The 71,110-nt window shown below is 40.5% G+C and overlaps 5 protein-coding genes across 8 annotated transcripts; 3 read left to right on the top strand and 2 right to left on the bottom strand.

Moving 5' to 3' along the window:
* Positions 1-3,406: 3,406 nt before the first annotated feature.
* LOC121978660 (peroxidase 60-like) lies at positions 3,407-4,623 on the top strand. Its single transcript, XM_042530973.1, has 4 exons — positions 3,407-3,625; positions 3,699-3,878; positions 3,963-4,134; positions 4,217-4,623. The coding sequence occupies exons 1-4, from the start codon at positions 3,407-3,409 to the stop codon at positions 4,621-4,623; spliced, it is 978 nt and encodes a 325-aa protein (XP_042386907.1).
* Positions 4,624-24,987: 20,364 nt separating this feature from the next.
* Positions 24,988-32,359, top strand: LOC121976565 (extra-large guanine nucleotide-binding protein 3-like). Of its 2 annotated transcripts, none has more exons than XM_042528767.1 (9): positions 24,988-26,439; positions 26,528-26,665; positions 27,678-27,782; positions 27,871-28,050; positions 28,793-28,970; positions 29,339-29,598; positions 30,549-30,721; positions 31,409-31,606; positions 31,750-32,359. In XM_042528767.1, exons 1-9 carry the CDS (start codon positions 25,492-25,494, stop codon positions 32,132-32,134), a joined length of 2,565 nt encoding a protein of 854 aa, XP_042384701.1. In that variant the 5' UTR covers positions 24,988-25,491; the 3' UTR covers positions 32,135-32,359. The 2 variants fall into 2 exon arrangements, with proteins under 2 accessions (XP_042384701.1, XP_042384702.1); XM_042528768.1 differs by having other exon boundaries at positions 24,991-26,439; positions 29,348-29,598.
* A 300-nt stretch (positions 32,360-32,659) lies between these two features.
* LOC121976561 (pentatricopeptide repeat-containing protein At5g27270-like) lies at positions 32,660-38,720 on the top strand. Of its 2 annotated transcripts, XR_006110653.1 has the most exons (9): positions 32,660-33,266; positions 33,831-35,235; positions 35,392-35,703; positions 35,951-36,055; positions 36,134-36,221; positions 36,317-36,438; positions 36,567-36,631; positions 37,384-38,323; positions 38,407-38,720. XR_006110653.1 is itself a non-coding variant. In XM_042528761.1 (8 exons), the coding sequence occupies exons 1-8, from the start codon at positions 32,706-32,708 to the stop codon at positions 37,936-37,938; spliced, it is 3,213 nt and encodes a 1,070-aa protein (XP_042384695.1). In that variant the 5' UTR covers positions 32,660-32,705; the 3' UTR covers positions 37,939-38,720. The 2 variants fall into 2 exon arrangements, 1 of the variants encoding a protein (XP_042384695.1); XM_042528761.1 differs by having other exon boundaries at positions 37,384-38,720.
* A 515-nt stretch (positions 38,721-39,235) lies between these two features.
* Positions 39,236-53,091, bottom strand: LOC121976566 (protein SENSITIVE TO UV 2-like). 2 transcript variants are annotated; one of them, XM_042528769.1, is made up of 13 exons: positions 52,569-53,091; positions 52,030-52,068; positions 51,223-51,332; positions 49,376-49,578; positions 49,246-49,277; positions 48,739-49,107; positions 47,327-47,395; positions 44,770-44,849; positions 43,420-43,761; positions 43,221-43,327; positions 42,390-42,541; positions 40,440-40,636; positions 39,236-39,857 (listed from the first exon to the last, which is right to left on the bottom strand). In XM_042528769.1, the coding sequence occupies exons 1-13, from the start codon at positions 53,016-53,018 to the stop codon at positions 39,593-39,595; spliced, it is 2,415 nt and encodes an 804-aa protein (XP_042384703.1). In that variant the 5' UTR covers positions 53,019-53,091; the 3' UTR covers positions 39,236-39,592. The 2 variants fall into 2 exon arrangements, with proteins under 2 accessions (XP_042384703.1, XP_042384704.1); XM_042528770.1 differs by having other exon boundaries at positions 42,390-42,538; positions 52,569-53,090.
* Positions 53,092-55,875: 2,784 nt separating this feature from the next.
* On the bottom strand, positions 55,876-58,097 carry LOC121976567 (uncharacterized membrane protein At1g75140-like). Its single transcript, XM_042528772.1, has one exon. The coding sequence runs from the start codon at positions 57,891-57,893 to the stop codon at positions 56,067-56,069; it is 1,827 nt and encodes a 608-aa protein (XP_042384706.1). The 5' UTR covers positions 57,894-58,097; the 3' UTR covers positions 55,876-56,066.
* Between the last annotated feature and the right edge of the window lie 13,013 nt (positions 58,098-71,110).

Raw genomic sequence — 71,110 nt, 5'->3', positions numbered from 1 at the left:
CTCAAATTTTTTCCACAGAACAGGCTCATTTAAACATTTTATCATGCTTACAAATATCTTCATATTAAACATGTTTATACACAACAATTAAACATCAACACATCCTATATACAAATCCACAAATCCAACACGTCATATACACAACAATTAAACATTTCAATACAACTTATATACAAAATTTAATATCACATATTCAACATTTCAAATAAATCCAAATAAAATATCCCAAATGACCATGACATAAACAAATCAAACAGACATATTCATACAAGTCAATCCATCATATCCATAAATATATAAAATTCATAGTTCAACAAGTCTCATCATACCAAATGATATCAAAGGATGGAAAGATACAAATAGAAATCATTATTGTTAGGAGCGAAATATGCTAGAGGGAAGACAGCAGGGATCTCTTGGTCCGCAAATTGCGGACCAGGGGATGGTCCACTGATCTGGACCTTTAATTTGAATGGACCCCACTTTTAAATAAGTGGGGTTCATTCAAATCAAAGGTCCACATGTAGTGGATCATTCCCTGGTCCACAATTTGCGGACCAGGAGATCTGCTCTCGAGGGAAGAAGGGGTGAATAGTTCGTCGCGCTCGTCGTAGCTTGCTTCTTGATGATGATATGCAGCGAAATGTATAAGAAACAAAAATATAACGCTAACACAATGATTTACTTGGTATTCACCTTAAGAAGAGGTGACTAATCCAAGGATCTACACACACGAGCACTCTCCACTATGAAAACACTCATTTACGGTAACTACTGAAGGCGGAGAAGCCCTACCACACTCTCAATACAAGAAAAAAGAAAGGGAAGCAAATACAATTGAAATCTTACAAGATTTACACTGGAAACCCTAACCCTAACTTCTTCTTGTTGTTGTAGATTCCCTCTTGACTTGAACGTGCACCAGCACTTGCCTCCAAGAACCTTCAAGAACTGGCGGTGAGAGCTCAGAGAAGTCGCTGTGTAGAATTGAGAAGAATCGGGCGAAGAAGTGCTGAAGAAGACGCTCGCAAAAGTCGACGCCAACGGTCGGATCCCAATCGATTGGAGAGGCTTTGGATCGATCGGTTGATCGATCCAGAGCACCTCTGTGCTCTCTGGAAATCATCTGAATCGATTGCCCGATTGATTCAAAGCTTCTCACGATTTTCCAGGATCCCAATAGATCGGGCGATCGATTGGGAGGGCTTCTGTGCAACGGCGTCACTCCCCCAATCGATCCACTGATCGATTGGGAGGAGTTTTTTGTCGCAAACACAGTCCAATCGATTAATAGATCGATTGGGCATGATTCAATCGATTGGTTGATCGATTGATCAAACTTGATTTGCCCTAATCAAGTCCCAAGCCCCTAAAACCCAACATCTGGTCAACCATGACCTGTTGGGGCATTATGCCTAGCATCCGGTCACCCTCGACCTACTAGGACTTTCTCACCAAATGTCCGGTCAATCCCTTTGACCCACTTGAACTTTTCTCCTCGTGTCAAGTATCCGGTTAACCGTTTGACCTACTTGGACTTCTCAATACCAGGTGTCCGGTCAACCTTGACCCACCTGGATTTCCACGTGTTTGACTTCACTCACCAGGACCTTCATCTAGCTTCACTCACTAGGATTTTCATATTGCCTAGCTTCACTCACTAGGTCTTGCACCTGGCTTCACTCGCTAGGATTTTCCTTCTGCCTAGCTTCACTCACTAGGTCTTTCACCTGGCTTCACTCACCAGGATTTCCCAACTGCCTGATTTCACTCACCAGGACTTCCCAACTGTCTGGCTTTACTCACTAGGACTTTCACAACTGCCTGACTTCACTCATCAAGACTTTCACCTAATACACTCACTAGGATTTTCATACTGTCTGGTTTCACTCACCAGGACTTCCCAGTCAAGTATTCGGTCAATTTTGACCTACCCGACTCCTCTTCACATCTAACTGGTCAAACTTGACCAGAGAAGAATTGTACCAACAATCTTCCCAAATGAACGATTGCACCTGTAATCTCCATGTATTGTCAAACATCAAAACCTAAACAACAAGACTCAAGCTTGAGCCAATTCAAGCTTAATCATCCTGGTTAACTTTGACCCAAGGGATATTGCATCAACAATTATCCTCTTCTACCTCGACAGATACTTTTTGTTCTTCCAATCGTCTTCTTATGCTACGTCAGAAAACAAACAAACTAAAAGTTACATTTATAATAAGAAAATGTGTCTAACATATCAATTGAATTTATACATTAATTTAGCATTTATAATAGACAAAATTTATCATCATAATATATCAGTTGTATCTATATGTCTAACATTTATAATAAACAAAACTTAATTTATCATCATACCATATCACTTATATATCTATATGTCTTGATACATAAACAAGTTAATCTTATGACTGTTGTGAGATGTAATTTGATCTTGGACCTCTTAATTGCATGAAACATATACAAATATAAAACTTATAACTAAGCATAAAAAAAAATTTGTACAAGTCGTGTAATAATAATACATGTATCAAATGCTCCATCACAAATAATAAAAGCACCAATCCCTATAGATGTTGCATGGATTAGTAGTAGGCATAACATAACATGACATGCAAAGTATCAAAATATATAGATCAAAATATAGAAGTAATTGTATCATGTCATGTAAAAAATCTTAATACAATTTCATGAACATTAATTATGAGACAAATAATATTCATACCAAATAAGTTCATAAAATATCATTATTGTGGGTGTATTTCTTTCATCTCTTGATCCCTTTCTAATATTATGTCGTTCAAACAGCTATTTATTTGTGCCGTTACTGTTGATGGGTGAAAGAAAATGTACGAGCAACTCTTTGGGGTTTACTTAAATAACTCATTTTCAATATCCTTTTCCCTTTAGCCATAAATTCATATTATTAAAAAAGGATGCGACCCTTTCATATTTATATAATTACAGGGTGCCCATTTTTTTTTCTTCTTGACCAAGCTTACATTAGTCTAAATTTATGATCGGTGTCGATGTGTCTGATGCAGGATCCATGTGTCTATCGGGTTGTTTACAGGTTAACCGAAGACAGAAGTTGGTCGGGGAAGGCAGAGACATTAAAAGGTTGGCAATTGTTAATTAGATTTGAAGTTTTGTTAAGTATCTCAGAGTTGCCTGACAGATGTTTAAAGAAACCTGTTTAATTACCATCCTAATTATGATTTAACTCCTAACTAGTTATCAATTGTTTGAATATAATACTAATCCCGATTGTTGGAAGGCACGTCCTGGCAACACGCACAGCACGTCTCTCATAATCCGATCAGATTGCCTGAACATGTTACTGCTATATAAAGTCCGGCGATCTGCCTCCACCCTTCACCAGCCTCCTCCTCGATCGACGATGGCCCTAGTAGCTGCAGCTTCCCTTGCTCTTCTCTTCCTCCTCGCCGTCGCCCCGAGCAGCAGCCGCGGCGCTCTCCAGGTGGGCTTCTACAATGGAAAATGCAATGGCACCGACGTCGAGAGCGCGGTCAAGAGCATCGTCGCCTCCCGCTTCTCCAGCGACAGAACCATCGTCCCCGTCCTCCTCCGCCTCCACTTCCACGACTGCTTCGTCAAGGTATAATTAATCGCGCTTTGCGTGTTTTCAAGAATTGCGTGCGATCGATTCAAAATTTCGTTGCGAAATGAAGGGATGCGACGCTTCGATCCTTCTGGACGGGACGGGAACCGAGAAGACTGCAGCCCCAAACCTGAGCGTCCGAGGATACGACATAATCGACCAAGCGAAGTCTGCGCTGGAGAGCAAGTGCCCCGGCGTCGTCTCCTGCGCCGACATCATCGCCATCGCCACCAGAGATGCCGTCGTCCTGGTATATAGCTTATCATCAGAAACAGAGTTCCTTTTGATATTGTTTTTCTTAGTTTCGGTTAATTTGTATGTCGACGACTGGCAGGGCGGCGGGAGCCAATATAGTTATTCAGTTCAAACGGGGAGGAGGGACGGCAACGTCTCGCTCGCATCTGAAGCTCTCAAAAACCTCCCCGGAGATTCCTTCTCTGCTTCCCAAGCTATCGCAGCGTTCAAGGCGAAGGGCCTCAGTGCTTCGGACACAGTCCTGCTGCTCGGTATGTACGCACGGTGTCGATCGATCGATCGATCGACGGGTTCATAGTTGCATGAGCTAAACTATGTCGATAATCTTTGTAGGGGCTCACACCGTCGGCGTCACTCACTGCTCCTTCGTCCGGAGCCGCCTCTACAACTACAATGGCTCCGGAAAAGCCGACCCCGCCATGGACCCCGCCCTCGTCTCCAAGCTGAAGTCGACGTGCCCGCAGAACTCGACCGCGAACAACTTCATCCTCCTCGATCAGGGGACGGCGTTGACGGTGGACAACAGCTACTACAAGCAGATCCTGGCGAACAAAGGCATCCTGAAGGTGGACCAGAACATTGCGGTGGATGGGCTGACCAACTCCACCGTCAAGTCGCTGGCCAGCGGCTCGAGCTTCCCGACTCTGTTCGCCGGCGCCATGGTGAGGATGGGCGCCGTCCAGGTGCTCACCGGGAACCAGGGCCAGATTCGCAAGTCCTGCAGAGTCGTCAATAAATAATATCGAAGCAAATTAATTAATTAATTAATTAATTTTCATATTTAATTTTGGAGTGGAGTTGGGAATTTGAAAATAATGAGATGATACTGTGTTTGCAATGCTATTAAATTTTTTTTTTTTTTGTAATATCGAAAAAGAGAGAAAGCAATCGTGAACACATTTGGAGCACATTTATAATATCAGAAATTGCTACATATTGTTGGTCTGAAATCATTTATTTTATTTTTTTAAAAACTATCAATAGAAAAGATTATGATTTTACCATCAATCATTAGTATTTGATTCGTAGTTAGTTAAGAATGTGAGGGAAGAAAACGGAGCAATAGTGAGCACATATGTGAATAGTAAATAATACATATCTCCATCAGTGCATGAATCCTCTTTTATATAGCGCCCTAGTGGGCGATGTGCACGCTCCTTGAGACGTGGACATATTTTCTAATTTGTCCTATAAAAGGACCTATCAGGAGAGTGTCTCTGACACCATACTTTAACAGGACATGCATATCCCTAACAAGATAGTAGAAACTTCCGTTGTACGATCCGACGGTTAACCATACCTTACGTCAGCGACACTATCTCCCAGAAGGATATTAAGAGATATATCAATGATCCTTCTGCCCGGCTGAGCGGGATAGTCGCTCGACTAGGAACTCCTCCGCTCGGTCGGACTCAGCTGCTCGTCGCTGCGGTGATTGAATCAAGACTTTATTTTTCTTTATTCTATCTCTAAGAACTCTTATTCTTATCAAGATTGTTACCTCATCAAATTCTATCTCCACAAACTCTTATTCTTATCAAGATTGTCACCTCATCAAATTCTATTTATGTAACGACCCGCCTTCTACTGACTAGGCTGTGAGGCCGATCGCTACATTATGCTGTGCTAAATTACTATTACGGAAATCTGGATTGATTAAAATTTTACTAAACTGATTACTGTAAAATCTGAACTTAATATTCTAGGTGTACCTAGGAGTTGTACACATGCTAGGGAAGATAATCTATGCCTCTCGGATATCCTGCTAGCTGTAATCAGACATTTCAATCGATCCATGAATCGATTGGGCTGTCGGATCGATCCAGTGATCGATCCAGCTTGATACCGACACGGAGAAAACTCTGGATCGGTCGGCTGACCGATCCACAAGCTATCTTGCTTTTGTATGTGGCTAGATGGGTCTACCGACCGATCCAGGAGTACACTGATCGTGGCTCACTGATCGGTCGGCTGACCGATCAGTGAGCTTCTGTACTCTACGCTAACTCTCTGTTCGCGACTGGATCGGTCAGCTGACCGATCCAGTGGTACAACCCAATTCTGATCGATCAGTAGATCGATCTGGGTTTCTGATTTCAAATCAGAACCCCTGATTTCAGCACTATTTCGTGCCCAACTCATACACATCAAGTCTATAACAATTAGAAACATTTTTAACATGTATTAGCTAACATTTTAAACATGATATCACGCATGATTCACTAATTCATGGCATGCAAATGTACTATGTGTAGAATAATAAGGTTCTAACAGTTAACTAATTTTGTTGAAAGTTCTAATACATAAATAAAGCTTGTTAGATCCCTAAGATCTTTTATTCCAAGTTCCTGCCCACACACATCCTCGTAGCATTGTCCTCCAGCCTCCGCTAGTCCATCTTTCCTTTACCTTTATCTGCAGTATAAGGAAAAGAAAGTATCTATAAGCTTTCACTTAGTAAGAAACCATCTACCTCACTAAAACATGCATTCGATGCAATATGCTTTTAAAACATGCTGTTTGAAAGTGCACTGATTAGACTGAAACATGGCATGTTATCATACATAGAAATCAAAGTTAGTCATGACATACTATCATCTAAACATGTGTAATAAAAGCTGAACATGAACACCAAAGCATGGCATACAAAGCTAGCCATAACTATCATGTGTAACAACAAGGAAAAACTGAGCTGAACATGAATTAAACTAGTCTGGAACTGAATTCAAACTCAACTAACATAACTGATCTTTGTGAGTTTTGAAAAACTATAATATAATAGATTAAAATACATAATCATACTGCTAATGGGCCCGACAACTGTACATGCTATGCGCGCATCCTCAACTAAACCCGGGGTTGCAAATCCCGAATTTAGCAAGGTTTACTAGGTTATCTAAACCTAGGGACCGACTATGGGAGCCCAGCCCAATGGATATTGATCCTGTCCGAACCAGAAGTCAACAGACGCTGGGCATGTGGCGCTCTTCGGCTCGCTAATGTAGACCTCCCACTGGTGGCGCGACGCTCTGGCTAGCCTGCACAGAAGTCGAGCCAGGAAGGGGTTCCCGGCGGCGACCCTCCGACGCTCAAGTCAGGTAAGCTACGATGAAAGAAGTGGCTTCCAAAGTCTCTAAATGCGTACCTCCGGCGAAGTCTGAGGCTCTTTATATAGAGTTGTGAAGGGTTAGGGCACGCATACCGAGGTGCATATGTGTCCTCTGTCCTTTCGTCGGTATGTAGTTGTCAGAAAGCTCACCTGACCCATACCGCTACAGTCAAAGCATGTCCTCGATGGGACAGCAGAATCCCCTGTCACAAGATTTGGAGCATGGCCTACACGTAAAACATACCTGCTGTCAGAAAAAGACCTCCCTTGTCCTTTTCCCCTTTGCTTCAGATCTAGCGTCCGGGCGGACAACTCCCTCAACATCCGGCCGGACATCCGCAGTGGTTTACTTGTGCTTTGTGGAGACTAATAAACAGGGGTGCTTTATGACTGTGGTCGGTCAAAAGGTCAGCTCGGCCCATGACCTTTTTAACTGAGCGTCGGAACCCCGATTTGACAGGGTGCCTTCCAACCATAAGTGCGAGCCGGCCAGACCCGTCCGGGTATTCGATTCCATCGGCCCGGCCGTCTATGGTCGTCCGTCCGGTCGGACCACACTCCTCCCGGATGGGCGGCTACTCCGGTGACTTCCACTCGGCGTTGACATTGCAAGAGAGAGGGGGGCCCGCTCTTACCACCGGATCACTTGCCTCCCTTTCAAGTCTAGTCGAAAGAGGCGAATAGTCCGACTGACTGGACTGTGAGTCTAGCCGAACGGCTCCTCCATGCTAATACTCTCCGCTCGGTCAGCCGAGGAAATATCCTTGAATGAATCAACGATGGCCTTCACCGGATCTCCTCGCGTTCTGCGCCAATCTTCGACATCAAGGTCGATCATACCTTCATTAAATGCTCCGAATGATTGACTGCCACGTGGAGCAATGCCACCAGAGTACGGAGGCGGTTGCATGATATTTTGATGTGATCGAAGCAATTCGAAATAAACGGCTAGATGTATGCTTTGATTCCCGTGACCTGGATCCGACGGTGGAGGCCGCCCGGCCCTCACCCTAAAAACTCTTCGTTTCCTTCTCACCTTCACACGCCCCCATTACCTCTACTGCTGCTCTCTGCGCTTTGGAGCTCCGGCGATCTGGTTGCTGCCCCCTGACGCTCTCCGGCGCCTTTCCCCGATCCATCTCCCCTCAGTAAGGTTTTAGGTCTTTCCTCCTTCCTTTCCGGTATCTAATTCGCCTTTCTTCCCCTAGCTTCAGTCTTTGAAATTCCCTTTCTTCGTCTTTGGAACTTCCTTTTTTGATTTCTCCTATCCGGATCATGGCCAGTTCCTCTCATCCCGAAGAACAATCCTTAGGCCCATGGTATACTACCATGCGATCCCGTTTCGAACAACGGGATTTTGATATTCTGGCTGACAATTTTGAAATCCCCGAGGATATCGAAGTTCGTCTAGCTGGTCCCGCCGCTCGGCCACACAGACCGCCGCGTGGTGGTTTCCGTGTCTTCGCGACCAATTCACCGCCGGTCTGCGGTTCCCCGTGCATCCCTTTATAGCAGACGTCTGTAATTATTTTGGCGTGCCGCTCGGAAGTTTAGTACCAAATACCTTCCGTCTCCTCTGCGGCGTTGTCGTTTTGTTTAAGATTCACAACATTCCCCTCCGACCGGAGGTCTTCTTTTATTTCTATTATCCTAAGCAAGCCGAGCCGGGCACCTTTATGTTCCAAGCTCGGCCCGGTCTAGTCTTCTTCAATAAACTACCCACTTCCAATAAACACTGGAAGGACTATTATTTCTATATTCGCATGCCCGGTCAGCCCAACTTTCCGACCCAGTGGCAGGTCAATCTACCTCCTACTCCCGAGTTGAAGAAATTCAAGACCCGACCGGATTATCTTCACGCCGCAAATGTACTAGCCGGTCTGCGGCTTGACATCAACAAACTTCTTCACGAGGGAGTGATGTACATTTTTGGGCTGAGTCCTAAACGGACCCCACTTCCGACCGGCTTCGGTAAGAATTTTGCTTGGGCGCTTGCTTTAATTGCTAACTGATTTCTCCTCCTTTTCACGCAGCTGACATCGTCATGGACTCGGTGATGGCCGGCGTTCTGAAGAGAAAGGCAGCGGCGCTGGAGGCCGCGGCGGCCAAGGAAATGGAGGCGCTGGGTATTCAGCCGGTCGGTTCTCACGAAGGAGAGAGCGGCACCCAGACTGAATCGGCCGCTCCGGCCTCTCAACAGCAGGTAGCCAGCAGAGCTACCCCCTCCAGGGAACCAACGGCCCCAGAGGAAGGGTCCGTTCGGGAGGAGGAACAGCCACTGCAAAAGAGACGTCGGGTGGAGACTCCGCTGCGCTCGGCTACCTCCGCGGTCCAACCTTCCGACCGGGCCGCCGTGGCTGCTAAAGGCAAGGCGCCTGTACCCGAGACCATCTCGTCCGACCGGACTCCTTCTGACTGGGACGAGCTGCCTACTCCGGTCGAGGCGACTCCGGTCGACACTCTCCCCCCTGCTCGCCGTTCAGTCCAACGCTCAACCATCCATTCGCGAATTTCTGCGCCAGCTTCTGATCCTGGTCACGGCCGCACGGTACGAGTTACTCTTCATCTTCCAATCGAAGAGTTGCTACCAGAAGCCGACCGGCCCACCGCGCCCGAGCACACCATTACTTTGAAAGGGCCCCTCGCCGAGATGTGGGCCGACGCTCGGGCGCGAGTAGCACTGATCCCTCTTCAGAACCTAGCCAACAGCCACATGCAAGCGGCTACGGGGGTAAGTTTGTTGTTTTTTGAAGTTTTGCCCGAATATTTCCGCTCGGCTTTTAACAACTGCGCCTTGTTTCAGAGATGGGTGGAAGAGATAGCAGTTGCCAGCCGCCTGGCTATGGCGGACGAGGAGATAAGGCAACTGCGGGCGGCGGGCGGTCCGAGCGGCTCCCAAGGCCCTTCCTACTCCAAGCTGCAAAAAGAGCTAAAGAAAGCTCAAACTCTGCTGGCTGCTGAGCAGAAGAAAACAGCTGACCAGGCCCACGCCCTAGCCGAGTCCGAGCGACAAGTCAAGTCGCTTGATACAAAGATAACTCTGGCCACCACTCGGAAGAACACAGCCATCTCCGATCTGGAGAAGAAAAATGTGGAGGCCCGGGGCTTGGAGTTGAGGATAAAGGAGCTGACGGAGAAGCTTGACCGGGAGAAGGCAGGCCGCTCGGCCGATGCGGAGAAGATTGAACGTCTGAATGAGGCCCTCACAAGCTCCCAGGCGTCCTTCAAAGAATACCAGGATGCTGAGCCGGGCCGAGTCGCCGCTCTCCGACAAAGCCACATCCGGTCGCCCGAGTTCTCGGAGAAAATTTGCGAGCGGATGTACTCGGCTTTCGACTTGGCCATTAAGGCCACTGTGACCTACCTGAAGTCGAAGGGCCTTCTTCCGGATTCCACCAATATTCCGGCCGGCGATCAGGTGGAGCTCCTCAACAACATTCCGAGGGACCTCTACGACTACATCGAGTAATTCTTGTAATATCGTCGCTCGGACGAACATGAACCTTTTTGTACTTAGGCCACTCGGCCTAAGGTTTTAATTTTAATGAAATGCTTTGTTTTCGTGTGTTCGACCTTTTTGCACTGTCCCCTTGCTAATACTTGTGCTGTCCGCTCGTCTGCTATCACTGTTTTCCCCAGCCCTTCCATTCGGCCGCATATCATTCTGTGTTGCTAGTAAGAATCGCTCGTCATAAGCCGATCAGAACCTATATACCTCGAGCCTGAGCGGAACTTAGCGTCGGTCTCTCGATATTTAACGTCGGAGCTCGACGGCATGGATATTTATAGCCGGACGGCGCGGCTCTCGATCTTTAACGACGGAGCTCGTCGGTTCGTCCGCTCGGATTATTTATAGACGCCGGCTCGTCTTCGTCGGCGCGGATATTTATAGCCGGACGGCGCGGCTCTCGATCTTTAACGACGGAGCTCGTCGGTTCGGATATTTATAGCCGGACGGCGCGGCTCTTGATCTTTAACGACGGAGCTCGTCGGCGCGGATATTTATAGCCGGACGGCGCGGCTCTCGATCTTTAACGACGGAGCTCGTCGGCGCGGATATTTATAGCCGGACGGCGCGGCTCTCGATCTTTAACGACGGAGCTCGTCGGTTCGTCCGCTCGGATTATTTATAGACGCCGGCTCGTCTCTCGATCTTTAACGACTGGGCTCGTCGGCCCGGCTCTCGATCTTAACGACGGAGCTCGTCGGTTCGGATATTTATAGCCGGACGCGACTCGATCTTTAACGACGGAGCTCGTCCGGATATTTATAGCCGGACCGACTCGATCTTTAACGACGGAGCTCGCCGGTTCGTCCGCTCGGATTATTTATAGCCGATCGGCGTAGCTCTCGATCTTTAACGACGGAGCTCGTCGGCGCGGATATTTATAGCCGGACGCGGCTCTCGATCTTTAACGACGGAGCTCGTCGGATATTTATAGCCGGACGGCGCGGCTCTCGATCTTTAACGACGGAGCTCGTCGGTTCGTCCGCCCGGATTATTTATACCGGCTCATCTCTCGATCTTTAACGACGGAGCTCGTCGGCGCGGATATTTATAGCCGGACGGGGCGCTCGATCTTTAACGACGGAGCTCGCGCGGATATTTATAGCCGGATGGCGCGGCTCTCGATCTTTAACGACGGAGCTCGCCGGCGCGGATTATATCGGCGCGGGCCTCGATCTTTAACGACGGAGCTCGTCGGTGCGGATATTTATAGCCGGACGGCCTCTCGATCTTTAACGGAGCTCGCGCGGATATTTATAGCCGGACGGCGCGACTCGATCTTTAACGACGGAGCTCGGCTAGACGCCGACTCGTCTCTCGATTTTTAACGACGGAGCTCGCGCGGATATTTATAGCCGGACGGCTCTCGATCTTAACGACGGAGCTCGCCGGTTCGTCCGCCGGATTATTTATAGACGCTGGCTCGTCTCGATCTTTAACGACGGAGCTCGTCGGCGCGGATATTTATAGCCGGACGGCCCCTCGATCTTTAACGACGGAGCTCGTCGGTTCGGAAATCGCGGGCCTCGCGACTTTAGATCTTTAATCTGCTCGGATTATTTATAGACGCCTGCCTCGATCTTTAACGACGGAGCTCGTCGCGGATATTTATAGCCGGACGCGACTCTCGATCTTTAACGACGGAGCTCGCGCGGATATTTATAGCCGGACCGCGCGCTCTCGATCTTTAACGACGAGCTCGTCGGCGCTGATATATCGGCGCGGGCCTCGATCTTTAACGACGGAGCTCGTCGGTTCGTCCGCTCGGATTATTTATAGACGCGCCTCTCGATCTTTAACGACGGAGCTCGTCGGCGCGGATATTTATAGCCGGACGGCGCGGCTCTCGATCTTTAACGACGGAGCTCGTCGGTTCGGATATTTATAGCCGGACGGCGCGGCTCTCGATCTTTAACGACGGAGCTCGTCGGCGCGGATATTTATAGCCGGACGGCGCGGCTCTCGGTCTTTAACGCCGGAGCTCGTCTCTCGATCTTTAACGACGGAGCTCGTCGGCGCGGATATTTATAGCCGGACGGCGCGGCTCTACGGTTTAACGTCTGGGCTAGACGGGCTTGAAGGCTAACTCCTTACCAGGTCGAGCGACCTTGGCTTTCCTTTCCGCAGAGAATACTCAAAGTGCTTCCATCTTTCTACTTCGCTTAGCCGAACGGCTTAGGATCTGCTTCGTCGAGTACTTTGGCTCGGATAATTTCCCCCGTCCGGACGGTACGGGGCCCTCGATACTTGATGACGATGCCTTATATTTGTTTCTTTGACTTTTCATTTCTGCATTTCAAGTATTCAGTCGAAAAATGTACACAGGATGATTTACATAGGCACACCTTTCACCCTGCCCGGTAAGGCTGGAGGTGGTTCGCGTTCCACGGCCTATCTAGCTGCCGACCGTCCTCATCCTCCAGATAATACGCGCCCGAGCGGAGCTTTTCGATGACTTTGAAGGGACCTGCCCAGGGAGCTTCAAGCTTGCCGACGTCGCCGACCGGCTTGACTTTCTTCCAGACAAGGTCACCGACCTGGAATGATCGGGGAATGATGCGCCGGTTATAGTTTTGCTTCATTCGTTGACGGTACGCCATCAGCCGAATGGATGCTTTGGCACGCTCTTCGTCAACCAAATCCAGCTCCATATTCCTCCGCTCGGCGTTGCCTTCATCATAACATTGGACCCGGACGGACTCGACGCCGACTTCAACCGGAATGACCGCTTCGCCGTCGTACACCAGATGAAAAGGTGTAACGCCCGTTCCTTCCTTAGGAGTCGTCCGGATGGCCCATAAAACGCCCGGCACTTCATCCGGCCAACTTCCTCCCACGTGGTCGAGCCGAGCGCGCAGAATACGGAGAATTTCCCGGTTGGCTACTTCGGCTTGACCATTGCTTTGGGGGTAAGCCACGGACGTGAAGTGTTGCTCGATGCCGTAGCTTTTGAACCAATCTTCCAGCACCTTCCCTGTGAATTGCCGCCCATTGTCGGAAACCAATCGGCGAGGGATACCGAACCTATAGATGATGTGTTGCCAAATGAATTTTTTGACCATCTGTTCGGTGATCCTGGCTAGTGGCTCGGCTTCTACCCATTTGGAGAAATAATCGACCGCCACCAGCAAAAATTTCCTCTGCCCGATCGCCATTGGAAAGGGACCCACAATATCCATTCCCCATTGATCGAACGGACATGAAACGGTTGATGCTTTCATCACCTCTGCCGGTCGGTGAGAGAAGTTGTGATACTTCTGGCATGAAAGGCACGTAGAGACGGTCCGGGCGACGTCCATTTGTAAGGTCGGCCAAAAGTATCCTGCTAGCAGAATCTTCTTGGCTAGTGATCGTCCGCCCGGATGTCCTCCGCATGATCCTTGATGTACCTCCTGGAGGATGTAAGCCGAATCTTCCGAGCTCACACACTTCAACAACGGGCGAGAGAAAGCCTTCTTGTAGAGCTAATCGCCGATAAGTGTGAACCGACCGTCTCTCCTCCTGAGCAGCTGGGCTTCATCCCGATCGGCCGGTGTGGCTTCCGAGCAGAGGAACTCTATAATGGGCGTCCTCCAGTCGCTTGGAAACGTGAGGCTTTCCATCCAGTCGACATGCGACACCAGTAGTACTTTTTCAATAGGTTGCTGAAGGGTGACCGGCACTATAGAACTTGCTAGCTTGGCCAAGTCATCTGCTGCCTGGTTCTCCGTTCGGGGAATTTTTTGAATAAGGACCTCTCGGAAAGTGGCTTTGAGTTTTTCAAAGGCTTCAGCGTAGAGCTTAAGCCGAAAGCTGTTGATTTCAAAGGTACCAGAAAGTTGCTGAGCGGCCAACTGTGAATCCGAATAGAGAGTCACCCGACTGGCACCCACATGCCGGGCTGCCTGCAATCCGGCTATGAGGGCCTCATACTCTGCTTCATTGTTGGTGGCCTTGTAATCTAGTCGGACGGATAGGTGCATCTTTTCTTCTTGAGGTGAGAGTAGCAATATTCCGATCCCACTTCCGAGCCGAGTGGAAGACCCATCCACATATATTCTCCACAGAGCTTCCGGCTCTGGCCTCTGCACTTCGGTCACAAAATCAGCCAAGGATTGCGCTTTGATCGCCGAGCGGGGCTGATATTGGATGTCAAATTCACTTAGTTCTGTCGTCCACTTGATGAGCCGTTCGGCCGCTTCTGGATTCAACAGCACTCTTCCTAGTGGGCTATTCGCCCGGACGATGATGGTGTGAGCCAAGAAATATGGTCGGCGGCGAGAACCAAAGCGAAAGCCAACTTCTCGAGCCCGGTAACGAGATTCAAGATCTTTCAAAATGTGGCTTAGAAAATACACCGGCTGCGCCCGTCCTCACAAGTGCCGAGCCTACAACATGCTCGATGACAGATAAATATAAAGTGACTCACCCCGATCGGCTTAGCACTGGCAGAGAATTAAGATATGTCTTCAATTCTCCGAACGCTCGATCACATTCTTCATCCCACTGGAACTTAGTAGCCTTGCGCAGATCTTGAAGAATGGAAGGCTCCGGCGGTTTTGGAGATGAATCGACAAGCAGTTATCCGACCGGTCAACCGTTGAACTTCCCTTGTATTTCGGAGGCGGCATGTCTTGCAGAGCTTTCACCTTCTTGGGATTGATTCCCGCTCGGTCACTATATATCCCAAGAAACGCCTGCTCTTTGCAAGCATTTCGAGGATTTAGCTTGACTCCATATTTGCGTAGCTCGGAAGGTTTCTTCCATGTCCTCGAAGAGATGGCCGCCCGGACGGATTTGATAAGAATGTCGTCTACATAGACTTCCAGATTACGCCGATCTGCTCCTTGAACACCTTGTTCATCAAGCGTTGATAGGTGGCCCCGACATTCTTCAAGCCGAACGGCATCACATTATAGCAATATGTGTCGTCGGCCGTCACAAAACTAACTTTTTCTTGATCTTCACGGGCGAGCGGCACCTGATGATAGCCTTGGTATGCGTCGAGCATGCAAATCAATTAAGTCCACCACTGATCTATCCGTGGCGAGGATAGAAGTCCTGGGGCATGCTTTGTTTAAGTCCCAAGTCGATGCAGACTCTCCACTTGCCGCCCAGCCAGCTCGGGAACTGCACCTCGCGTATGTGGCCGGCCTCCAGAAGTTTTTCTACTTCCGCCCGGATGATGGCATTCTGCTCGGCACTGAAATCCCTTTTTCTCTGCTTTACTGGCCGAGCGTCCGGTCGGACATGCAACTCATGCTGCGATAGGCTCGGCGAAATTCCGGGTAATTCATGTGTCGACCAGACGAAAACATCATGATTTCGTTGGAGGCATTGGATCAGCTCCTCCTTTTGCCCCTCCTCCAGATCAGAAGCGATAAAAGTCGTGGCCTCCGATCGAGTCGGATGGATCTGAACCTCCTCCTTTTCATCATAAATTAAAGCAGGAGGTTTCTCGGTTATGGCGTGTACGTCGGTTCGGGGCGCCTTCCGAGCGGAACAAGCTTCTGCTCGGACCATCTCTATATAGCACCGCCGAGCTGCTAGCTGATCTCCACGTACTTCTCCTACTTTGTCCTCCACGGGGAACTTTATCTTCTGGTGGAAGGTTGAGACAACCGCTCGGAATTCGCCGAGCGCCGGTCGTCCCAAAATGACGTTGTAGGACGAAGGAGAGTCTACCACCACGAAGTTTATTGCCCTGGTCCTCCTGAGCGGCTCTTCTCCCAATGAGGTAGCCAGCCGAATTTGTCCGACCGGCTGAACTTCGTTGCCCGTAAACCCGTAGAGCGGGGTCGTCATGGGAAGCAGCTCGGCTTGATCAATTTGCAGCTGATCGAACGTCTTCTTAAATATGATGTTGACTGAGCTCCCTGTGTCAACAAATATGCGGTGAATAGTATAATTTGCTATTACCGCTTTAATGAGCAGAGCGTCGTCGTGGGGCACTTCTACTCCTTCTAAATCTCCGGGCCCGAAAGTGATTTCCGGTCCACTTGCCCGCTCTTGGCTACAGCCGACTGCGTGGATCTGCAGCTGTCGGACGCCCGCCTTTCTGGCTCGGTTGGAGTCTCCTCCGGTCGGCCCGCCAGCAATAACGTTGATCTCGCCCCGGGAAGTATTGCTCCTGTTTTCCTCTTCCCGAGTGGACGGTCGTGACCGTTCTCTGGACGCCCGGCGATTCTCCTGTCTCGGAGATCTGTGCCGATCGGGTGTCTGTTGATGTCGCCTTTCGGTGCGGGCCCGGTCGGCTTCATGGGTCCTTTGTCTCCTGTCGATGGGAGGAGACCGTCGTTCGGCTTTCCTGGGAACGGGATTGGCCACGAAGGGAAGACTTCGACAATCCCTCGTGTTGTGCGTATCCGTCTGGTGGAAGGAGCAGAACATAGGGGTCCACCTCTTCTTTGGCTTGGGCCGAGCGGAAGCCACTTCTTGTACGTGCGATCTGGCGTGGGGGGATCGAATTGCTTCGGTCCTCGGTCCTCTGGGTGGCTGCTGAGCGGCGTGCTGTTTTCGCTCGGCATGAACAGGTGCACGCTCGGTTGGAGTTTCCTTTTTCCGAGCGGCTTGCGCTTCTTCCACGTTTATGTATTCGTTGGCCCGATGCAGCATGTGATCATAATCTTGGGGCGACTTCCGGATGAGCGACCGGAAGAAGTCCCCATCCACAAGGCCTTGTGTGAAGGCATTCATCATCGTCTCCGATGTGGCCGTTGGGATATCCATCGCCACCTGGTTGAATCGCTGGATGTAAGCTCGAAGCGATTCTCTCGGCTCTTGCTTGATGGCAAACAAGCTGACACTTGTCTTCTGATAACGTCGACTGCTGGCGAAGTGGTGGAGGAAGGCTGTTCGGAAGTCCTTGAAGCTGGTGATGGATCCGTCCGGCAACCTCCGAAACCACCGTTGAGCCGATCCCGAGAGAGTGGTAAGAAAGACTCGGCACTTTACTCCATCTGTATACTGATGGAGCGTAGCTGTGTTATCGAACTTACCCAGATGATCATCCGGGTCCGTTGTTCCGTTGTACTCGCCGATCGTCGGAGCCACGTAGTGCTTGGGCAGAGGGTCTCGTAGAATAACCTCCGAAAATTGGCGATTGATCCGCTCGGGAGATGAGCCCGCCCGGGGAGCTTTTCCTTTTCTATCATCCCGCCTTGGCATCTCGTCTGAAGAAGATCCCCTATCTCTTCGAGCTGGTACGGCTTCAGGGGTGCGAAACAAGGCTCAGTGGAATGCGACGGTGGCTGGAGGTGCTTCCGCTCGACCACCTGACGCAGATGTTGCTTGTTGCTTAGGCCGCTCGGTTGCTGCTTTCTGTTTTTGTTCCACCAGTTTGGCGGCCCTTATCTCGACCAGAGCTTCGAGTTCTTCCGTCGAAAGCGCCACCGTGTGTTGTCGTCCAGCCTCATCCATTGTTTCCAGTCGGATGCAGGAGCGTTCCCACAGACGGCGCCAATTTGATCCTGTCCGAACCAGAAGTCAACAGACGCTGGGCATGTGGCGCTCTTCGGCTCGCTGATGTAGACCTCCCACTGGTGGCGCGACGCTCCGGCTAGCCTGCACAGAAGTCGAGCCGGGAAGGGGTTCCCGGCGGCGACCCTCCGACGCTCAAGTCAGGTAAGCTACGATGAACGAAGTGGCTTCCAAAGTCTCTGAATGCGTACCTCCGGCGAAGTCTGAGGCTCTTTATATAGAGTTGTGAAGGGTTAGGGCACGCATACCGAGGTGCATATGTGTCCTATGTCATTTCCTCGATATGCAGTTGTCAGAAAGCTCACCTGACCCATACCGCTACAGTCAAAGCATGTCCTCGATGGGACAGCAGAATCTCCTGTCACAAGATTTGGAGCATGGCCTACACGTAAAACATACCTGCTGTCAGAAAAAGACCTCCCTTGTCCTTTTCCCCTTTGCTTCAGATCTAGCGTCCGGGCGGACAACTCCCTCAACATCCGGCCGAAAATCCGCAGTGGTTTACTTGTGCTTTGTGGAGACTAATAAACAGGGGTGCTTTATGACTGTGGTCGGTCAAAAGGTCAGCTCGGTCCATGACCTTTTTAACTGAGCGTCGGAACCCCGATTTGACAGGGTGCCTTCCAACCATAAGTGCGAGCCGGCCAGACCCGTCCGGGTATTCGATTCCATCGGCCCGGCCTTCTATGGTCGTCCGTCCGGTCGGACCACACTCCTCCCGGATGGGCGGCTACTCCGGTGAATTCCACTCGGCGTTGACATTGCAAGAGAGAGGGGGGGGGCCCGCTCTTACCACCGGATCAGATATCTAATCCTGTACAGTGCCACTACTGAAAATAAAATACTGAATCATAGCTAATTAATTTACCTTACTTCTACTAGGTTATCTGAACCTAGAGGCGACTGTGGGTGCCCACCCATTGGACCGTAGTCCCATATATCCTGTGGCAAGGCTAACTAAACTATTTAAATGCTTCTATTACATTTACTGAGCTATTAAAATGCCTAAGTTACATTTTTCTGTGCTAAATAATTTAATTGAACACTTAGTATACACTAATTCGCATCCTTGTGCCGAAAGTCTACATATTACTAAACTAAAACATGGAATTCACACGGAAGCTACTTATACTGCAGGTGAGGGGTTTCTTACCTCGTACGCTAATTTTCTTACAACTCTATTCGCTAGAATTCTGGTGGAGACGATCCTTTCGACAATCTCCTCGCTCCAACGCGTTCTTCTCACGGAGGGGAACGTTCTTGTGCTGGAATCGCTGCCGGAAGGTGCTCTTAGGGCCCTAGGGAGAGAACCCTAGGGTTGGCGCCGAGAGGAAGAAGGAGAAGGAGAGGGGGCGGCGTGTAAGGTGAGGTCTCGGTGGAGAATTCCCGAACCAAAGAAATAAACCAAACCCACTCAAGTTTTCTATTTATTTTAAGTGGGTATTTCGGCCAATCTTAAACTTAAATATAAATGTTTCCCTTTTCTTTCAGCACGGCCCTACTGGGTTCAACTGGTTATTAGAATTACCCGTAAACCATAGGTCTCGGGTTCAATTCCCGCTTAGGCCGTTTTCGTTTTCTATTTGTTTTTGCTACTTCCGCTACTCTAAAAATTCTGTAAAAATATCCTAAAATTTCAGAAAAATCATAGAATATTTCTAAAATAGTTTTGAGAATTTTCGGACGTTACAATTTCCATCCACTAACTCCATATTAATTTATTATTATTTTTATCCAAAATCAAATTTAATTTCAACATCCTCTCTTAAACTTTATTTTACAACTCCAAGTAAATTTCGCATCTTGATGAAGTCTTCAAATTTGAGAGGCTTGATAAAAATATCAGCAACTTGAACTTGAGACTTTATATATTCCACTTGCATATCTTTTCTTGTAATGCACTCTCTGATATAGTAATAGTGTATATCAATGTGCTTGCTTCTATCATGGAAGACTTTATTATTAACTCAAATATTTGTTGTCTTATGCTCTTTAGGAAGTGAAGTTAACTCCCATGTACCTTTCTTTTCAATCACCTTGACTTCTTCATCCATCATTTACCTCATAAATTTCCCATAAGCTTCTAAAGCATGGTACTCTTTTCACTTGAATTTTCACTTGAAGTCGATGGAGATGAATTTCCTTGAGTACTTGATGTTGGTGTTACTAGTGGAGTAGTAGATTCCTCACTTGTTTGCTTCCACCCTTGGTTGCTTCACATCTTCTTTCTCAAAGTATGGGAAGAAGTTGTAATCTTCATTTTAAGATTCTCAATTTCATTCTTCTTCATTAAATATGACATCTCGACTGATGATTGTCTTTCCAGTATCTATATTATATAGCTTATACTCTTTTGAGTTATTATCATAGCGAAAAAAATAAACTTCTTATTTTTATCTTCCAATTTGCTTCTTGCTTCATCAGACACATGAATGTGGGCTATACTTCAAAAAAGTCTTAGATGAGAAATCCCAGGTTTCCTTATGCTCCATGCTTCTTGTGGTGTCTTGCCCCACATACTCCTTGTTAGTGATCGGTTGGATAAGTATATTGCACATGCAACTGCTTTTGCTCAAAGTTCCTTTTGGTAGTCCTTTGCTTTTGAGAATGCTCCTTGTCATGTTAAGGATGGTTCGATTCTTTCTTTCTGTCACTCTATTTTGTTGAGGGGATCTTCGAACTCTCAAGGATCGTCATATTCCGTTGGGTTCACAAAATTCTTGAAACTCCTTTGAGATAGATTCTCCTTTTCAATCAGAATGCATAGCTTTGATCTCGAGACCGCTTTCTTTTTCTACGGTCGCTTTAAATTTCTTGAATATGCCGAAGACCTTCGATTTTTGCTTCAAGAAGTATGCCCAAGTTTTTCAAGAAAAGTCATCTATAAAAAGAATGAAATAATTACTCTTACCAAGTGAACTTGGCTTTATCAGACCGCAAACATCCGTATGTATAAGCTCAAGTGACTTCTGGGCTCTTGAACTTGACTCCTTTGGAAAACCTCTTTTGAATTACTTTCTACATATACATCCTTCATATAATTGATCATGATGTTTGATACAAGGTAATCCTCTCACCATTTTCTTCTTTAAAAGCAATTCTAGTCCTCCGAAATTGAGATGCCCAAATCGAAGATGTCATAGCTAAGTGATGTCTTTATAACAAGCTTTGAGACAATTGACAATATCATTTTGAATATTAAGCAAGAACATCCTATTTCTTGACATAGGCACTTTAGCAATTAAGCAACTAATATCATCTTTCAAGATAAACATATTATCTTTTAGATGAATATCATATCATTTTTCCAAGAGTTGACCTAAGCTTAAAATGTTGCTCTTTATATTCGGCACAAAGAAAACATTTGAGATAAATTCATGTTTTCCATTCTTCAAACGGATGAGAATGTTACCTTTGCCTTTCACCTCAATCTTTTATTCATCTCCGAAGGATACATTGCCACAAACTGATTTATCAAGTTCTACAAGCATATTTCTTTTCCTACACATATGATTGCTTGCATTAGTGTTGAGATACCAGATTGTATCTTCACCTCTTTCATTATCTTTATATGCTAGCAGCAGGGTGTCATCTTCTTCTTTTCTTTCTTCCATATAGTTTGCTCTTTCATATACTTTATTCTCGGGCGATCTACATTCTTCGGCATAATGCCTAAATTTATCACAATTGTTCCACTTAACTTGAGATTTATCGTATCTCAAGTTTATGTACCCTCTTCTACGTCCTCTTGTTTAATGTTCTCCACTTTCATTGTTGTTGTTGGAAACTCATCTTTGCTCATTAGGACGGCCTCGGCCATATCCACAACCTCTTCCATATTGACTTCTATTGTTACCGGATGTTTCATCTTTCTTTGCCAATTGAAGAGTCATCTTCAGGAGTTGTTAAGTAATTTCTTCATTTATTTTCTTTTTTTTTCATGGGCTTGTAATGAACTCAGGAGTTGCTCTATCGTTATGGCTTGTAGATCCTTGGTTTCTTCAACGATGATTGTAATACTATAAAATTTTGAATCCAACGATCGAAGAATTTTCTTAAAGATAGTTACTCCTAGTTTCTCACAATTTCTCTTTAGTTGATTGAAAATTGTAGAGACTTTAAAAAAATAATTAGATACCAATTCATCTTTTTTACCATTTCTTCTCCTTGATATGAGATTTGGAGCTTTTCCCATGCTTACTTGGTTGAAGTAGCACTTGAGATCTTCTCAAAACCATCCTCATCTAAAGCTTGATAAATGAGGAAGAGAGTCTTCTTGTCTCTCTTTCTTAAATCTCTCAGACTGTCTTTTTCAGCTGGAGATAACACCGAGTCATTATGCGACTCAACACAACCTTTTTTTATAACCTCCCAAACATCATGAGCTCCAAGAAACGCCTTCATCTTGATACTCTAATTATCATAATTACTCGCCTTGAGTACTAAAACTTGGAAGAGAGTTATACCTCCATTAGCCATAGCTCTAATACTACTTTGTTAGAAAAAAGAATTATGAGAGAAGAAATAAAAGAGATATGAGAGAAGAATTCACTCTACGTGGAAGAGAAAAATAAAATAAAATAACTCAACTTGCTTCATTCATTGAAAAAATGTACATATTTATAAGCTTATTGGATAATCACTAATCTCAGATACATTAAATCTAAAATTTATTTTTCTTTATTCTATCTCCATGAACTCTTATCCTTATCAAGATTGTCACCTCATCAAATTCTATCTCCACAAACTCTTATTTTTATCAAGATTGCCACATCATCAAATTCTATCTCCATCCACTAACTCCATATTAATTTATTATTATTTTTATCCAAAATCAAATTTAATTTCAACAATTCCCTGGTAATAATGTAGCTTTGGCTGTTGTGCACTGGGAGTAGTAGAAGCTCCACTACTTGTCGCCGGTGTCCTTGAAGACGAGCACCAGCCCCTTGTCGGTCGACGCTGCCAGCTCGAGTGGGAAGAACCTCTTCGCTCACTGTTTCGGGATCACCAACCGGTTTAGCTTCCCGATGTCGCTCGGTGTCACCATCTTCTCAAACATGTGTTCCCTCTCTACTACCGCCATTGCCTCCCTTCCCACTGCTAGTCACCAAGGAGAAATAGAAGACGAAGAGGCGGAAGCAGTAGACTGTAGAACTTCAAATGCCTCTGATCCTATTCATAAGTTGAGTTGGATAGGGGCCGATGATGAGGGCGAGTAGGAGTTAGCATGGGAGGATGCGCTGCCACCACCATACCTTCGTACTGGGCCAAGTAAAACAGTTGAAAGTGGCACGCAGAGAGATTATACGGGAGCATTAGAGCGAGAATCAGGGAAAATATCTCTAGTACAGACCCTCTGACGCTCAAGTCAAGAGCAGCACAAAATGAAAAGTGGAAAAAGAAGATGTGCAGTAGTACTGTAGTAGATGAATATGTACACGTATCCTTAGCCAATGGAGAGAACCTTCTTTTTTATATTGTTTCTCATAACCTTCGCAATAATAAGACGTCAGGGAATGTCGGGTGTCGGATGTACGACGGACTTCTATTGGGTGAAGGAAGGTTCTGCGATGTGCATGTGGCAGAGTATCAGAATATTTTCTGATAAATGGTTGTTATTTTTTGACAAATGGTTATGATTCCCTGACAATATTATTCTCTGGAGATTCGACCGGTGTTGGGCCGACCGGATGTAGACTGAGAACTAGGCTCAGAAAAAGTGAGAGATTGAGTCCTGAGGGATCTGACCGGCACTTGGGCCGACTAGCAGTAGACTGAGAATTGTGCCTAGGAAAAGTGAGGGACTGAGCCCTAAGGGGCCCGACCAGACATAGACTGAGAGCCGTGTCTAGGAGAAGTAAGGAACTGAGCCTTGAGGGGCTCGATCGGCTCTTTGGCCAACCGGCGTAGACTGGGAGCCGTGCTTAGGAGAAGTGAAGGACTGAGCACTGAAGGGCTGGACCAGTGCTTGGGCTGACCGGGAGTAGACTGTGAGTCGTGTCCAAGAGAAGAGAAGAACTGAGCCATGAGGGATCTGACCGACATTTGGGCTGATCGGGAGTAGATTATGAACAATGTCCAAGAAAAGTGAGAGACTGAGCCTTGAGGGACCCAATCAACTCTTGGACCGACCAGGCATAAATTGAGAGTCGGCCCCAGGAGAAGTGAGAGACTGAACCCCGAGAAGACCGACCGGTGCTTAGGTTGACCGAGCGTCATGGGGAGCTAAGTCCTGGAGCAAATGGTCTGTTTGGACATGTACTCCCCGACTTTGACCGTCAACTTCTCTTGATTTCTGACTATCGATCCCATGTGATCCTTGAGTCATCCATAATACACCGTATCAGCCTCCATTAACTAAATGCGAATTCAACCTGTTATTTCCCACATATCTAAACAAACACACAGAGAGATCGACAGGAAGAGAAAGAAAGTCGATCAAGATGCATGCGAATTCAACCTGTTCTTCATGAATGCGCCGGACCTAGGACCACTCTTTCAAATTTATCAAGATGCATGCTGATCGGTTAATTAGTTGCTTCCTTCGAGCCTGTGGTCCTCGTGCGTTCTTTGATAAAAGATACTTGCATCCATAAATTCATAAGATATTCAACATTAGAGTAATTTTTATTAAGAATTAAAATATTTTTAATATGAAAAATTTAGGACAGATGCTCTTTTAATTTTGCCAAATTAAGCTATGCAATGGCAATCTATGAGAGATTCTCACAATCTAATAATTCAGTCAAGGCATTTATTTGAGTCCGTTGAATCGGAGATAATATTGCGTGTCCGAAATCTAACGGCTGAGAAGAGATAGATATATCACCTTTACAATTTTACTTTCACGGATTTACTGTGCGAGGGAGAAGAAGAAAAAGAGAATCTCAATCATGTGGTTTGATTACGAAGATCATCAATGGCGAATTAACTGCCACCATTGGAAGACCCAACATGGCAGCACAGCAGCAGTCCTCGTCAGTCGTCATCGACTCCGCAACCCGATCCGTGCTCTCATGTCCACCATCGAGCGGGTTCCTGTCCTCTGCCGGTCCCTCGTCGCGCTCTTCCCCAGTCTGCGCCTCGGGACGGATTATTTAACAACTTGCGTTTTCGTTTTTCGCTTTGATTTCTTTTTTTCCTCGCGAGGCTCCCTCTCTAGGGCTTTGACCCGCAGCCATTTCGGGAAGTTTCGGAGTCCGGGTGAGCGAGTTCGAGTTGTCCTTTACCTTGTCGTCATAGAGGTGGGCGCTTTGGAGTCGTGCCGGTGCGTTTCTTGTTCTGCATCGGCGGATCGCCTCTTGACGGAGAAAAGATGTGTTTTTGTTCCGGTGCTCACCGGTTTCTTCTGCTTCCCTAACCTTACGTGGAGGCTTTGGCACGGCGAAAGGTTAGGGCTTTCTCGGTGCAGGATTTTCGTGTTTGAGCTTTGAAGGTTGGATTTTTGGGGCTGCTTCTTGTTCTTTTTCATCTGGTCTGGGTTCGGAGCACGTAAAAAAGCGCTTGATTTGCTGAGCTTGGAGAATTAAAATGGCGGAAAATATGGATGCTAATAGCTGGCAGGAGATGCTGCGGAAGATATTGCCTCCAGGAACCCCCATTCCGGAGGCTCCAGCCAACCTCGATTACTCCATTGCCATCGAGTACGATGGGCCGCCAGTGTCTTATGAGCTTCCGAGGGTTGACCCGGTGGACGTAATCCCTACGGCTGAGACTGCATCTGGCTCGCATAGGTTTCTGAACAGCACCGCTCCACCCATAGCTGATCCAATTCCTTTGCCTGTTTCTCGGATTGCCCGGTGTGCTGACCCTTCACCCCGAAGCCCCCAGGCTTCTGGAAGCTCCGAGTCTGTGGATTCTGTCTTGCAGAACGAAGAATTCACTGATGCATCCCCCTCAGGGTCTCCAGTTTCTGCACATAGTATGCCAAATGGGCAGTCTAGCCGATCAGTTAATGAGGGGAGGAGGACATCAGTGGTTACTTTTGAGGAGAAATCAGAAAGTAAAGACCTCTTTGAAGATTTATCAGGTTCTCCTCAGTATGTTGGTGTTACCAGCAAGGAGAAGAGGAAAAAAGTGTGTTATAGGTGCGGGAAGAGAAAGTGGGAGCGCAAAGAAGTCTGTCTGGTTTGTGATGCCAGGTATTGCAGCTACTGTGTGCTTAGAGCCATGGGATCGATGCCAGAGGGACGCAAGTGTGTCAGTTGCATTGGACAACCAATCGATGAGTCAAAACGCGCAAAACTAGGAAAAAGTTCAAGGACATTGTCTCGGCTTCTCAGTCCACTGGAAGTGAGGCAAATTTTGAAGGCCGAGAAGGAATGCCCCGCAAATCAAATCCGCCCTGAACAACTCACTGTGAATGGATTTCCACTGAGGCAAGAGGAGATGGCAGAGTTGCTTAGCTGTCCCATACCACCTCAAAAGTTGAAGCCTGGAAGGTATTGGTATGACAAAGAATCAGGCCTATGGGGAAATGTAGGTGCATCAAGTTTGGTTCTGAGAGCTGCTCTTTAACTTGTCTCAGTGTGCTAATTATTTGGCCATACTTATTTTTTTCCTTCAGGAGGGGGAGAAACCTGATAGAATTATTAGTTCTAACCTGAATTTCACTGGGAAGCTTCAGCCTGACGCTAGCAAGGGCAACACTGAAGTTTATATGAATGGAAGACAAATTACAAAAGTCGAACTAAGGGTGCTTAAGGTGCTTAAGTCAAATAAAGTTTTTTTTAAGTAGCAAATGTAACTATTCATCAAAGTGGCAAACTTTAGCATTCTATTTAGTAACAGCAATCTCATGAAAAATCATAGTCTCATTTAAACTATTTTAGCACATTTACATGCAGATTAAAAGGAACTGTTAGCTAATTCAGTTGTTTCTTTTATTTTTTTGCTTAAAATGCACTGCAGGAAGAGTAGGAGATAAATGGAAGAAGAGGTCTAGAAGGTTAATGTCAATCTTAGTCTAAATATATTGTCTGTTCTGTCATCCAAGTTCCCTACGTACCAATTGGGAATTTTGACTTGATAATGGAATAGAATGCTAGCTTGTCTTAATTCTAAATAAAAATTGTGTTGACCGAGTAATATCAATATTATGCATTAGTTGGGCAGCTGGTGATCTAACTGCTTTCCAGTCTACTTGTTGCATCCCAAATTGTTGCTCATTTTTTCACAACAGCATCATATTGCATGTAAGTACTATCAGTATTTTATCTAATTGGGAAATTGGTTATCCAACTACTTTTTAGTCATTATGTTCAGATTGGATCACATGGTGTGCAATAATTTTATTGTTGCCTATCTACTACTACTTGTCATTCACTTTTAAAATAACTCCACTTCATGTTGTTTTTCCCTCTCTTTCTGTCTCTCTCTTCTTTCCAAATTGTTTACTCTCTTTCATGGAACAAGGAGAAGATTTTCATTGGCTTGGTTATTAAGAGTGGACAAACAGAAATCATCAACGCACATGTGAATTCTATGAAATTGGAAAACATCAGTCTCTTATATCTTTTCATGCACCTGTTACTATCATCATCACTTTATCATAACACTTAATACAACACTGTAAGAGTGGACAAACAGAAACTGTAATCGACATATCCCTTCATTAAATTTATCTTAGTTATTTCCATGTTTCTTTTATGGCCCTGTCGCTAGTGATTGTCATTCCCACTGTAGTCAACCACTTTCTGAACATGTCCATTTTGCAGCTTGCTAATGTGCAATGCCCACGTGATACACATTTTTGGGTGTATGATGATGGTCGCTATGAAGAGGAAGGTCAAAATAATATCAGGGGGAAAATCTGGGAATCGGTATTAACTAATTACTCTTATGTGTCTGACTAAACAGAATTATTAAATTTTATTGCTTCATTGTTGTTCTGGTTCTTTTTCTTGACAGGCGTTGACAAGATTTGCATGTACTTTGTTCTCTTTGCCTGTACCACATGCAGTTCCTAATGGTTCTAAAAGTGAGGCACCATATGTACCCAGAATCTTGCCTGATTATCTTGAGCAGAGAGTCCAAAAGCTTTTGCTTCTTGGACCCCAGGGATCTGGAACAGGCACTATTTTTAAACAGGTAATATAGTAATTAGGAGTGGGATTGGTAATTGCATTAGAGATGTTTATAACTTTTTATGTTATATGTGTAAGCTCATATGCGATCAGGTAAGATTATTAGCAAGTAGAATAAGAATTTACCAGTGAATTCCCAAATTGTTCATTGTGTTCTTCTTGTTAGCTCTTATAGCTATGTGGTTCCATGTAGGGTGGGACATGGATTGGTTTACCAATTTCATAGATAAAACTGAATCCAAACTAAGTCTTTTTTTTATTTTTTTCAGTTTGAAAACATCAACTCTACCAAACCCAAACTGTTAGGGTTGAAAATGAACTGAAAATTCAATTATTTCTTTTTCAGTCTATTACTTTTACTTCTTTTAAGTTACTTGTTAGTTTGTTAATATTTGCTGAGCGAACGGTTGTCTTGGCCAGGATTTGTGCGGAAAACATGTTTGATGATATACTTGCTATAGATATTAGAGGATGTTAATTTGTTTAGAAGGAGATCACATGTCAAAGTTCACTTCGTGATATAAATTAGCTAATCCAATCATGAAGTTTGATAGAAATGATACAGAATGCTTTATCATTCTTAAATTTGTAATTGTTGTTTCTTGGTGCCAAACAGTGTTAGGGAAGTTTTCTGTATGGACATATGTATTCATTATATTTTCTTTGTGATCATATAACTTTTTTCTTCTTTTCTACACAAAAAGATGCCATTTAATTTCTTTTTAATGACTCGATGATTTGAACAGGCTAAGTTTATGTATGGAAATAAGTTTTCTCAAGATGAATTGGAAAACATGAAACTGATGATACAAAGTAATATGTACAAGTATCTAAGTATTTTATTAGAAGGACGAGAACGCTTTGAGGAGGAGGCTTTGGCTAGGATTGGAAAGACAATCTCTGATGATGAACATTCTACTGAAGGTACCATGGACATTTATGTTTCAGATTTTCTTTGGTAAATTATGTCTTTGAATTGCTTGCATTTTTAACCCATTATACATTTCTTCAAACAATATGGACTCTACAAGTTCGCATTGATGCTTAAGATTAAGTTGGGCCTGCCTAACTGGAATCATAAGATAAGTGATCAAAGTGGCAACCGTGTCACTCTCTGATTGGTTGAGGTGTGATGTGAATTTTTATTAATAATAATTGTTATTTATGGATACAAATATTTGCTTTACATTGCATTTCTTTTGAATTCCATGTCCTCAAATATATACTCTATTATGTGGCGGAGAAGGTATACTTTTGAATCACAGCTAGATGGCTGTAACAAATCATTGTAGGATTTTCAGGTCTAGAGGAAAGTGAAGCTAGTCGGCCAAATCAATGTGTTTACTCAATCAATGGAAGATTAAAGCAGTTTTCTGACTGGCTTTTGGACATAGTTGCCATGGGGGACTTGGATGCTTTTTTTCCTGCTGCAACACGTGAATATGCACCATTGGTTGAAGAGATGTGGAGAGAGCCTGCCATACAAGAAACATATAAAAGAAGAAATGAGCTCCATTTTCTTCCAGATATTGCTGAATACTTTTTGAATAAGGTATGGTTTAAGATATTTGTCATTGGTTCGTATTCACAATTCTTAGCATTCATCTCAAACTAAGTTTCATATCCACAACTCTTAGCATTCAGCATCAAACTAAGTGCAAAGTACTACAGATCCTTTGAATTTAATGCAATAATCCTGTAAACCATATATATGATCAAATCATTGATATTCATTGACTGTCTTTTCACAATGAATTTGGAAATAATGTTAAGTATTAGATATTAGTGTAGATGTTGAGTACTGAGTAAAACAGTGTCTGTTTACTAGCATTGTTTAGTGAGAATTACTAATGGCATATACAACTGGCCAGACTATTTGATCTGGTATCAGTCTTTTATTGCTGGAGGAGATTGCTAAATATTGGCACTTCGAAGTTCAAACTTCAAATAATGCTCCAGATATTTTTATGAATCCACCCTTTGTGCGTTATCTCTTATTTAATACTGACTTTCAACCATGTATAGTATACTTGTTCTTTGATAACTAATTGTGTTCTGTAAATACCTTGGCATTTCCACATGCGACTGCAGAAAAGAGATAAGTGGAACTTTCTCTTGCAGCCTTCTCTTAGCTCTGATACTTGGCACAAAATTTGTTCTATAATTTTAGAACATACCTTTCCCTCTAAATCCAAAGGTATAACCTCTGTGAATTTGGTAATTTAATTGGATTCGCTTTGATGATAAGTCAAGATACTGAGTGTGTTAAACTACTTTAAGACTTATTGTCCACAAATAATATGATTCAAATATTTGATGCAAATAAAAGAGGGGAACAATCATATTTATTAGAAATGAAAAGTGTCTAATGCCTTTTGATACTGTCTAGTAACTATGGAAGTAATGCGTGCATGTAAAGTCAGTAAATCTATTATGGGTTTTACTTCCTTCTATAAATTTTACTTCTCTTAAACTGTATAACGACATCATTCCCCCTTGCAGGCAGTTGAGGTATCAAGCAATGAGTATGAACCTTCAGAGAAGGATATATTGTATGCAGAAGGAGTTACGCAAGGGAATGGGCTAGCTTTTATTGAATTTTCACTTGATGACCACAGTCCAATGTCAGAACTCTACAATGACAATCCTGAAGCTCACTCGCAAGCACTTACTAGGTAATTTCTCTCCCTGTTCATCTGTTCTCAATTCTCATTTATATTGCTGTCCACTGTTATAGCAGGATATGTTTATAAGCAGAAATATTAAAAATTAAGGAATTACATAATTTTAGTCAATAAGAAAGAAGAGCAAAGTGAACAATAGCAAATTTGAGTTCTTTGCTTTTGAAAATTCTCCTGTCCAACAATTGCTGATGACATCATTAGTCATCCTGTTGTGATCGATTATAGTTTGTGTTAAAAATTTAAAGTGTATAATAACCTGGCCATCTTTTTTCCTTGATAACGAAGGTTTTTGAGATAAGTAGTTTGTTGTTGAACTTTAACATAGTACAACATCAGACATATATCCTAAATTCATTTGACTCGGTCCTTGTGTTGCTGTTTAACTATTGAGTTCATTACACTACGAGGATGTTGATTATCTGAACGCATAGGCTGGTTCTTCTTTTCCTACAGCTTGAGCGTTTGGGTTACATAGTATAGTCATCCAGTCTGCTTTAACAAATTATAGAATCTAATTGGTTCCCAGAAATTAATGTGAATGATCAATTTACCATGGACCCATCAATTAGGCAATAGTATTTTGTATCACAAGAACTATCTGTTCCCTTGATGATTGTGGTCCAAGATCCTCGTCTAGTGCCAAATGTTCTTGATTTATTCTCTTCATCTTTCTCTCAGATACCAACTGATTAGGGTCAGCGCCAAGGGCATGAATGAAGGCTGCAAGTGGGTGGAAATGTTCGAGGATGTCCGCCTAGTAATCTTCTGTGTGGCGCTCAGTGACTACGACCAGTTGGCATCTCCCATTAATGATAGCAACAAACCTCTGCAGAATAAGATTATGCAAAGCAAGGAGTTATTTGAGGCCACAGTCAGGTCTATCTTCACTTTCTTGGCAGTTTTTTTTGTTTGTTTGTTCTTGCATTCCCAATCTAGATTTTGCTTTCACATTTTGGTCTAGATGTTACCTCACCTAATAGTGTGTTCTATATTTGTCGTATGACATTCAATTTAACCAGCCAACTGTGCTTCCATGATACCCCATTTGTTCTCATGCTCAACAAGTACGATGCGTTCGAAGAGAAGATAAACCGCGTTCCTCTGTCAACCTGCGAGTGGCTTAGAGATTTCTCCCCGTTGAGGACTCACCAAAGCAACCAGAACCTAGCGCAGCAGGCTTACTATTACATAGCCATGAAGTTTAAGGACCTCTACTACACCCTCACTAACCAGAAGCTCTTCGTTTGGCAAGCACGGGCACGAGATCGCCCGACCGTCGATGAAGCCTTCAAGTATATAAGAGAGGTGCTTAAGTGGGCTGACGAGAAAGATGACAACATGGTTTACATGGAGGATTCATTCTACAGCACCACAGAGTTGAGTTCTATCAGGCAGGAGGAATGATCAGTTCAGTCTCCCGACTTGTAACGAAACGAACGTCTGTGTATAGTGTCGCCGTTGCTGCCGTGTATAATTTTCTCCAGATTCTCTTGATTCTGAACTCTGATTGATGATTATAAATGTGATTGCTTGCTGTAGACCTGATTCCTAATAAACTATTGCAATTTGGTGAAAACACCTATAAAATTTTAGTCAAGTTTGAAAGATCCTCTATGATCAATTTTACAACCAGGTTTGTATGATTGTGTTCCTGTGTGTTTGATCCATAGACACTCTTATTAAGTTTGCTGTTGTTTTTTTTTCCTCAATATTTTGTCGCTTAATTGTTTTGGAGTTTAGATCTTCACTGTATTTACCTTTTCTCCAGAAACTTGTTTCTGTAAAACAAAATATATAATCGAAATATTGTCTAATTTATTTTTTTTATAAATTTAAAAGCGCGGGCAGTGTTTGGGCCGTGTGATGGGCCGTCTAAAGAAAGACATAAGCAAGTACCAGCCCAAATAATAGCACGTGACGGGAACGTGACCTTCGTCTATCCATTTCATCTTTGACTCTCTCTCTCTCCGTGGCGATGGAATGCCTCAGGAATCCTTTCCTCTTCCCCTTGCCTCCGCCACAGAATCCAATCTCCCCGCCGCCGGCCACCATCAAGCGCCGCCCTAGGTTGCTCGAACTCACCCCACCCGTCCGGTCCTCCATCTCATCGGACCCGTGGAGCCTCAGCGACGGGAATTCCCGCAAGATCCGAACCCTCCCCTACCGGCGTCACCCGCGGAAGCCGCTCTCCGACGATGACGCCCGCCGCATCATCCACGCCAAGGCGCAGTACCTCAGCCGCCTCCGCCGCAACCAGGGGAGCGGCGCGCAGACCCCTCGGTGGATCCGCCGTACCCCGGAGCAGATGGCCCAGTTGATTGAGGATGACAGAGATGGGAATTTGTACGGGAGGCATGTGGTTGCGGCGATACGGAAAGTCCGTGCGCTGGCCCAGCTCCCAGACGGGTCGTATAACATGCGGGAGGTGATGGGATCGTTTGTGACGAAGCTGAGCTTCAAAGAGATGTGCACTGTACTCAAGGAGCAGCGCGGGTGGCGCCAAGCTAGGGACTTCTTTGCATGGATGAAGCTGCAGGTCGGTTAAGTTTCTATCTTTCCCTATACTGTCCATATTTGATCAACATTTTCAACTTCCCCCCTACATGGAAGATGTCTTTTTTATTAATCCATAAATGATATTCCTGCTGATCTATGATTCCTTATGCGCTGAATGTTAGTATTCTGATTCATAGTCAGATTTTTACATACCGAGTTATCTTCTAGCACAGGGATCAGCGATCAATCTTAATATATGTCCTATTGATGACTTCATTGTTCTGTCTAGAAATAATGAAAATTTTTTGATACCTTGACATACTGTCACTACTCTTGTCTTGTTCTACAAGCTGATTTGTAGGGGTTTATATTGCCATTATGTGTAAATGATTGCTTATGATCTGCTCATACATGTGCATTGCTCCAGAAATTGGAGCTGGTCTTTTACCTACATGGTCAACTGGGATGCCTTATCCGTGCGTTGTTATTTTGAGGATGTGATTTGTAGTGAATGTTTTAGATGTAGTGATGCATATTTTGCTCATATATATTCTTAAAAACATTTTAATCAACTACCAATATCAATATTTTCTACTCATTGCAGCTATGCTACAGACCTAGTGTTATTGTCTACACTATTGTTCTGAGAATATATGGGCAAGTTGGCAAGATTAAACTTGCTGAACAGATTTTCTTGGAGATGCTTGAAGTGGGTTGTGAACCGGATGCAGTTGCTTGTGGAACTATGCTTTGTACATATGCTAGGTGGGGAAGGCATAAAGACATGATGTTATTTTATTCTGCCGTGCGCAGGAGAGATATTTTACCCTCTATTGCTGTTTTTAATTTCATGGTTTCCTCTTTGCAAAAGCAGAAGCTGCATGAAAAGGTTATCCGGCTATGGAAGCAGATGTTGGATGATGCAATAGAGCCCAACCGTTTTACTTATACAATTGTTATAGCCTCCTACGTCAAGGAGGAACAACTGGAGGATGCTCTTGATATTTTTCAGAAAATGAAAAAAGCTGGTTTTGTGCCTGAGGAGGCTACACATGGCCTCCTCATTTCTTTAAGTGCTAAAAATGGCAAAGGGGATATGGCTTTACAAATTTATGAAGAGATGAAATTGTTGAAAATTGTACCAAGTAACTATACTTTAGCTTCACTATTGACATTGCATTACAAAACTGCTGATTACTCAAAAGCTCTAGATCTTTTTTCTGAAATGCAAAGAAACAAAGTTCTCCTTGATGAGGCCATATATGGAATTCTCATCAGGATATATGGAAAACTGGGCCTATATGAGGATGCACTAAAAACATTTGAGGATGTTGAAAAAATAAGTGCTCCAAGTGATGAAAAAACGTATGTGGCTATGGCTCATGTTCATCTTAATTTTGGAGAGTACGAGAAAGCTAGAAAAGTTATTGAGCTTATGAAATCCAGAGATGTTGAGCTGTCAAAGTTTTCATATAGTGTTTTACTTCGCTGTTATGTGTTCTTAGAGGATGTGGTTTCTGCCGAAGTTACTTTCCAGATGTTATCTAAGACGGAGCTTCCTGATGCAGTTTGCTGCAGTGACTTACTTAGACTTTATGTAAAGTTGGGCCTCCTTGAAAAGGCCAAGTCTTTAGTTTCACATCTAAGACAATCGGAAATACAGTTTGATGAAGGTCTTTATAAGGCCATTTTGGAAGTATATTGCAAAGATGGAATGATAGACGAGGCTGAAAATTTGGTAGAAGAAATGGAAGGTGTTGGCTTGAACATAGATAAAACCGTAAGGACATCAATGATGGCAATGTATGGTGAAGTTGGAGGAATTCAAAAAGCAGAACACTTGTTGAAGAAGCTAGATGAACCAGATTTTGTAGCACTTAGTGTAATTCTTTGTCTGTACCTAGAAAATGGTGACACTGAAAAATCCAAAAACATTCTGAAATCTTTGTGTCTGATGGAAGCTGGTGTATCTTCTGCCAACCAGCTGATTTGTAAATATGCAAGGGAAGGCAAGTATCAATGACTATTTTCATTTATGGTCCTTTTCTGTAATCAATAAATTTCATATAAAACTCTTTGATCCCATGAGTATTTATGAAGATTTTAGCGCTGGAATGAAAACCATGTATTCATTCAGATAATGATCATGCTTCTCTTTGCCACAGGGAGAATAGTTGAAGCTGAAACCTTGTATAAGCAGATTTCTGAGATAGGCTATAAGCCTGACAATTCAGCTATTTCTTCTATGATTACTCTTTATGGACGATTCCACCAACTGAAACAAGCTCAAGAAGTATTTGCCTCAATATCACACTCTTCAAATTCTGTAGACGCTGTTTACAATTCCATGATAGATGTTTACTGCAAGTCCGGAGAAATCACTGCAGCAATACAGCTGTATGAAGAAATGATTAGCAAAGGCTATACTCAGGATGCTGTTTCTATCAGCATACTTGTCAATACTTGTACTAAGAATAGTGAGCACTGATAACCTGTTTGACTCTATTGTTTAGATTTATATCAATGGTAGGTTAAGTTATAGAATAGATTTAGGGTACAAAATTTGAAGGTTCCTTAAGTACTTAGTAGTTCAATTGTTTTAGTATCCTTTCTATGAGTAGTGCGTGCCCATGTATAATGTATTATAGGTTTTCTAGTAACCTGTTTTCTGCTTCATCCTATATTAATAACTTCAATCTTCATACACCTTATCTTCCTCTACAGGAAAATATCAGGAAGCAGAAAGGATTATTGAGTACAATTTTACTAGGGATGTGGAACTCGATACTGTAGCCTACAATACTTTTATCAAGGCAATGCTAGAAGCAGGTTAGTAATGATGTTATAAGTATGCACCCTTTTGAGTTGAACTATCTGTCTGTCTGTAAACTGACAAGCTAAATGCAGGTAAGCTACATTCTGCACTGAGCATATACAATCGCATGATTTCATCTTGTGTTCCTCCATCTCTTCAAACATACAACACGATGATCAGGTAAAGTCAGGTTTTTAATATCCCAACTGTTCTTGGCTAGTTTCCTTATATCTGTATCATTTTATACTTATCTTTACTCCTGTGAAATGATACAGTGTGTATGGTCAAAAGGGGAAGTTAGAAAAGGCCATTGAGATGTTCCATACCGCACAAGGATTGGGTTTGCCAATAGATGAGAAGGCCTACACCAACATAATTAGCTATTATGGAAAAGCTGGTAGGACATACTTCATCCTATCCAGTTGCATCAATTGTTAGCTGGTCTTGCTTCCTGGACAAGAATAAACAAACATGAGATGTAGTTTTTTCATAGAAATTACCTGTTTCTTTTTACTGGTTTTGCAGGTAGGATTGAAGAGGCATTGCAGTTATTTGAAAAAATGAAGGAAGTTGGAATACAACCTGGAAAGGTGTGCAACTTGATTAATAACCTCATTGTTACTTTGAGCATTGTTTTCATGGTATTACAGGTGGTAATATTCCAGAGTTTCTGCCCTGTGTTTTTAGAAAGCTTAGAGAAGTACATAAGATATAAAACAATGTTTTCCATATTGTTTTTTGTTCTGTTAATGTGCATTGTACATTGTTAATTTTGAACGTGATTTCATAACACACCAACAATGTTATTTTATAAATAACATACTTTATGCCCAATTTAGAAAAATTGGATAGATTATGCCAGTGCTTAAGATTCACTAGACATAGGTCTGTACTGTTTTTATTTCTAAAACAGATGCAACAGCTTCATGCTTAACCTTGTAATATTACAAATATCTACTAAACTTGGTGAATCTAGTAACTCTGATTATTATCTCTGCTGTATGATTTTATATTCTCGTCTTAACTATGCTGGCATGGCATATGATTTCCTACACTAGAGAAAATAGACCAATGTATCTCAAATGGTATTGTTAATTGCTTAATTTTTATGCCATCACATAATTTGAGCAAGGATGGTCTGTTTTACTGCTGTTTCCAGTGAACCCTGTTGTTTTTTTGCCATGTTTGCTTCTGTAGCTGTTGATCATTTACTTGACAATATTTGTAGATTTCCTTTCTGCACAAGTTCTCTCCAATTGATGAGGCTGCATATTTATTCAACGAGTCTTTATTTTGAAGCTTATTAATATGCTATTAATTGCTGCCATATATTACAATGCAGATTAGTTATAATACAATGATTAATGTCTATGCCACTTCTGGACTCTATTTGGAAGCAAAAAATCTTTTCCAAGAGATGCAGACGGCTGGGCATTTTGCAGATTCTCTTACATATCTTGCGCTCATCAGAGCTTGTACAGAGAGTAAGAAGTATTCAGAAGCAGAGAAAACTATTCGTAGGATGCTGGAGGAAGGAATCACTCCGTCATCTGCTCATTTTAACTATTTAATCTTTGGCTTTATAAAGGATGGATTTGTGTCAGAAGCAGAAAGAGTTGTTGCAGAAATGAAGCTGACAGGTTTGAATCCTGATTTGGCATGTTGTAGAACCATGATGAGAACATATATGGACTATGGGCTTATTGAGGAAGGTCTCTCCTTCTTCGAAACCATTAATGGGTTTCTAAAGCCTGATGGATTTATTTTAAGTGCTGCTGTCCATCTTTACGAATTCGCTGGAAGGGAATCTGAAGCAGGGGATGCTCTAGACACAATAAATCTATGTGGGCTCTTATTTCTAAGAAACCTGAGAATTGGATCAAAAACACAACCTTAATCTATCAATATGATGCTGTGGAAGTTATCAGCATTTGGAAGTAAACATTAGCCAGGTGCTAAAGGATAATAAAGATTGTGACTCAAGTCCAAGTACAACAACAAACCTGAGAGCTGGATGAAAGACTCCGTAGCTTAATTTGGCATCTGATGATTAAGGAAGATGGTCAGAAACTGGTCAGTGAATGTCTACCAGATGCTAAAAAAATGGTCAGAATCTGGGAATAAAGTTATAGAAGCTACCTCTAACAACCGACAGAGATTATGGCTCGGAAAGTACAATCACAGATGTTTAATTCATGATCGAGGTTTGTGAGGTTTGTCTTGGTCGCACACTGTATCATTTTTTCTTGGTTCGACATAGAAACAGCATTGGCATTCACCAGGTACAAGATTTACATAATGAAACTGGTGTTCTTTTTAGTTGCATATGCTCCCTTTATATTATGATTTGTCGGTCAAGATGCAGTGAGAATAGCTTGTGTGCTTGCAAAGAGGTAAATTTTCAGAACGCTCGAGCGAGATACAATTTTCAGAACGCTCGAGTGAGATACTATGAAGCTGCAGGACTGTTGCTTCCAAACTTGGAATTTGTAGCAGCATTAGATACTTGAAATAGATTTGTACGTCACCTGCAAACAGATTGCGGCCTTGAGGATGGATCAATTAAATTCCTGATGTACTATAGTTGATTTTATTGTAAATCTATCAGGCTTTTTTTTCCTTGTTTATGTAACAAGAAATACATACAATTAATAGGAGCCTGGTTCTTTATTATTTTTATTTTCAGGCGTATGGTGTTTGATCTTTCTGATACTAGATTACCGTTGTGAATATTTTGTCCTTAAAGTTTACCTTTCCTATTCAAAAAGCTTCTCTTTGTTTCGAAACTGGAAGTACTTTTCTCTTACCATTTCATCCGCTAACCATTAACATCATTTTTTATTATTATTTTATGATTTTGGTGTCTGGATTTTGCCAGACTAATCTTAGAGGTAAACGACTGCCTCTTCTTAGTTTGTCTATCAGATAAAATCGAAGTTTATACACATTCAAAAATGGGTCTCTAAATTATTCTTCTTATTTAAGATTCAAACTAGTTCTTTTATTGCTTGCTCCTCAGTGTTTTACTATTATATATTCGTTGGGACAACGTCATTCTCTTATTTGACGAAGTGGCATTATACACTCACCACGACATACATGAATCATAATAGAAATATTTTTTTTTGGCAAATTTATGCCTTTTATCATTATTTTAATATTATAAATCAAGTTAAAACTTGGTAGGATACTCATGAATAGAATAATAAAATTTTGATTTGATTTCAGCTTTTGTTGTACAAACTCTCAAGCATCTCGGGGATGCATCACTCTCATAATTGCAAAGAAAATCAATTAGCATTATCGTCTCATTCGGCACCAAGCTCAACTCGTGTCATTTAAATTATATACAGCTCGACAAGGTCTACAAGATGGATGCAACCACCAAAAAGCATCCACTTTACTTTTGAGCAAACACGAGCTTTTAGAAAAATATCTTTCAAAACATATGCATGAACCTACAAAAATCTCTTCCACCAGCTCAAGGGATTCTTCGCTCAAGGAAATGAACTCTACCTTGATGCTTGCAGCATCGTGTCGTTCAAAATTGATCAACTCATTTGTTGTCCACCTAGGAAGGCGAAGACTCTTGATCTAAACAATTGTGCCAAGTCCATGGTCTCGGCTTTCAGCTGTACCATTTTTGCATTGTCGTACTCGGATAAGACTCTGTTCCTATGAGACAACCTGTTCACGACATCAATTGTTAAGCTTGAAGTCTTGTTGCCTGTCAGTGCTTCAAGCGTAGGCCTTGAATACATAGGATGCGATGATAATCTATTCAAGAGTATCAATGCTTCCCTCAACAACAATGTCCTGTGTGATGAAACATGGAAGAATATCAATCAGTTGAGGCTGCCCATGTGTGATGAATCACAAATTGCTCAATCCTACTAAAAGATAAATTCAACTTGCTTTCTAGTTCAAATGGTTTTCTGCTTGTCTTAGATCTCTTTGATACTTTGGGCACCTAGTCACAAGATAGACTAAAAAACTTGGCACACTAATATGAGCCTATATATGAAGCTAAAATACTAGAACATCATTGCGAGAATGCCTTTAACAAAAACTTGAGTATACAGCCAGCTAAGGGAAACTCGTATCATGTCTTATTAATTGTCATAAAAAGGCCATATCTTTCAAGTCAATATAAAAAGTGTTTAAATTTTTTCAATATGAATACTTTATAAAGAGGTCAATTTGTACCATCCATTTATATTTGGGTTGGATCAAAGTCAATTCTTGTCTTTGTAAATTATATTTTAAGTCGAGTTGTCTGATGTCAATCTAATATTGTTGGCCCTAAACCAATGCTTCATTGCTACACTAATATTTTCCCGGTATTGCAAGTTTAGTTGACAAGAGAATTAACGATAAGGACTTGCTGCCGAGAGTTACCTTTCCTTGCTGAGGGACTGGACACTGGTATAATCAGCAATTTCTACATCCATCTCAAATGCCAAAATTTGTACAATCAGCTGCAAGAAATTGACATCCTGAGGCCCTACAGGCTTCAACAAGAATTCGAAACCAGATCTCCCACATGATGCTACATAAGCTAACAATATAATCACTTGCTTGCGAAGCTTGATCTCCTGAAAATAAATACCATTTTGGAATACGTTGACAAAAGTATGGAAACAGTAAGTGTAAGAGCAAACTGCAATTCAGACACTGCATTGACATCATAGAAAATTTTTGTATAATCCATCGTATGGTAAATTATTATGGAACAAAAGGATCATAGAATAGAATAAGGAATAATTTAGTTACTCTTAGAGAATATCATACACAAGGAATAAGCCCTTAGTTTGGTTCATGGAATATAATTGACAATGAATAATTATTCTTATCTTTAGCTGGTAATATTATAAGAAAAACACAAATAATCTTTAGAATGAAAAGAAAATATCCCTACATTGATAATTTGTCTAACTCATCTTGTACGATCTACTCAATCTAATTGACCCACCCAGCCAACATGGCTCAACTGGGACATCCAGACCAACAGACACATCCAGGTCGACTTGCCCAATCTTCAGCCCGTCGGACCCAATTAATCCGATTGGGTAATCAAATGCATTTTCGAAAGGATGGAACAGATAAGAAATAATTATTCTAGGAATAGAGCAAGAGATAAATATTCCTTATGAATTTGGATATTGAAGGAAAGTCGGATGTATCTATTAGGGGAAAATTCCGAGAGATACATTTAAGATGGTACAGACATATACTTAGGCGACCAATAAATGCTCCAGTTAGGCGACGTGAAACTATGACAAACACACATATCAAACGAGGAAGAGGAAGATAAAAAAAATACTTAATTAGCAACAATAAAATAAGATAAAATTTATTTAAGTATAGATGATGATATAGTGATATAGCTCAATGGCGTAAAAGGATTCATATAGCCGACCCCACTTACTAGGATAAGGTTTAGTTGTAGTAGTAGTATGAATTTGGCTATTCCAATGGGAACGAGTATTTTATAGTTATTTTTGCAATCAAACATAGGATTAGTTTATTCCATGGGAATTCATAAGGAATAGAATAGTTAATAACCAACCACACCATCAGATAAATTAAGCCATAGACATTGACCTTTTATGTCATCCAAAGAATATAAAATAGAAATCACTAAATGTTAAAAACGATAGTCACAGCATTGTGCAAAAATGATGCTCTCGAGCAAAAATGAATAATTAAAGCACAATTTAATGTGGAAAATTTTAAAAACTAGATCATTCAACTGAAATAAAAGTTGGCTTCACAAGATTTGCTCATCATAACTACTTCGAATCTTAATTACAAACTCAGACAAATATCAGTCATTTCTTTTTGGCAAATAACCCTAGTAAAATGATCAAGGTACAAACCAGGAGAAAGTGATTATATAATCACATTAGGAAAAACAACACAATGGACTAAGGATACACATCAATCATCAGCTTTTTGAGCATCACCATGTGTATAAGCTTATAAGCACTTATTAGCACAAAACAAAACATCGAACTATGAGATACACATCAATCATCAGCTGTCTGAGCAACAGCACATATTTATGCAACTCATAAAGGCCTGGGGTGTTATATTTTGTATCACTTTGGTTTTTATTTTCATTTAGTTTTCCTCAGAAAAATTCAAGAAAAAATTATTGACAGAATTCCCATGGTGATAATATGAGGAATTGAGGATAAATAGTGGCATGCATGTGCATTTGTGAACTGAAGTTATCTTCTTTTTATCAGGGGCAAAAAAATATATAAAAAAAAGTTTTAAGATCATAAGGAAATAGAAAGTGCACAGATTGTGGACCTACAATCACATACTCAAAAAAGTGATTACCAGATTTCCTGTCCCAGTTGATGTTAAACATTCTGACAAACCCTTCAAAAGTAAGCTCATGACCCCTTTTAATGAAACACTATGACTGCCTTTTTCTGCCTCAGGGCCACTTTTACCTTCACTGGTGAGAAGCATCAACGTATTTGGGCCTGCTAATGTAAAGAATAGACTATCAGCAAGAAAGGTAAATACTTAATTCTTTACAAAATGAAAAATGAATAACGAGTAAAATGTTGAACATGTGAGTTGGTACAACTGTACACTAAATGTCCATACAATTAACAAAATATTCTAAAATTAATAGAAGAGACCTAAGGTTAGGATGACAAACATTGAATGTTTCAGATTGTAATAGTGAGAATGTTTTGCTTGTATTGGCTACAATACAAGGGGATAGACTAGGGTCATCATTTCACTTCCATCACAAAATGAATCATTTGTTTCAATCATCAATTATATTAGCTCAGATTCTTGTCTTGCAATTCATTAATTATGCAATTAATTGTAACATTCAAATTTTGTGACTCATAAATTCTTCCATGGATTAGCAAGGAAAGAAATGTCTAGCATTAACTTTGTTTGCCATCAGATTGTCTGATCTGTAAAATTAGATATCATTTAAAAGATTAGCTCTCCAGTTGAGCAATTTGGATCACATAGCATTTGGATACTAGAATGCAAAACTAATATGAGGATAACAGTTCAACAAGCAAACAAGAAGAATGTGCATCTTCGAATTCCTTTACTGAGCATCTAAACCAAAACAATGTTTTCTTTATAAGGAGTTAGGCAATTTCACGTTCCCATAATATGCCAGGGATGAGAAATTACTGTTCAGGAGCAAGAAAAATAGATGAAGAGCATGCTTCTGCACATGCAAGCCAGCTTCCTTCTGAAGCAACTTAGATACAACATCCAATAGTGTGATCAGTTCAAACCTGTTCAGAGTAAAGGTGGATTATTAGAGGGACAAAATTACATAAAACTCATGGCAAAAGAGGAAGTTGATTCATATTTTAAGACAGCTTACTTATTTCTTTCTCCATTTGGGTTACTCTCTATTATAATAAGAATCATAACAGATAGTGCTTCAACCCGTACAGACTCTTCTGTATTCCTTGTGACAATTTGCTCCATGCTCTTTAAAGTTGAAACCAAACTTTCAGAAGATAGGAACCTGTTGCTGTCAATCTTCTCTTTGTCATGGCAGAGGTTTTCCAAATCCAAAGAATTTGTCTTGATCGATGGTAACTCGGAACTTTTGATCTCACTGTATGTCCTTTCGAGATGATCCATGATGTGATTCCAATCTGGACGTCTCGGTTCTTCATTAACATTGTCACTTGAAAGTTGGCCAACAGACACATTTTTCCTGAGCAGGGTACACTGGACAAATCATATTTGAAGTTCATAAGCATATGCAAACGTACTACAGTCTGCAATGAGTTCTTATAGCCTGTTCCTAGCTTTAGAAAAAAGCATATGATGATACAAGGACCAAATATACCAGGCAATGCATAACCATCATAAACATATGCAAGTCAAATTCCAGACCACGGTCAAACATATGGTTGCCAACTTTTTAACATTGCATTTAGACAAAAAAAAAACACGAGAAATACATCATTTATACAAGATTTGATTATGTTCCTTATTGAATCTTCCTTGTCAAACAAAGAACTATCCAAACATAACCGACCACCATATTCCTTGTTCCACATCTGACAATTTCTCTATCCTCTAGTTCATTACATCATGAGGGATCAACTATACCAGGTTTAAGGGGTGCTAATGAACAATTTAACTTTGGAACCTTATTCAGTTTAACATCTGTAATCACATCGCAGGAACACATAGTGACCAAGTTTCATCAACTACAGCTGATTGACACTCTATTTTCTGTTTTGCCCCCTTCGTCTCTGTTTCTACTCTGAAGAACTATGGCAAACATCATCAACTTAAATAATTTCTAAAATCAGTGGATTTCTCTCACCAATGTTCAAGTACTGAGAAGACCTAAAATGAAGATCAAATCCACATCTCATGGATTTTTCCTATCTACGCAAAGTACTGTAAACTGTGTTCATATTTCTTTCATGTATGTGAGAGAAAAATGGTACCATATAGTTTCAGAAGTCCAAATGATTTGAAATAACGGCAACAAAGTCCTTGTTATTTGTAATGGATAAAAGTTAAGAGTCTATAAAACAGATAAGTGCTCTTTAAAGTGCAAAAAAACTTAGCATTAGAAAAAGGGATCAGCAAAGTATATAAATTGTGTGAATCAGCCATTAAAACTTTAAAAATTTCTGCAAATTAGTATTTTAAATTGGATATGATCAGTAATCTAACATCAACTTTAATTGAGGACCAAATTTACCTTTTAATAGACCTGTTGTAAGGCAACAAGTATCGCAAGACAGTGTGTAGTATTCTTAAGGATCTTTGGACAACAAAATTCTGCAAAAAACAAAATGATGCACTAAAAGTAGGGGAAAAAAAGAAGCCATGGTCGTATAAAACAACAAAGAAGAAGAATATTATAGAAAACTGTTACATAAGTCAGTCAGGATTTTATGGATAGTCTAATTGGCAAGAACAATCAGACGCTAATATCACATCAACATATAATATGTCTAATAAACTGCAAATTCCACTGGATCAATTCATTATATTAAAAGAAAGCCACTGAACAAAATGGAAGAAATAAGTGAGATTATGTTGTAAGAATATATCTATACAAGCACATTCAGTACAATGGGCCAATGGCAAAGGAAAACTTGCATTCCCTACAACTACAACAATACAACTTGACCAGAATGATTATTCTTTGGAGATTGTCAGCACAACAAGATTTTATATTTATCAGTTATTTGGTGTGGTGCCATCACTAATGTTGATCCCAAGATGTAAAAGGTTGAGAGTTGCATTAGGCTTTATCATCTAGTTTTAACTGTCTAACTTATGAGCATGGATCTTAATTGTATCTATTATAGATGTTTCTAGTGACCAATTGGCAGAGGTTAACAAAGGACTTAAATCAATGTGGTGCACCCCAAATAGTTTGCATATAAGAGGATGACAACAAGATAGTGCATATCCAAAATACTCCAAGTAGGTTCTCCTTTTTATTCTTCTTTCAAATGCATACATAATTGATTGCATATTCTCCACAGCAGGAGTGACTGAACATGCACGAATATGTTAAATTCCATTAAGAAGCAAGACACATCTATACGCTGAAAGATCGAACTCTATCAGTAATCATAAATTGCAAATAGACAAACACAGCCTCAGGTTGTCAAATTAAGTAAACAAATGTAGGAGATGACATGGATGTTTAAGAGACACAAGCAAGAAATTATTCTTTCTGCAAAGTTGTCTTCGCATAGGCATGTACGCAAGTGAACTCAGCGGAACATACAGCCTGTGATTGCCATTAGATCCACTAGATTTATTCATTATTATCATTTCATAAAACTAATTCTATCTGCAAAGTTGTCGCCTTTGCATTGGCATGTGCATAAATGAACTCAGTCGAACATATAGACTATGTTTAGCATCAGATCTTCTCTTCATTTATTCCATAGTTGTCATTTACTAAACCAAGCTGGCCAATCTGAGTGAAAAAAATGGACTAGGTGCCAGGACAATTTTTTTTACAAAAATCTTTCAAAAAAATATTCAACTAATATTATCGACAAATTTCAATATTATGTTAAATTAAAATGGTTCGTCGTTAGACAATCTACTTGATTCATCAAATACCTCATTTTATATACTTTTTGATATATTTCTTTGTATGGAGCAATCTAATCTTTGTTTTGCAAAATTTAAATTTATCTCCTCGTTTTGAATCTAACCTAAATATCTAAATATTAAAAAAGTGGTTTAGGCAATTTTCCTAGGTGATCTCCTCATTATTACATATGCATGATTAATTAAGTTATCATATCTCTAGAAAGTAGTTTAAGTCGCCACCTAGGCGGAGATAAAAGGAGATTACTTCACCTAATAATTAACAGGGCCAATCAAGGTGGTTGTTTCAAAGGCAGTTAGCCTAGAGAATCCAAGCGACCAACTTAGGTGGCCCATATGACCTACATAGTCCAAACAGTCCACTTAGATTGCCACCGGCCTATGCAGCCTAAGCAACCAGTTTAGGCAGATTCATTTAAAAAATGATGTTTATTTAATCATTTATTTGAACAAAACCCTACCTAACTACTAGTTTCACATCTCTCCTTCATATAGTCATTATTTATGTGTTATAATGTGAAATACCACACCTAGTGGGATAAGGCTTGGTTGTTGTTGTAGTAGTATTGTTGTTGCATGTTTACTTAGTTAATAGCACATTCACTTGTGATTAAAAAGACATTATTTGTTTGTGATAATGTACTCCATATATTTGAGGATATCTCCAAGTACTTAGAGATTATTGTAAATATGCCAAAATCTACCACATATATCATAGGCATTACGATCATTATGCATGTTGAGAAAATGCCCTTGGTATATTTGCAACCTCAGATGAAATGTGTGAAAGCGTGAAGATTAATATATTTAAAAGCATACATTGGATGTTAGATGTTTATTATTTGTCTATTTGATATTGTTTAAATCATTTGTGTTTATATTGGACTATTTATGACTTTTTCAGTGATTATCATATTTTATTTATTTATTTGATAAATTATAATAAAGTTTGACTAGGGAAAAGTGACTTTGGTCCTGGCTAGGTCATTAACAGATGTGAATTTGAAAACTATGTTTTATTTTATCAAAGTTTGTGGTGATTTCCTAGTAAATTGGAATCTGAAAAGAGATGCATGGAATATTAATATAATAATTGGAGATAAAACATAGGTTGAAGGCTCAGCATTCTTTTCATAAAATTGGAACAGGAAGCCCAACATTTTATTTATCTCACTCACATTTTCAAGAGTGCATATGTCAAGTAAGGCCTCGAGCAAATTATGTAACTGTGTGATCCCATTATGCATCTGCAAGTAGAAGAGCAAAAAAAAAATTGAAATTGCAAGTCACGGAGACAATCCCAAGGAAATACATTATTTAGATACTCATGAGAACCTAAGATATAATAAACTGCTTTCATAATGTATACTTCGCTAACATAGATTTCAAACTATTTAAAGATTTGAATTAAATCCTATAATAGATTGATGCTTCACTGGTGAAAAAAAAAATCCTCCAAATAAATTTAATAAATGGGAAACCTGATTAAGTTATCTTAACTATTAATGGATCAACCACACACTAAGGACACTACGGACAGACATTCTTAAGCTATAAATAACTAAATTAAGTTGATTGACCATGGGTGTGTTTGGTCTGACCCAATTAGTATGCAGATTATATTTTTGTAGTTCAGTTTATTTGTAGAAATTTATCCCATAGTTGTGAAAAGCGCATGCTTGGTTGCGCGCACCTTTTATGAGGTTAAGGCACGATTAAGACATGATTTTCCTTGCCTTATTGTAATTTTAAAAAAAAATTAAAGTCCAACCCATACCTTTAATTACCCTTTAAATTAATTAGGTTACATTAACATGTATGCATGCGACACATTTTTAATTTTTCTTGCGTGACTCTTCCTCTCCCCTAGAAAATGAACATCAACCTCCCTTAATCCCTTGCAAACTTATTTCACTGATTTTCTCTCTGCCCAACTATTTCCCTCCCCTCCCACTTATTTCACTTATTTTCGCTATGGTGCTGATTTTCAAAAATCAACACTACTTTGATGCTATATTTTGAAATAAGCACCTTAGTAGTGTTGTTCTTTGAAATTCAACAATAGAGTTGTGTTATTATTTAAATGCAGCACCTCAGTGATTAAAAGGGAAACAAGTACATCCTTTGGAAACAAATGTAGCACCACAATGAATTTTATATTTACATAACGGTTTAGTAGTTTGTGAAATATTTGAATTTTGTTCGTGAAATATTTTGGCAGAAATTCTCCATATATATATTTGAATTGTAAAAATTTATACCCAAAGAGCATTACTTCGGTAAGGCGTGCACCTCACCTTGCGCCTCAGACCCCCAATACCTATGCGCTTTTGGGTGCCTCATACCTTAAATAACTATGATTTAGCTACATCAATACATCAATTGTTTATCTAGGTATATCAACATTGCAAGGTTGACACCCAAAAGAAATTTTGTTTTGACGTATGCTACTTTACAGGCTTTTAGTGAATACACTCCCTATCTTCCCCATTTCGTATGCCTATATGGATATTTTTACATGACATAAAAACCATAGTAAACAAGTTATGTGAGATAAAACGCAGTTTCTGGTTATTTAATGATGTTTTACCTTTTTAATTATTGCATCAAGATGTGATAGCTTAGAAGTGGTTGATATGGCAGATTGTGCACCTTGATGCAAATTCATGTGAGAAAGGTCTCCATCTGCATGACAATCCAAATCTTTGTTGGATGTCATATTCATGCACCTGAAAAGCACACAAAATTCTTCTGTGCAAGAAACAAGCAACCTTGATATCATGTTCTTCTCTGCCATTATGTTATTGGGAGAATCCCAGACACTTAATAGTGTTTTTGAGATATGATCCTCAATTTCATCTTCCTGACAAGTATAGCCAAATTGCTGGTAATTATCTGTTTGGGTTCCTACTGCTTTACTCCCCTTCAATTTAGCGACTTTCTGTGGGATACAATGCACCTGCACCAATATGGATGCCAAAGCATAAGTTTCTAGGAAAGAGAATGAGGTGAACTTCCTTCAAAAGTGTTAAAAAAAAAAAAAAGAAAGCAGCAGAGGAATATTGCATAGTAACACAACTTAAACAAAGTTGAGTACCTGTTCATCAACTCCTGCAGAAGCATTTAAACCTAATAGAATCAAAATTGCAGGGAAAATCAATGAGGAATAGATTACTGTAATTGTACACAACTCTTTTGTTTAAAAAGATTCAAAGTTTGGATCTTACAGTTATCAATCAAAATATGATGGTCTGCTGAACCAGCAGTTTGCAAATGTTCTACTTTACGATCTGTATGTTGAAACACATGATGGTCCAAAGAGGATGGTCCTAGGATTCCGTTTTCACCTTTGGTTTTTCTTTGGCCAAAACCGTGTGGAGTCTGCCTAGCACACTTATCTTGATTAACACGTTGATGATAAACCTGATCACTGAAAACGCCAGAATTTTCCAAAATCCAGATCAGGATGGTCTTTGCAAACGAATAATAATACCTTTGTTGTGGTTTTAGGCCAACAAAAATACTATCAACAGAATTGAAGCATATTATATGGAAAACAGTATATAGAAAAGTATGTTTGTTACATTGTTTGGTACAGTGATCTGGATCAAGAATGAAATAAAATCTGGAATGCAATGAAATAGCAAATATATTATTTCAATTCTTATTTTTGGTTCATTGAATTGAATAGAATAGAAGGTTTTGGGAAATGAAATAAAATAGAAATATCAATTTCCACAACAATAAAAAAAAGTATGTAGCATGTTAGAAGAGATAAATAAAATTTTTTGTATTATAAGGTGGGTACTCATTCCATGTGTTAAGCCAAGGAATAGATGGAATGAAAGCCATCACACCAAATGATCACCTCCAGTTCAAACTAGTCTATTCAAATATGAAATGAAGGTTTCAACTCATTCCACGGTAACAAATGCACCATAAGAGGATATAATGTGATAGTGGCTGGTAATTATTCTATCCTAATTGATGCATGACACGATTAAATATTGGATATTCATCTAGACTATCAACATTTTAGGCTTGTCTTGAAGAAAAACATATAAAAGTTATTCCATTGAAGATATAATCAATATGAACAATCTGCAACTTACATGATAACTTGAACAAATGTAAACTAGGACTGATCAATATCCCAAGGCCACTGAGAATACATGAGGATTCATCATATATACCCACACCCAAAGAATTTTTCTAATATAGCTACCCTAGTATGTGTTACTTCAGGGTGAAAAAATGCTCAAAATTGGCCACATATTCCACAGTTCTTAGAAGGCTAACTTTAACAATACGATCTCCATAATGTGCAGAAGGCAAATTTGTAACCCTTGATAACATACTTCACAAACATCATTGATAGCTCACATAAACAACACTAATACCTAAAATTAGAAATTTGACTAGACAATTATTCAAAGACCTAAACAAAAAAACATTTACTGGAAATATCCACCCCCAGCTGAGTGCATAATATGGTTCAATGCACATAAATAGCAATATCCATGACATATGACAAAATTTTAACATTTCAATGAATTAAGAAACATACGCCTGATAAGATTAAGAGTCATATATCGGAACCTATCCAGTATTATTTAGCACTTAAAGAGAACACTAGGAATAACATTAACATATTTAAAAACTTCCAACATATGATGCAATACTCAATGGCTAAAAGATGCCTTCTCAATAGCTTGATGAGGGTCAACGACAATCATAGTGAATTATGATGATTTACATCATACTATTAAATGCAAAGAAAGTTGTCTTACATTCCTTCAGTATCCAGCGAAGGATGGCAGGAAAGTAATTACTCAGACAAAGAAAGTGAAAACTTAGAGTCTTAGATTACATTGAATGATAAGATGACTCAACTTATAGAAGGGAAAAGAAGACTATGAACACCAACAGTGAATGAGAGTTCCAAAATAGAGCTAGGAAGAGATACAACATATCACAAGATGAAATTTAACATTGAACTACAGTAGCATATAAATGAAAATTAGCAAATAGAAAAAAAAGTAGAATAAAAGTAGGCAGTCCACTCAAATCTCACCTTCTCAAACTGTGTAATTCAGCTTCTTTAGCTTCTATCTCTGAAAAAGCACATTTAAGTTGTTCATCCTTTTTACTTCTTTCCTTTTTTAGAACCGCACATTCTTGTTCCTGGACATATATAATCATTTGAAATAAATGACCAAAAAAGTGGAGTGAAAGAACTGAATTCTTGGACAAAGTAGTTAATTGATATGTTACAAATTTATAATCAAAGGTTTAGATGCTCATATTTTAGCATTAAGTAGTCTTTTATACTACTGTACTACGACATCATATGAATAAGGAACTTTTAATCAAATACAAACTGTGATTTATGAAAGACTGATCATGCTTGGGTAGTGGATATAAAACCTCATTCAGTATTAGTGGTGATAGAAGGATGAGAGACCATTATCATAAGACGGCCATGATCGTCAAGGTATCAACCCAAATCATATTATTACCTACCATCCATACAATAGATTTACATAGTCACTCATCATGTCAATTGTGTGCGCATGATTAGCAATGTGATAGGTAGTGGACAAGAAGAAAATCATTATATTCTGGACATGTCATTTTGCAAAACTTACATGTAAGAGAAAAGAAATAGAAGGGGACACTAGCAAGTCTTTCTCTGAGCAACAAGTTGGCCATGAGCCCATTGCAGTAAGAAACATCAAAAAAGTTGGGTTCGTGGCTACATAATTTTAATCAAAGATACCTATTTGATAAAGAATATGCTATCCAAATAAAACTTTTCAAACTGCAACTACATCAGAGTTGGAAGAAAAACAGACTGAGTTATAGAAATTTATCAACTTACCAAATCTTTAAGATGCTTGGAGGAATTACTTAGCTCCCTCTGAGATGTGCAGGTACCAAGAGTTAGATCCACTTGCAAATCATAAAAGGATATGAAAAACATTTTCAAAATAAGAGCATTCCAAGTAAAATACACCGTCTATAAGAAAACTCGGAGAAATTTGAAAAATACTGTCAGATTAGGAAAATAATTGAGCAACAATACGCACGGCAATGAAAATAGAACATCCGTTCCATGAAGATGATATCATGTGAACACAAGACGACAGCTTATACCTACATTCGAAACGAAAATGACCTTTCTAATCCAAAACCTAAAGAATATAGTCAAGAAGAGCCCTCTGGTAAAACCCAGCAAATACAGTAGGAAGTGAGGGAAGAAGAAGGAACCTTAGCACGACCCACATTTCCCTGCCGCACTAAACACGACTCCAGTCCGACAAACCTCGATAGCCCATAAAATCAAGGGGATCTTTGCAAAACTAAATTTTGTGCCATCAAACATACAATACAACTTGAACATTGTGAAAGTACACGAACCTTTAATCTTTCCACTTCCCTATCCCGGTTGGCGCCGCCCCCGCCGCTGTGATTTCTTTTCCGACCATTCCGAAAAAATGATGGCTGTACAACCTCACAGTCCACCTCAGAATCAGGATTCTCTCTGTATCTCTGCGAGAGCTCCCGCGGGGGCGAGAAGCTAAGGGTGCCGCCGCCTGCGTCTCTGCCCGAAACCCTCGCGCCGCGCCAGGAACAAGAGACTGGAGGCCGAAAAGGATCCGTCTCAGATTCCAACCGGATGCGAGTAGGTTCGGGTTCGACAGCATCGGCCTGTGGTCTAGACGAAGGGTGGATGTCGGCGGAGGGAGGAGCAGGGGGAGAGAGTATCGGCTCCGGCGGTAGGTTCCTTGATGAGAGGGCTTCGAGCTCGACGCGGATCGCTTCATCTAGAAAGTTCTCGTCCCATTCATCGATGCCGTCGAGGCTCATCGCTCAGCGAGAAAGAGAGCGATCGATCGGCGAAGGGATGCGAGTCGGTAACGGGGGCGTGGAGACGAGAATGGCAGCTCTTTAAAGTTTAAACCATATCATGGCACGAGGCTCGCACGTGAGACATGAGAAAGGCAGGAATAAAAATATCAACAGCTATTCATCGACAGGAGACTTTAACGCCTTTTTCAAGTCCGAAGGAAGATTTTTCTTTTAATTGGGCGCCAGCCCAGTTATTGGTTCGATATTTTTTTAACACCTTTTTTAAATTCATGATAAAATTTATTTTTAATATTAAAAACAAAAAATGGCTTTTATCATCTTTCAAATACTGAAAAAGAAAACTTGTAAACAACATAATCCAAATGCTTCAAATTAGCTCTTAAGGTAAGACAAGCAAGTTCACATATGAAAGAGTAGGGGAAGAAGAAGCCACCAAAACTCTTCGACGTAGAATCAGAAGAGTATCAGTGCATCCTCCTCCGCGAATGATTAGCACCGGAGGCGGCAGCCATCACTGGTGGGTTCCTTGCTCTTCGTCTAACAGAGTTAGACGGCATTGCTGCAATGTGCTCTGGAGAAGGACGAGCAGTTCTAGTGCCTCCAAGTGAGCAACGAGTTCACGAAGAGGAACCTGTCGCAATGTCTCTCGGGCCAACGGTTCGTGGGCATGAAGATTAGGTACAGTCGAGGGTTCATCAAGCGGCTGCTGAGACGAAGAGTGCAGATTGTAGATAGCGGCGGGAGCGACGGCGGGAAGAGGATCGGCGGGCAGTGTGTCCGGAGTCGACAATGCCTTTGATGGCGAGTAGAGCGCAGAGGCGTGGAAGAAGGGCGACAACCACAAGCGAACAGAGCTGACGGCGGTGAGGTCGGAGCCAAGCTCGCGGCTTTCGGATCTTGGTAGGGAAGGAAGACTGAGATAGAGATTCCGATCCATCCGACCGCCGTTATCGCTCCGCTCGTCAGCCATGTTCTGCCCAATCCTTAACATTGAACAAAGGCGAAAACCCTAATTATAATCCAGCGGCGCCTCCAAGACCAGATTTTTGGCCCTCGATCACAGAGAACTCGCTTCGTTCGTCAGCCATGCGCCAGCCAATCTCTAACCTTGTCAACGAACCTCCCGCCGAAACAGGGCGAGAAAACCCTAATTTTTTTTTTCCAGAAGGCGCCTCGAAGATGGGATCTTTCGCCCTCGATCACGGAGAACTATCCCGCGGCATCAATCCGGCAGCATGATCGGGGCACGAAAAGCTGATCCGATCTGTGATTTATACCGATCCGAAGCTGGACCAATGGAAGGGATCGAAGAAGATGAAGAAGAGTTGGAAGAACGGGAGGATCGTACCTTGAGGAAGGGAACCAGGAGCAGGAGCAGGAGCAGGCGAGGGCGAGAGAAAGACCACCGCGAGGAAGAATGGCGGAGAGTGAGAGGAGCAAGCGCGTTGGTGGGATACTGGCGCTTTCATCCTACGGCGGAGATCTTCTGCATTCCTGAGGATACAATACGACCTGCTTGGAAATCTACTTCCAAATAAAAAGGGTAGAGTATTTAGTCACGTAGATTGACCTTCTAAAGTTACATTAAAACTTAATTCATTCACTAATCACTATTATTTTTCAAAAGCGGGTTTACATTCTATAGGTCTACGTTTCTTTCTGTGCATGAATTTATTATCCACAGAAAAATGTTTGCAATAGCTTTAAGCCATCTATATTTTGAATAGGGAAAAAAAGGCATAGAAAATAGCAAATCAAATTTGCTTACTTAATCTTATTGACCAGAAGGAAAAAGTTGACAATGTAGATCAAAAGGCAGCAATGGAAGGAAGGAAATGTCATTGCACCACAATCCACAAAGATGTTTACTATGAGGAAATAAACATGAGAGGAAACTTGATAAACTAAAGACGAGCATTAGTTAATTGTGTGTCACCAACTGAAAATTTCAATGTCTAAAGGTAAGCAAACAAACACATTTCTTAACTCAAAGTTGAGACTTCTCAGATAGTGCAAACAGAGGTAAAATGAGCTTATTGCAAACACAGATTCAACACTAGTGTCTCAGCATCAGAATGTTACTCATAGCCATAAATTTTTACAGTTATTTAGTGTTCTCAGTCAGATAGTGAGAGATAAAATGTGCACATGGCAAACAAAGATAACACTAATGTCTCAGCAGTAGCATGCTTTCTCATCTCATGTCATGTGAATCAAATATTTCATTTTATTCGGGAAAAGCCACCCCCTTCCCAACAACACTGATACTTAGAGTTACTGTCTAGGCCCAAGCGCTCCAAAGAAGAAAAGTGTACTCATATAACAAATACAACAAGCTGAGCATTTCCCACAGCATATACAATGTAATTAGAATCCTTGATAGCCAGGGTTGAATTTCCATGACTAACTATTAGAAGTATCCCTGAAGCAACATAAATATTATCCAGTTTTCCAGATAGAATCATCACTGACAAATACAGACAGTGAAAAAATGTATAGAAAAGGTTCACATTAGGAGGTGGATTGGCATTTGCAAGCATTAAAATAAACTCATATATCTAATGTTAGACATCTGGCTACCGGTATCAAATTTGCAACAAGCATAAAACATTCTCTTGATGAAGATGAGTTTTAGCATCTGACAGAATAAACCCACATGCCCATTTAGGATGCTTTAGATTAAGTAGCTAAAGCATACAAGAGCAAACTTTAGAAAATCGTGATAATAAAGAGACACTTAAAAAAAAAGTCATTTGGAGAATAGTTAAACAAGCACAAAGTTTCACATATGTGACCATTTTATTGTATAAGATCCATGAAAAGAGAAGGACAAAAAAAAACCAGGAACTAGATGTTTCTTAAATTAGGTTTCCATTATAAGCAGCAGTGGTCACTACAAAATAGGCATATTCTGCTAATTCAATAGGTGCAACTTTTCAGCCCGATATTATCATGCAGTGTTAAAAAAGACCACAAAGGGCAGCACAAGTGTTGAGATCAAATAAGCCAGATTTTTAAAAGGGCACCAATTGATTGAGTAGAGACTTAATCAATGTGATCTTCTGCTACTTGACTGTTTGGAAACATTGCTTCCCTTCGCTTGGGAAAACCTGCAGGCTCCACGTTCTGGCCCCTAAATTTCAGCTCCCCTGGTGTTCTAAAACCAGGATCTGCAGAACCAGACCTAAATGGTAGTCCTGACCCTCCAGTGTAACGAGGTGGAGACGTATACCTTCTGGCTGGAGCTCTTAGAGCCCCTCCTCGTAATTCTCTAAGATCAGTTCTCACACCGTCGGCATAAGCCCTATCAGTGGCAGTGGAATTCAAAAGGCTACTTGAAGCAGCAGCTGATGAGTTGAAAGAATCCTCTGGTACCCAACCCAAGGAATCCTTTTTCTTCACATAGAACTGCCATATAGCAATTAAAAATAACAGGAACAGAAGAGCAGGACCACTCCACACCACAGCATTATTTTCCACTCTGAAAACTGGAAAGTTGGAGTTATAAATCCCAATATAACCACTGCCAAGCCCTAAGACCACTAGCTTTTCCCGATCAGCGGCAATCAAAGGTTTTTCATTCGATGTACCACCTGCAAGGGCTTCTGAATTCAAAAACAAAGATTTGATATCCTGGATGGCTGCAGAGAACAGAAGCCGAGGTGCTCCAACCCTCCCATAGAATTGTGAAGAGATGTTGTAGACAAACACCTTGTCATAGCTCGCTACAAGAAGATAACCTTTTATGGTTTGGATCGCTACAGGACCATCAATTTCTGACTTCTTAACAGACCGAACCCAGCATTTGAGGTTGGTCAGATCTCCAAGAAGCACAACATGGATCAGGTCACCACTGGCAGTGAAACCATATGCCTTTAGCCGCTCCGATGAATCAAAGGAGTAAGCCTTTGCAACTGAGCCATTAAGCCCCTCGCACGCGGTCTCCCTCACCACCATGGTCCTCAGGTCCAGCGAGGCCGCACCGGTCTCAGTCAAGAATAGAAGCCGCTGCCTCATAATAGCCAAGGGTTTGCTTGAAGCAATGGCAGTGCCATAAAGGGTGCCATTTTCAGTGAAGACCCTGATACGTCCGCCATCATCAGATGCAATGACGTATCTAACACTCCCTACCTGATGGACCTCGAGGCCTGAGACTGGCGGTGAGTCCACCTCCCGGGAACCACGGATGAAAGTTTTCGAGCTACTAACCGAGAGAGAAAGCCAATCCTCGCTGTTGGCAGAAGACTCATAGAGGCGGTGTGCAGTGACAGAACCGTCCTCGTGGCCGGAGAAGAGGAGGCTTTCATTCCGGCGGGAAGAGAGGTACGAAAGCATGGAGGTGACGGGAGATTCGGAGAGGGACGGGAGTTCGATGAGGACGTCTCCAGCAGAGGAGAACACGTAGACCCGGCCGTAAGAATCGCCGACAGCGAAATACTTACTGTGGCCATCTGCCTCCTCGTATGGGAGGACGGTTGCGACCACGGGGGAGGCCTCCATCCGTGCTGCCGCGGCAAACTGGAACCTCTCCGACCAGGATGTCTTATGCTTCGTCACGGAGACCCCAGGAGAGCGGTCACCTGCCCCCGCCGCGTCAGCCCCTGGATGTGGCGTAAGCACAGGGCTAACGGTTTCCAGATCCAACGGTAGGACGACGGAGGAGGAGGCGGCGACGGAGTGGTCGGATCCTGAGGAGAGGGAAGCCTGAAGCGAAGCTACGGTCTCGGAGAGGGACTCAATCAACGCTTCGAGACGGCGGAGCTGAGCATCCTGGCGGTCAAGGAGGTTAAAGGGCTCAGCTGCGGCGTCGTCGGAAGCGGCAACCGGGAGAGATAGAATGAGGGGGAAGAGGATTAAGGCACCCGCAGCCATAAAAGGGCGCGGCGCTGCTCTGCTCCGACTCAGATCCCGTCGTCCGGCGGCGGATTGCGGCGGAGAAGCAAAGATCGGAGAGAAGGATTAGGGTTTGCGAGAAGGGCGGCAGAGACGGGAGGAGGAAGGCTCTCACGTGGTATCGTAGAGATTAGAGAAGTAGAAACAGGCGGCGGCTACTGGGAAGGGATCGGCTACTGGGCGTGCAACAAGTCGACGCCGTAGACTTCGTCTCGAAGGACGAAACGTGGTAGATTACCCGACCGGTAACGCGATGATTTTTGACTAGCGATCCATTGACTCTCTATTCCGGAGCAGTGCATTTTTACCCCCAATTATTTATTTTTCCCGTGTTAATCTTGAAATAAATTGATGGAGAAATTAAGACGAATGTACTCATCTTTTTGTCACCGGTGTAGTGCACTTCTATCCTCTCGGGATGATGTGACTAGTACATATTACTATCATGAGGTCTGAGGGCACTGGATGAGTGTATTCATCTTTTGTCACCATGCACTTCTATATTTCTTTTTTATTTATTTATGTTAATTTTTTTTTTGTTTTTTTGGTGAAAATGATTTTGTGCGTAATTTATTATCATAAAAAAGCAATTCATTCTAATAAATATTAAAAAGATATTTTATATTCCAAAAACACATTTGCTAGCAATTTTAATCAAGCTCAAAATTTACTAAATAATTATAGTTAAAACTACTCAAATATAATTAAAATGATTTGAATTAAATTAAAATTAATTCATCTAAATATTATGGGAACAATTTTATTAAAACTACTATGATTATAGAAGCTAATCAAATTGCTACAATTAAAAAGCTAATTAAATTATTACAATTAAAGTAACTAATCAATTGCTATTAGAGAGGTTTCGATATTAGAGCAGTTTAATCAAAATTATTGTAATTGAGATAGTTTTAACTTTATATATATGGCAAGAATCAAAGGACATTAATTTAGAAATATTATATGGGCATCCTTTCAAAAAAAAAAAAAACAAATGTATGTCCTTCCAATATTTTCATTTTGAAAATACTTCTCGATCCCATACTACTATAGAATATATCCAATAGCTTCTACAATATATCTCATAGATATCTAATAACTACTATAGAAGAGTAGTAGATACAGCTATCTAATAGTTATTATTACAATGTGTTTAGGGTGAATGTAAGATTTAAAGTTGAGTTTAGGATTGTAGTAACTACATAATAGTTTCTAAAATAATTTTGATAATATTTTAATAATTTTAGCCAAATGAGTAAATAGTATTTTTTTTGATATAATAGTATTCAAATATCTATAACCTTAAATTCTAAATTCACACTAAATAAGTTATAGTAGTTATTGAGTAGCTTCTGTATATTGTAACTGCTACTTAATATCTTCTATACGTTATAAATCTTAAACTCACCATAAACACGTTATAGTAGCTACTAGGAACTTTTACACGTTGTAGGAATGATATGCTGTCATCTTATGTTTAGGGGCGAATCCAAAATTTTAACAAGGGGCAAAGAGCCAAATATCACAAATACATATATAAATAAAATCATTACACAAATAAATTTAATTAATGAAGACTACTGATAAAGAGCATCTCTCAAGAAAAATAATTCCTTTTGATTGGGACATTCGGCTACAAATTAATAGAGGGGTTTTGGAAGATATTTACCCCCCCCCAGTGGAGTCATCGTTTCTTGTGTTGTACACCTCATGTAAACCTAGTGTATTTTTTTCCACTTTCTAAATCCTAAACCCTAAGTTTAAAAAATTAAAATATATTAGATGTGCAGGGGTGTACAACATAAAGTAGACAACATATCAAAGTCTTATATATAGAGAGAGAGAGGGGAAGAGAGATTTGATATGTTAAGTGATACTTTGTGTGCGACCGTGTGCGACGCGCAGACATGGCATTGCCAGCTCGATTTCTTTGTAAAAAATAATTCATTTATTCTCTCTCCCCTTCGGCCTTCTTTTCAAAACATCACCAAGCAAAATTTCTCAATTTCTAAACTTCCATTGTCGCTCTCTCTCTCTCGCCTTCCTTCTTCGTCGTCTGTCGGACCTCGCGCTATTACCGGGAAAGTAAAGCAAAGACGCTGCAAGCTACTTGGCTCGCCGCTCTCTATTTTGCCGCTCTCTCTCGCTCTTGTCTCTTCCTTCACCGGCAACGCCATGTCTGACAGCTGCTGTTGTGCTTACCACCTCTCTCCATTCTCAATTGTAAGGATGACGTCTTTAATTCCTTCCATTTCATACCCAATGGTAATTCGTTTCATTTTAATTTATTATTCCCCACCGTGATCCGAACATATATTAGAAGGATTAATGCTATAACGTGCAAGGATGATGCCTACTACAAATGCCTGCAGGTTGCAGCCACTTAGAAAGGTAGCTACTACACGTTGTAGCAGCTACTTTGATAGTTAACTACTACATCTTATAGCAGCTAACTGTCTATGTAGCTGCTATAATGTGTAGCAACCACTTGGTAAGTCATTTTTGTGGCAACTACATTTTCTAGTAGATATTACCCCTAAAAATATTTAAGTTGATGTATATCAACTTGGTAAAAAAATATTTAAATTTATTTTTGTTAATGCAGCGCCTTTGCTTTGCTGCTAAACGTTACAACAACTACTTCGCAGCTAACTATCCATATAGCTATTGCAACTTGTAACAGCTAACTTAGAATGGTGGTCATAGAAGAAGGAAGGATTTATGCTATGACGTGCAAGGCCTACGCCTGCTTCAAATGCTTGCAACCACTTTAACATCGAATGCTGCTACAAGTTGTAGTAGTTATTTCTACAGTTAACTGCTATACCTTGTAGCAGCTAACTGTCCATGTAGCTACTATAACGTGTAGCAACCACTTGGTAAGTTATTTTTTTAGTAGCTACATTTTCTAGCAGATATTACCCCTAAAAATATTTTTGTAGCTGTATATCAACTTGGTAAAAAATTATTTAAAATTATTTTTACTACTGCAGTGCCTTTACTTTGATGCTACACGTTGTAGCAGCTATTTTGACAAATAATTGTATACCTTGTAGCAGCTATTTGCCCATGTAGCTACTACAACTTGTAGCAGCTAACTGTCCAAGTAGCTACTACAATGTTGTAGCAGCTCTTATGTAAGTCGTTTCATTTTAAATTGTAATTTCTTCTCCTCTATTCATATTATATACCGTTTATCTATAAATATCTTTATAGGACGTCTCGGGTGGTAAACTATTAATTAATTTCACAGCTAGCTATTACAACACTGTAACAGCTACTCGGAATGATAGCTGCTACAACGGTGTAGCAACTACTCGGAATGATAGCTGCTACAACTCTGTAGCAACTAACTCTACGGTTAGCTGCTATAGAGTAGCAGCTAACTCTACGGTTAGCTGGTACAACTCTATAGCAGCTAACTCTATGGTTAGCTGCTACAACATTGTAACATCTACTTGGAACGATAGCTGCTACAATGCTATAGCAGTTAACTTGATAGTTAGCTACTACAACGTTGTAGTAGCAAACCATCGAGGTAGCTGCTACAGCGTTGTAGCAATTACTTGGAATGTTAGCGCTACAATGTTGTAGCAGCTATTTGGAAAGATAGCTGCTACAATGCTGTAGCAGCTAACTCGATGGTTAGCTGCTACAACACTGTAACAGTTACTTGGAATGTTAATTGCTTCAACGCTATAGCAGCGCTGCACGCAGACTACACAGTGGCTGAGCGAGCTAAGAGGGTGAGCGGGCTTTCAGCCGGTCTGGCGAGCAGAGAGGTTGAATGAGCTTTTGCTGGACGACCGAAGCGACCGGGCGGGCAAAGCCTAGAAATCGATCGGGCGAGTGCGCTGAGCGAACCGAGGAGCCTCTTTCCTCTCCACCTTTTCTCCATTTACACATATCCAACAGAAGATTTGACATCTATAGTTTGTACTTTCAAAGTTTTATTTCATTTTAATACTGGATCTTGATAAATATAGTTGCTATAATTATCTTTGTTTTTGCAGGTTCTAACAACATGCCCTTTGAGCAATGAAGCTAGGTTTACCAAACTCTTAGCTAGCGATAATTTTCTTTCTACTCCGATTCTTATGCTGTTAGTCATTAATCATCTGAAAAGTATTACATAAAGCCTCTCTGTGTGTAGTAACAAATTCATTAATCCATTGATCTTGCTTTCATCCTCGATCCCTAATTCAGCCATTATGAATTGATGGGTCTCCAAAAATCTATTAATTTCAAATTATATAAGTGACCATTGAATTATTAATAGAGATTGGGGCTTGTTAGCTGCATTGGCAATAGCATAGATACATGTTGTACGATTGTAACACGTCACTTCTCTAGAGTTGCTACTACAATATGTAGCAGCTAATCTGCACTAACTACTACACAGTGTAGCAGCTACTTATGAGAAGCTACTACATGTTATAGCAACTCGCTTTAATACTGGATCTTGATAAAGTTCGGCTTATAATTGTCTTTGTTATAGTGGATCTTGATAGGTAGTTATTATAACATGAAGTCTGTGTTGTAGTAGTTATGGACCAACAACTGCTACAACATCAACTTGATTAAAATTGAATTTCATCGACTTCTTCCGTTGCATCTAATGTGTTATCTGAAAATGATTTTTCAGTTGCTACAATGGTGTTTATGACTACCACACACTAATTGTTACAACGTGGAACTCATGTTCTTTGTTCGCGAGCTTAATCAAGACTCATGAGTCCTCTTTAATTTACCACATCATGATATGACAACATACTTAAAAAATATAATAGGAATAATATATACAAAAATAATTTTATTGGGCGATTAAAAATATTGGAGAACAAATTCAAGCACGGTCTTTAACATCTACCCACAGAATAATCATAATAGCTAGTTGGCAGTAACTGCTACATCATATAGCAGCTACTCAGGAGTAAGAAAATAAGGTGTAGTAGCTATAAAATACATTTATACATTTCTTGATAAAATATTATCAATAAATTTACATTTTGATTACATCGTAAATTTAATATTAAACACATTGTTCAGAACCCCCATAGTGCTCACATTGTTCTCATAAGTTGTACAATGTCATTTTTATATTGGCTGAGTTGCGTCCACAGTCTTCTTCATGAGCGATCACTCTTAATCAATGTACAAAGTGTTGTGAACACCAAACAACTTCTATTATTTTCCATGTCCCTCACATCCTTTGGTCATTGCTGGGAAAAGTTCGTCGAGGCGATCATCCTCTCCTTAATTCAGGAGCATTCCTAAGGGCATTGCTGAGGCTCTTCGTCGTCAACACGGAATATTGGGCAAATTTAAACCACTTCATGAGCAGCCTAACCTCATCAACATACACTCATCAGGGCTAGACGCTAGTGGTCGCTTTAAAGAAATTCCTTTACGAATATGGAATCTTACACTAGACCGTGGAAGGCAACACGGCCGCTTTGTCATTCCTGATTTGGGAGCAAGATATACTTCAAGATTCACAGTGGATGCCATGAAAGAAATGACAAAGGTGGTGTCAAAAAAATGTCGACAATTCATGAATAAGCTACTCATTTCCATTGGGATGTCATGAACAGAGCCACCCTCTGTTATATAGGAATACAGCGGCGCTATGAATTTAATCTGGGAATAGGTGTATTCACAAGCCCACAGTTGCCCTTCTGACAAAGCAGGATTTTACCAGTAGTCACGGGTCATGATTTATGACAGCTATGACTATTCATATGGGTTATGATAGCTATGAGTGGTCATTCTATGGACGATGAGAGAGTAATTGACCAGATTTAGTAAGTTGTCATTAATTAATTTATGTGTCTTCATAAATTTATTAATTTCAATTTATATAAGTGACCATTGAATTATTAATACATATTAGGGCTTGTTAGCTGTATGGGTAATAGCTGCTACACGTTGTAGTAGCTACTGCAATTTGTATCAGCTAAGTCGCACTAATTGCAACACAATGTAGCAGCTAGTCTTGAGAAGTTGCTACACGTTGTAGCAGCTTCTGCTAACTAGCTGCTACAGGTTGTATCCATGATTATCTTTATTGGACGTCTTGGATGATAAACTTGTAATTAATTCCATAGCTAACTGCTACAACGCTGTAGCAGCTACTTGGAATGATAGCTGCTACAACTCTGTAGAAGCTAACTCAAAGGTTAGTTGCTACAACGTTGTAGCAACTACTTAGAATGATAGCTGTTACAACTTTGTAGCAACTACTTGGAATGATAGCTACTACAATGGTGTAGCATCTACTGCCATGGTAGAGTATACATTATATACACGGAAGGAATCAAGGCTCGATGGTTGGTTATCCTTGTCTTTACTGTCTGTCTTATCTTTTCATAGGTTTTGATGAGTTATACTATATGTAATTTGATGACCTATTTTTATGGTATTGGAAAGACGCTATGGTTTGACTTGTCTTTGTCAAGAGTTAATGATGTTAGAACTCATTTTCCTATAAATTGTCTATCAACCTAACTCACTGTTTCACACTACCTAGCCCTTCATTCTCTTATACATTGGGTTTATTGTAGTTGTTCAAGGAACATGTCTTGCTTTAGCAGGAAGACGAAACCCACTCTCGGCGGTGTTAAAGAACCCCCTATCGAAGAGGATTCAAGCTCTACGTCTTCTTCCTTTGAAAGAACATCTCTATCAATAAACTCATCTGCTTCTCGGTTTGTATTATTCATTCTTCTTCTATTATATATATCTTTCTTTTCTTGAATTTATGAATTTTCTAAAATAATCCTAACAGGTATCTTAGTCTAGCCATGGAACATCATGTTGTTTGTGGCTATATTAAGATTCTCACAGAACAACGGAACCAGGCGAGGAAGGAGTTGGAAGCTGCCCTTTTCCGAGAGAAAAAGAATCAAACTGAACTTGTATAGCTGCGACGACAACTGTCCCAAGTTAATGAAGCATTAGAGGATGCTATAAATCAAATGAATGAGTGAAATATCATTCTTTGTGAAGTTCAGCCTAATATCTCCCTAGCGATGCTGCCCTTCTACGAAAGAAAAAAAAATCAAACTAAATTTGTCCAAATGCGACGATAACTATCCCAAGTTAATGCAGCATTAGAGAATGCTATAAATTAAATGATTATTGCATTAGAGTTTGTAATAACTTTTTAGCTTAAGATCTTATTTGTCTTATGTTATTACCTTTGTTTAGAATATTAATATTATTCTATTCATGTATATCAAACCCAACTATAATCTCCAAATCTTTTTTCATTTACGCTCAACAAGATGTTACTATGTCAATCTCAGTTTTTTATTTAGATCAATTAAATGAGCTTCTACACGTTGTTTTAGTTAATGTATAAATAGTTAGAAGTTGTTACACGTTATAGCAGCTACTGCAACACCTTGTAGTAGCTAGTTGTCAGAAGCTGCCACAACATGTAACAACTTCTTAAGAGTAGTTACTACACTGTATAGCAGTTATGATGGATTAGCTGCAACACATTGTAGCAGCTACTTCATGTTGGTGCAGTGAGCACCAGATAATCGAACCTGAGTTTTGATAATGACAAAGGATTCAAAGTTAAGCTGTGGTGTTATCTAACAAGGTTCATGGAGCTTGTAGGAAAGTTCTAAGTGATATTTAGGCAAAAGTCCTAGCTACGGTTAGGCAAAGTGAAAACCCTAGGGGGTGGTAACCCTAGGTGAAGTTAAATCCTAAGGGGCGGCAACCTTATGCCCTAGGGGGTGGTAACCCTAGGTGAAGGAAAAAGCCTAAGGGGGGTAACCTTAGGTCCTAGGGGGTGGTAACCCTAGGTGGAGAAAAACCCTAAGAGGCGGCAACCTTAGGTCCTAGGGGGCGGTAACCCTAGGTGGAGGAAAATCCTAAGGGGGTGTAACCTTAGGTCCTAGGGGGTGGTAACCCTAGGTGGAGAAAAACCCTAGGGGGCGGTAACCCTAGGTCCTAGGGGGTGGTAACCCTAGGCGAAAAGTCCAGTCGGTCTGGAGGACCGGACTAGCATCAGGTAATCTCTCCTGAGGGGAGTAGGTGAGGACGCGTTCCTCGAAAGAGGGAACAGTAGACGTCGGGTCGACCTAGGATTTTCGATTGGAAATCCGAAGTCAGACCCGGACAGTCCGATGACTGCCAATTATATCTATCATATTGTTTCTGTGCTAACTTTGTTTTGCAGGGTTTGTGTTTGGAACTAACACATTTTACCGGAACAAAGAAGCACACTTAGCCTCGGATGAACAGTGTTCGAGGCGCCTCCATGGGGCTTGGAGGCGCCTCGGGTGCTAGCCGAAGTCAGCTGTCCAGAGAAGCTGGAGGCACCTCGGAGGAAGCTGGAGGCGCCTTGGACCAGGCGTTGGAGGCACCTTAGAGCAGCTTGGAGGCGCTTTCAATGGGATAAGGTGCGACCAGATCAGAGCTGATCCACGCGTGCGACTCGGCGGCCTGGAGGCGCCTCGGGTTCGAGCAGCACTAAATTCAACAATTCACAAGCGATCCTTCTGCGTTCAATTGCTAACAAGTTCATCCCAAAGTACTGCAGCAACCTTCCGACGACCCGGAGCTCCGTTGTTTTAGAATCTGTCGTTCGGTATACTTTACATTCTTGCACTCATTGTAAATCTTAATATGTACTATTGTTTCGAGCTTATAATTGTTGCCCACCGAAAGCGATCAACGATCGCGGGCCTTAGAGTAGGAGTCGCCACAGGCTCCGAATCAAGTAACTCCTCGTGTCCTTGTGTATTGTTTTTGTTCTCTTTTCTTTATTCTGCTGCTTAAACTTGTACGATTTACGAATTCGAAAATAGTGAAAGTCACGAGCGCTATTAACCCCCCTCTAGCGCGTCTCGATCCAACAATTGATATCAGAGCGGGGTTGCTCTGAATTTGTACAACTACCGTTTGAGCATTTTTTTCCGTCGCTTTCTCGTTCGTATAAGGAAAAAAAATAAAACCTTACGCCTTTCATTTTTTCCCTCCAAAATTATTTTCAAAAAATTCATTTTCATCTCTTCACGGTTTGTTAGTATTGATAAAATATCGAATTTGGCAAAATTTAAAATAATATTTTTTTATTTTTCTATAATATTTTTTTATTATTTTTTTTCGAAATTCGTGAATTTCTATTTCTATCCTTTCCCGCACTACTGATCCAAGACCAAGTCTTGGAACAAGTTTTATTGTATTTATTTTACGAGATTCCTTCTTAATGGCCTACGAAGATGGGTACAGCTCCACATGCCTACCACTTCTGTCCGGCGAAAATTTTAGATATTGGAAAGACCAGATGAAGCACCAATTGAAGATCGAAGCAGAAATATGGACCATAGTCCATATTGGATTTATTCTCCCCACCGAAGAAGGTGTACTCATCACTTGTGACAAGTGGGATGCACAAACAATAAGAACATTCGAGGCAAATGCAAAAGCAACATGGATTCTCCTATGCGGACTAACAAATTCAGAGCTTGATCGAGTCGGAAAGTTCAACAATGCTAAGGAGCTTTGGGAGAAATTGCTCAAGCTTCATGAGATTCCTTCAGAGTCAGAAGATCAAGATAAACCAGAGTTCAAATTCGAGCACGAATTTCCAGAATCAACCTCTGAACCAGACTCAGAAGAATCGGATCAGACTGATTTCATAGCACTAATGGCAATAGAAAAAATTGTTGAATCTGAGTTTGAATTCAAGATGGCAACAGTCAAGGGGGAGGATCATGTCATGGATCAGAAAGGTAAAATTGTAAATTCAAATTTTAAATTTCATATAACGTGTTTCAAGTGTAGGGAGAGAGGGCACTATAGAAATTAGTGCCCTACTCGTAAGATTCGGCCGACACAACCAGAGAAGAAATCGATCCGAAAAGGGAAGATGTACATTAAATGCTCCAAATGTAAACAAATGGATCACTGCAAAAGACAATGCCCAGAAAGAAGACCCAAGAATCCAGAGGAAGAAATCAAGGTTAGTACATTTACATTATATGAAAATCCAGTTTTTGCAAGACATAATTGCACTAGTTTAACTAATCCTGCTTGCTCTAGTATAGATTTCTCTTCAAAATTAGATATGCATGCTAATAATGTAATAAATAGTATTAATTCAAATAAAAATAAGAAATTAACTCTTAGAAAATTAGAAATACAAAATAATATCTAAAAAGATAAAATAGATAAGTTAGAAAAGATTGTTAATAATTTAACTAATCAACAAAATCTAACTTGGGTTATAAGTCTAAAGTAAAACTTAAACACTACAAACCAAGCTATAATCAAGTACCTTTTATTTACTAAACTTAATTTAAATATAACTTAAATCTAATTTATAAATTTAAATAATGTAGGGGGAGGCTCCAGAATAGCTGGCACCTCCAAAACTAACTTACCCGGCAGGGTAACCCAAACCAAGCTACCTGGCAGGGTAATTAGAACTAATTAGAAAGGGAACAAGTTTAACTTGACCTATGGTACTGGTGAAATTTTGGATGATAGTACGTTAGGAAAGTTTAGTCTATGCATGTCTAGGAAGATATGACTTCGACCTGGTGCATTTGGCTAAGTGGAACTAACCGAAGCTACCGTTTATGGATCCTAACCAGTTAGACCAAGGTTTTGTATTAAGTTCAGTGGATAGAACTATTTGGAAAACGTCGAAGGCATGGTTACTTTAATGATGTCCAAGTGACTCACCATAGCCTAGAAATTTATCCAAAGAATGTCTATTTGTTGAGCCCGAAACTAAACCTGAATTTAACACAAAGTTAAACCAAACCATGTAACTGAACCTAATTCATCTCACGAAATTATAGGATTCCCTGATTTAAAATTTAGATCGGGTGAGATGACTGAGGGTTAAATTAAATTGATAATTAACAATTCAAATCTAATTAATAATTCAAATTAAATTAATAATCAAAATTAAACTTAAATTAAAAATTAAATTAAAAATTAAATTAAATTATTATTTTAAAAATCTTTTAAAAAACCTTTTAAAAAAACATTTAAAAAAAATCCTTTTAAAAACCTTTTAAAACAACATTTAAAAAAAATCCTTTTAAAAATATTTTAAATCCTCTTAAAAAAACATTTTAAAAATCTTTTTAAAATCATTTTTAAAAACCTTTTAAAAATTCTTTTTAAAAAATCATTTAAAAAAACCTTTTAAAAAATCACTTTAAAAATCATTTTAAAAATCTTTTAAAAATCATTTTAAAAACCTTTTTAAACTCATTTTAAAAATATTTTAAAATCCTTTTAAAAAATCATTTAAAAAATTATTTTAAAAATCCTTTAAAAATTATTTTGAAAATTCATTTAAAAATCCTTTAAAAATTATTTTGAAAATTATTTTAAAAATCCTTTAAAAATTATTTTGAAAATCATTCTGAAAATTCATTTAAAAAAACCTTTAAAAAACATTTTGAAAATCATTTCAAAAATTATTTTAAAATCACTTTAAAAAACATTCTGAAAATATTTTTTTTAAAAAAAAAACATTTTGAAAAACCTTTAAAAAAATCTTTTAAAAAAAACATTTTGATAATTATTTTATAAAGACTAATTAATTTCAATCAAAGTATCAATTATTTTTATTTCAAAATTCAAATTCATTATCTACCAAATTTTAATTCTCAAATCATATTTTTAATTTTTGACTGCAAACTCAATTAATTTGTAACATATTTTACAATAAAAAATCACTGAAAATACAAATTTATATGACAATATATTTAAAAAGTGATAAAGTTAAATTAATTCCATCTCACACTCACTCATAAACTGAACGTGCTTGATAACGTAGAATGGGTGAGATGGTAAATTAGGAAAATATGAAATAAGTATTTTTTTTCTTTAATTTACATGCTTGGACTCTAGAACCCTAAGGATTTAATGTGGCATTAATTAAGGGGAGTGAGTGGAGTCAAGCTAAGTTTCTTTTAAAATAAGTTTTGTGGTTTTAATTATCTTTAAAAGTTAAACTCTTTGAAAAGTTAAAGCAAATCCAATTTTTTTAGACTTTAAACTTTTCATCAACTTATACGTAACTAAGACTGAATCAATCTCTTTTAAAATCAAGTTGTTTTCGGAAAGCTAAATAAAGTTTTTTTTTTGGCAATATTTTTTTTTTAGAAAAATTACTAAGTTTTTTTTCTTACTTTATCTAAGTACCTTTCAAAACAATCATTTACAAAACTAAGTCTTTTTTAAAAAACTTTTTCAAAAATTAGCTAAGTATGTTTCGAAAAGGCGCTCTTCGAGTTTAACTAAATATTGTTCAAAAAGCCTTTCAAATTTAATGAAATACTTTCAACAAAGCTTCTCATATTTTCCTAAAGTATTCTTTTCTAAAAGTTTTTCAAAATTTAGCTAAGTATTTTTCTCAAAAGCTTTTCCAAATTTAGATAAGTATTTTAAAAAAAAAACTAGTTAAGTTACTTTTCAAAGTCAAAACAATTTTCTCTTAGCAAAAAGGTTTACATGAAAGTTTATTCTAGCAACCTTAGCTTTTCAAATTTGACTAAGTTTTTTTAAGCAAAGGATTTGACTATGTTTTTATGACAAAATCCTTTTTAAGCTAAGTACTTAAATCAAATTTTTATCAAAATCTAAGTACTTAACTATGCTACCCTTCAGGGGGAGCTTAAAATTAAATAGAATATTTTTTTTTCTTCTTAATTGTTTTTTATTTATGTCAAAGGAGGAGAGAAAAGTCAAAGTTAAGAAATCAAGAAATTAAACATAATGAAAGGGGGAGCATAAGCTTTAAATTTTATTTATGCATTCATGCTCATGGTTAACTTCTGTTATTTATTCCTTTATTTAATATTATGTTTTACTTAACTTTGAACCAAGGTTGCCATAATAAAAAAGGGGGAGATTGTTGGTGCAGTGAGCACCAGATAATCGAACTTGAGTTTTGATTATGGCAAAGAGTTCAAAGTTAAGCTGTGGTGTTATCTAACAAGGTTTATGGAGCTTGCAGGAAAGTCCTAAGTGATACTTAGGCAAAAGTCCTAGCTGCAGTTAGAAAAGGTGAAAACCCTAGGGAGTGGTAACCCTAGGTCCTAGGGGGTGGTAACCCTAGGTGAAGGAAAATCCTAAGGGGCGGCTATCTTAGGTCCTATGGGTGGTAACCCTAGGTGAAGGAAAAAGCCTAAGGGGGGGGGGGGGGGGGGGGT

Source organism: Zingiber officinale, chromosome 4B, assembly GCF_018446385.1.
Source record: "Zingiber officinale cultivar Zhangliang chromosome 4B, Zo_v1.1, whole genome shotgun sequence".
NCBI lineage: Eukaryota > Viridiplantae > Streptophyta > Magnoliopsida > Zingiberales > Zingiberaceae > Zingiber > Zingiber officinale.
The sequence above is the reverse complement of the archived record's forward strand: the minus strand, read 5'-3'. Positions and strand labels throughout refer to the sequence as shown.

Excerpts from the sequence above, each read along its gene's own strand:
- LOC121976565 (XM_042528767.1), top strand. The coding sequence starts at position 25,492 with ATGGCGGAAAATATGGATGCTAATAGCTGGCAGGAGATGCTGCGGAAG. Across the intron at positions 28,971-29,338 it reads TGATGAACATTCTACTGAAG|GATTTTCAGGTCTAGAGGAA; the intron begins GTACCATGGACA and ends AAATCATTGTAG. Across the intron at positions 30,722-31,408 it reads CACTCGCAAGCACTTACTAG|ATACCAACTGATTAGGGTCA; the intron begins GTAATTTCTCTC and ends TCTTTCTCTCAG.
- LOC121976566 (XM_042528769.1), bottom strand. The coding sequence starts at position 53,018 with ATGAGCCTCGACGGCATCGATGAATGGGACGAGAACTTTCTAGATGAA. Across the intron at positions 49,108-49,245 it reads CTGCAGGAGTTGATGAACAG|GTGCATTGTATCCCACAGAA; the intron begins GTACTCAACTTT and ends ATATTGGTGCAG. Across the intron at positions 44,850-47,326 it reads ACATATGCACTCTTGAAAAT|AATTTTGTTGTCCAAAGATC; the intron begins GTGAGTGAGATA and ends TGTTTTTTGCAG.
- LOC121978660 (XM_042530973.1), top strand. The coding sequence starts at position 3,407 with ATGGCCCTAGTAGCTGCAGCTTCCCTTGCTCTTCTCTTCCTCCTCGCC. Across the intron at positions 3,879-3,962 it reads CCAGAGATGCCGTCGTCCTG|GGCGGCGGGAGCCAATATAG; the intron begins GTATATAGCTTA and ends GACGACTGGCAG. Across the intron at positions 4,135-4,216 it reads GGACACAGTCCTGCTGCTCG|GGGCTCACACCGTCGGCGTC; the intron begins GTATGTACGCAC and ends TAATCTTTGTAG.
- LOC121976567 (XM_042528772.1), bottom strand. The coding sequence starts at position 57,893 with ATGGCTGCGGGTGCCTTAATCCTCTTCCCCCTCATTCTATCTCTCCCG.
- LOC121976561 (XM_042528761.1), top strand. The coding sequence starts at position 32,706 with ATGGAATGCCTCAGGAATCCTTTCCTCTTCCCCTTGCCTCCGCCACAG. Across the intron at positions 33,267-33,830 it reads TTGCATGGATGAAGCTGCAG|CTATGCTACAGACCTAGTGT; the intron begins GTCGGTTAAGTT and ends TACTCATTGCAG. Across the intron at positions 36,222-36,316 it reads ACATACAACACGATGATCAG|TGTGTATGGTCAAAAGGGGA; the intron begins GTAAAGTCAGGT and ends GAAATGATACAG.